This window comes from Panulirus ornatus, chromosome 50, assembly GCF_036320965.1.
Source record: "Panulirus ornatus isolate Po-2019 chromosome 50, ASM3632096v1, whole genome shotgun sequence".
NCBI classification, from domain to species: Eukaryota; Metazoa; Arthropoda; class Malacostraca; order Decapoda; family Palinuridae; genus Panulirus; species Panulirus ornatus.
This window is the reverse complement of record NC_092273.1, coordinates 20,995,664-21,056,611: the sequence shown is the minus strand read 5'-3', so window position 1 is coordinate 21,056,611 and position 60,948 is coordinate 20,995,664. Positions and strand designations below refer to the sequence as shown.

The window sequence follows — 60,948 nt, the reverse complement described above, 5'->3', positions numbered from 1 at the left end:
GAGAGCAAATGACGAGAGGGGGTTGGGTGAGAAATGGGATGTATTTAGGGAAGCAGTGATGGCTTGTGCAAAAGATGCATGTGGCACGACAGAGGTGGGAGGTGAGCAGATTAGAAAGGGTATTGGGTGGTGGGATGAAAAAGTTGTTAGTGAAAGAGAAAAGAGGCATTTGGACGATACTTGCAGGGAAGGAGTGCAAATAACTGGGAGATGCACAAAAGAAAGCGGCAGGAGATCAAGAGAAAGGTGCAAGGGTTGAAAAAGAGAGCAAATGAGAGTTGGGATGAGAGTATCATTAAATTTTAGGGAGAATAAAAAGATGTTTTAGGAGGTAAATAACGTGCGTAAGACAAGAGAACAAATGGGAACATCAGTGAAGAGGCAAGTGGGGAAGTAATAACAGGAAGTAATGTACAGAGGAGATGGAGTGAGCAATTTGAAGGTGTGTTGAATGCGCTTGATGATAGGGTAGCAGATATAGGGTGTTTTGGTCGGGATGGTGTGCGAAGTGAGAGGGTCAGGCAGAATGGTTTGGTTAAGAGAGAAGAGGTAATAAAAGCTTTGCGGAAGATGAAATATGGCAAGGCGGCGGGTTTGGATGGTATTACAGAGAACTTTTATTTAAAAAGGGGGTGACGGTGTTGTTGGCTGGTTGGTAAGGATATTTAATGTATGTATGGACCATGGTGAAGTGCCTGAGGATTGGCGGAGTGCATGTGTAGTGCTACTGTGCAAAGCCATTCGTACAAAGGCAAAGGAGATAAAGGTGAGTGTTCAGACTAGAGGCACGGGTTTCTTGAGTATTCCTGGGAAATTATTTGGGAGGGTATTGATTGAGAGGGTGAAGGCATGTACAGAGCATCAGACTGGGGAAGAGCAGTGTGGTTTCAGAAGTAGTAGAGGATGTGTGGATCAGCTATTTGCTTTGAAAAATGTGTAAGAGAAACTTAGAAAAAGACATGGATTTGCATGTAGCATTTATGGATCTGGAGAAGGCATATGATAGGGTTGACAGAGATGATTTGTGGAAGGTCTTAAAGAGTATATGGTGTGGGAGGTAAGCTGCTAGAAGCAGTGAAAAGTTTTTATCGAGGATGTAAGGCATGTGTACGAGTAAGATGAAAGTGATTGTCCCAGTGAATGTCGGTTTGCGGCAGGGGTGTGTGATGTCCCCATGGCTGTTTAATTTGTTTATGGATGAGGTTGTTAGGGAGGTGAATGCAAGAGTTTTGAAGAGAATGGCGAGTCTGTTGAGAATGAGAGGGCCTGGGAAAAGAGTCAGTAGTTGTTCGCCGCTGATACAACTCTAGCGGCTGATTCGAGTGAGAAACTGCAAAAGTTGGTGACTGAATTTTGAAAAGCGTGTGAAAGAAGAGAGTAAATGTGAATAAGAGCAAGGTTATTGGGTCCAGTAGGGCTGAGGGACAAGTTAACTGGGATGTAAGTTTGAATGGAGAAAATTGGAGGAAGTGAAGTGTTTTAGATATCTGGGAGTGGACTTAGCAGTTAATGGAACCATGGAAGCAGAGGTGAGACACAGGATGGGGGAGGGGGCGAAGATTCTGGGAGCAATGAAGAATGTGTGGAAAGAGAACGTTATCTGAGAGAGCAAAAAAGTGTATGTTCGAAGGAATAATAGTTCCAACAATGTTATATGGATGCGAGGCGTGGGTTATAGATAGGGTTGTGCGGAGGAGGGTGGATGCGTTGGAAACGAAATGTTTGAGGACAAAATGTGGTGTGAGGAGGTTTGATCGAGTAAGTAAAGATGTGTGGAAATAAAAAGAGTGTGGTTGAGAGAGCAGAAGAGGGTGTGTTGCAATGGTTTGAACATATGGAGAAAATGAGTCAGGAAATATTGACAAAGAGGATATTGTATTCAAGGTGGAGGAAACAAGAAGTGGGGGACCGAACTGGAGATAGAAGGAGAGTGAAAAAGTTTTTGAGCGATCGGGGCCTGGACATACAGGAGGATGAGATGCGTGCAAGGAATAGAGTGCATTGGAACGATGTGGGATACCGGGGTCGACCTGCTATCAGTTGACTGAACCAGAGCCATTTTGAAGGACACTCAATATGCTGTGCTATACTCAAGCATATATACGTAGATATACGTAACACACTATATTGAGAGTCCTCCAAAGTGGCTCTCTCATTATGATTTTTATGGTTGTTTATGTTATCAGTCATTAAAGAAAGAGTAACACATTCAATTCTTTTTATAACTACTCCTGAACCAAATATTAAGAAAGACTTCTGGTGTTAACAAGGACATTTCTAAAGGTCTCTGCAGTCTAAAGCTTCACTCCTTCAAGTAGTATGGAAATGTAGACTCCTTTGGGTGAGAAGTTTCTTGACAAGGTTATACTCCCAATGATGCAGTACATCATGAAAAAATCAATACACAATTATCCTTTTGACATAGTATGCCAAATTTCTATTGCATGAATAATGTATGTTTTGTTTTCACTAACCTGATCAGCATGTGCATGGCGGCCAATTATTATAGGTTTCTGCTATCCTTGAACAAGACGGGGAATATTCCGGCATATAATTGCTTCTCTAAACACAGTACCACCAAGAATGTTACGTATGGTGCCATTAGGGGACTTCCACATCTTTTTCAACTTGAACTCTGAAAGAATACACCATATCAAAACAGGACGTGGTCTACCAGATCTTTGTGCTTCTTGAAGTGCGGTGTAGTGCGCTGACAAAATCTGAGAAATGTATTATACTTTTGGGTTAATGTAGGATGCGAACTGGTTGCTGAACAATTTCCTTATGTGCGTATGTGCAGGGGTGTAACCAAGGGGGCGACAGGGAGCCATAACACTCAATGATAAAGATGACCCATATGTTCTTAGACTTATTCAACAATTATAATCCTTAAATAAACTTTTATATATCTGTTTCAAAGATAAGATGTACGCTGGTGAACAATGAAACATCCTTGTCAGTTTCATCACTATCCTAAAACAATGACTTAAGTTTATGATAACGAAGTGTCCTCTATTTGTAAAAGCATATCAATTTGTTTTGACGAATTAAAGCAATTTATTAAATCAAACGCTTTATGATTGCTATCAAATGTATTATCAAATATCATAGATCTTATTTTCATGCAAAACTGGTCGTCGATCATATGGATATAATTAATAGTTGAATTTAACATTCGAATACCTTAAAAATCCCCAATTTTTCTTAAATATATTCTATCTTACATACAATTTTTGTAATGATGAGTATCTCCAAACTCTTACCCATGAATGTTCAAAATACGTCTCCCACATCTTTCTGACCTTCGCGTAAATATATATCACCAGAATGAACGACAACCAAAGTAAAATTTTGATCCTAACTCGTGCAGGTTAAGGTATATGTACGTGATCTGGCATACTGACCACCAGGCCCATAATATCAAGGTCGTCAACGTCATTTTGTAACCAACAGTCGTAAAAAAAAACCGGGTGTTCAAGGTAATGCTTAAGACTTACAGCATGTATGACTTTCTAGGTTTAGGGATGAGTGCATCTATACGGCTTATGTACACTGCGTCCTCCTCAACTACCATGCTTACCATTATATAGAAAAATCCTGACGTTGTTGTAAGTAATCAACTTCTGCCAACTATGGAACAAAGAATAACTAAAGTTTCGTATAGTAAATGACGTAAACAATCCGAGATAGCGTAAATGAAATATTGTTTATTTTCATTTTCTTCCTCAATAGATAATTATGTCTAGTAACAAAAATAACATATGATAATTCTCAACCTTTCTCTCTATTTATAAGTTACTATGAAAACTTACAAAAGTTTTATGATAAATCTGTACCACGTAATTAAATACCTGGCAACTTTGCCTCCTGGCTTCACTCTGGGCCATTTTATGTCATAGTGTCTGTGTGTGTTGCATCATCATCATCACCTTCACGATGGGTAAAATTACTTGTAAGTACAAGGCTTGTTCACACACGTACACGCACACACACACACACATATATATATATATATATATATATATATATATATATATATATATATATATATATATATATATATATATATGATTTTGATAATAGTAATTGTAATTTTTCTAGCAAGAGTTTAGGTTTGCATTACTGTTAAATTTGCATGATTAGGGAATTAGTTGTATTGTGCTTGTGTTAATAACTTCATAATGCAAAAATTGTTGCAGAGCGTTAATTTGTTTAAGTAAAATGATAAGCAAATTTTCAAAAGAAAAGGGACGCCATTGACACTTCATTAAGGCGTTTGCATTACAGCATCACCAGTTTTAACCATGTTCACACAGATAGGCCTTACAATTATGTTAATATTGTTTCCAGATTGAAGAACATCTGTTAATTCTGATTCAAGATATTATGTTATATTCTTGAATATGATGTAGAAAAGTACCTGTTTCAGCAAATCACCTCTTTTATCAATGTCCTTTAAACTTTCATATTCCCATCCATATTTGTATCTTTATAATCTAAACACAATAATGTCCTTACACCTATTTCCATGTGTATGATATCCTACACTTCCCTCTGTCTCATAATATCAATGTATACCTTGACTGACTTAATGATACCTCTTTCCAGTATCATCTCAGTTTTATTTTGACATCATTCTTAGTTACAAGAAAATCTAGTTCATTCCTAATTCTGCCTCTTTTGCCATAGTAGCCACCAATTCAATCAATCAATGCCTTCCCATGCATCTTACTGGGTGTACTCTACAAACTTATAACTTTTTAGTTTGAACACTCTCCTTTGTCCCCCTTGCTTTGATGCATTGGTGCTATACATGCTTTTTGTCTGTCCTCAGGCCCCTCACTATGATCCATACATATATTGAAAATCCTTACCAAGCAATCAACAACACAGTCACCCCACCCCTTTTCTTGATAAATTGATTTAACAACAGTACCATCCACTCCAACCGCCTTGCTGCATCTCATCTTATGCAAGTCTCATCACCTGTTCTCTCTTCACCAAACCACTCTCCATGACTCTCACTTCACATACCACCCCAACCAAAACAACCTACATCTGCCACTCTGTCTTCAAACGTATTTAACACTCCCTCAAAATACTCGATCTTTCCTCACTTTTACAAGCCTGTCAATTGATATGTAATCCAATAATGCTCGCTGACCATTATTCCTATACACATAAGTATACTTGTGTATATCCGTATTTCTAAACCAAGGTATCCCAGTCACCAGTCCTTTTTCAGCATGCAATTCCACAAGCTGTTCACCATTTCTGTTCATAATACTGAATACTCCATGCACCCCAATTATACCATCAACTGCCACGTTACCTAACTTTATATTTAAATCACCCATCACCAGTACCTGGTCTCTTACATCAAAACTGCTGACACACTCACTTAACTCCTCCCATAACGCTTGCATCTCATGATCTATTTTTTCATGGCCACCTGCATAAACATTATTAATCACCCATCTCTTGCCGTCCACTTTCAGTTTTACCCACAATAGTCTAGAATTTACTTTTTTTTTTCATGGCCAGGTGCATAAGCATTGATAATCACCCATCTCTTGCCATCCACTGTCAGTTTTTCCCACATTAATTTAGAAATTTCTTCCTTACGCTTTATCATGCACTCCCACCACTCATGGTTTAGGAGTAGTGCTACTCCTTCTTTAGCTCTTAAACTTTCACCAACCCATCCTTACTCAAAAGACGTTTCTAAGTGATTCTTCCCTCTATTCTTGAGCTTTGTTTCACTCTGAGCCTGAACATTCAGGTTTCTTTCCTCAGACATGACACCTATCTCCTAACCTCTTATTGGTTACATCCACACACATTTAGACACCCCTAGCCTGAGCCTTTGATGGGGATGTGGACTCCCTGCATGGCTCCTTTGTCTGTTCCCTCTTTTAGAAATTGAAATACAAAACGAGGGGGTTTCATTCCCCCACTCCTGCCCCCTTTAGTCGCCTTCTACAACATACACACAACTCAAGATGCTGTTAACCATTTTCATTTACACTATGTACCCTCCCCCTTTTGCCACTTTTCCTTTAAACAGCCTCATTGCCCACTCATGCATTCATATCTCCAACCACCTATGCATGATCCATCAGCATTGCCGATGCATTCAGTCTGCTCATCTCAAAACACTCACAACTCCCTCATTCCTCTCACTACTAGGCTTACCTCCTGTGATACACTTTCATTCTCACCCATATTAGTCTAGTCACTTCCAAACTTTCTGTTGCACAGGCACAACATTTTAGCTGAAGAGGTACCCTTCTGCTTTTGTTATCACACTACCTCTGGACTTTACCCATTGGCCATTCACAAGCCATTCTTTCCCTTTCTGTTTGAGCTTATTTTTACTCAGAACCAGGACATTTGGTTTCTTTTCTCCAAACATATTGTTTATTTCTTCTTATTCTCAAGAATCTTGGTTATATCCACACACATTCATATGCTCCAGCCTGAGCCTTCAAAGAGGATGAGCACTCCTTGCTGGGTTTGTTCTGAATACATTTGATGCTGGTTACTGCTGGGTTATGAATAGCAAGATGACTATGTAAATCATATGAAACCCAGAGTATTTGTCTAGATACTTATTAACTGTGTTGCTTTAATGTATTTTTTTCCATCCAGCTTGTTCACTGGATTTCCCATTGAAATTGCTAATAGTACTTATAAAAGAAAGAGACAGGAGGTCAAGAGAAAGGTGCAAGAGGTGAAAAAAAGGGCAAATGAGAGTTGGGGTGAGAGACTATCAGTAAATTTTAGGGAGAATAAAAAGATGTTCTGGAAGGAGGTAAATAGGGTGCGTAAGACAAGGGAGCAAATGGGAACTTCAGTGAAGGGCGTAAATGGGGAGGTGATAACAAGGGAGCAAATGGGAACTTCAGTGAAGGGCGTAAATGGGGAGGTGATAACAAGTAATGGTGATGTGAGAAGGAGATGGAATGAGTATTTTGAAGGTTTGTTGAATGTGTCTGATGACAGAGTGGCAGATATAGGGTGTTTGGGTCGAGGTGGTGTGCAAAGTGAGAGGGTTAGGGAAAATGATTTGGTAAACAGAGAAGAGGTAGTAAAAGCTTTGCGGAAGATGAAAGCCGGCAAGGCAGCAGGTTTGGATGGTATTGCAGTGGAATTTATTAAAAAAGGGGGTGACTGTATTGTTGACTGGTTGGTAAGGTTATTTAATGTATGTATGACTCATGGTGAGGTGCCTGAGGATTGGCGGAATGCGTGCATAGTGCCATTGTACAAAGGCAAAGGGGATAAGAGTGAGTGCTCAAATTACAGAGGTATAAGTTTGTTGAGTATTCCTGGTAAATTATATGGGAGGGTATTGATTGGGAGGGTGAAGGCATGTACAGAGCATCAGATTGGGGAAGAGCAGTGTGGTTTCAGAAGTGGTAGAGGATGTGTGGATCAGGTGTTTGCTTTGAAGAATGTATGTGAGAAATACTTAGAAAAGCAAATGGATTTGTATGTAGCATTTATGGATCTGGAGAAGGCATATGATAGAGTTGATAGAGATGCTCTGTGGAAGGTATTAAGAATATATGGTGTGGGAGGCAAGTTGTTAGACGCAGTGAAAAGTTTTTATCGAGGATGTAAGGCATGTGTACGTGTAGGAAGAGAGGAAAGTGATTAGTTCTCAGTGAATGTAGGTTTGCGGCAGGGGTGTGTGATGTCTCCATGGTTGTTTAATTTGTTTATGGATGGGGTTGTTAGGGAGGTAAATGCAAGAGTTTTGGAAAGAGGGGCAAGTATGAAGTCTGTTGGGGATGAGAGAGCTTGGGAAGTGAGTCAGTTGTTGTTCGCTGATGATACAGCGCTGGTGGCGGATTCATGTGAGAAACTGCAGAAGCTGGTGACGGAGTTTGGTAAAGTGTGTGGAAGAAGAAAGTTAAGAGTAAATGTGAATAAGAGCAAGGTTATTAGGTACAGTAGGGTTGGGGGTCAAGTCAATTGGGAGGTGAGTTTGAATGGAGAAAAACTGGAGGAAGTGAAGTGTTTTAGATATCTGGGAGTGGATCTGTCAGCGGATGGAACCATGGAAGCGGAAGTGGATCATAGGGTGGGGGAGGGGGCGAAAATTTTGGGAGCCTTGAAAAATGTGTGGAAGTCGAGAACATTATCCCGGAAAGCAAAAATGGGTATGTTTGAAGGAATAGTGGTTCCAACAATGTTGTATGGCTGCGAGGCGTGGGCTATGGATAGAGTTGTGCGCAGGAGGATGGATGTGCTGGAAATGAGATGTTTGAGGACAATGTGTGGTGTGAGGTGGTTTGATCGAGTAAGTAACGTAAGGGTAAGAGAGATGTGTGGAAATAAAAAGAGCGTGGTTGAGAGAGCAGAAGAGGGTGTTTTGAAATGGTTTGGGCACATGGAGAGAATGAGTGAGGAAAGATTGACCAAGAGGATATATGTGTCGGAGGTGGAGGGAACGAGGAGAAGAGGGAGACCAAATTGGAGGTGGAAAGATGGAGTGAAAAGGATTTTGTGTTATCGGGGCCTGAACATGCAGGAGGGTGAAAGGAGGGCAAGAAATAGAGTGAATTGGAGCGATGTGGTATACAGGGGTTGACGTGCTGTCAGTGGATTGAATCAAGGCATGTGAAGCGTCCGGGGTAAACCATGGAAAGCTGTGTAGGTATGTATATTTGCGTGTGTGGACGTGTGTATGTACGTGTGTATGGGGGGGGGGTTGGGCCATTTCTTTCGTCTGTTTCCTTGCGCTACCTCGCAAACGCGGGACACAGCGACAAAGTATAAAAAAAAAAAAAAAAAAAGTTATAAAAATAAAAGGTTGTTAAAGTACATTGTAAAGTCAGTTCTTTTAAGAAGATTATGCCTCTGATGGTGGGTCCAAGGACAGGAGCATAATATATTGTGTTTTGTATGACAGGTGGCCCAGTGGTGGAGGTACTGGGGGATGAGATGACCCGCATCATCTGGGATATAATCAAACAAAAACTCATCTTACCATTCCTTGATGTTGAGCTCCACACTTTTGACTTGGGCATTGAGAACCGTGATGCCACAAATGACCAGGTCACAGTGGACTGTGCTCATGCCATAAAGAAGTATAATGTGGGCATTAAGTGTGCTACAATTACACCGGATGAGAAGAGAGTAGAAGGTGTGATACAGTGTAATTATCTTTTCCTTTTGAAGAAATTTGGATATGTTTGCAGTTTTCAAGATGATTTAGCTCATTTTGAAAATAACTAGTTTTTTGCATGATCCTGTTCAACATATGTATAACATGAATTAGACTTTTGAAGTAATCATTTTGATTTCATGTGTTTATTTGGTAGACAAGTTCAAAAATATGTTTAACTTGATTACACATCATTATGGTACACCTGTCACTCATTCTTAAGTTATGGAAAATCCTGGAAAGATTTTGTTGAATTGTTAACATTTATTTTTTTATTTTATTTTGCTTTGTTGATGTCTCCCGCGTTTGCAAGGTAGCACAAGGAAACAGATGAAAGAATGGCCCAACCCATCCACATACACATGTATATACATACACGTCCACACAAGCAAATGTACATACCTATACATATCAACGTATACATATATATATACACACAGACATAAACATATACACACATGTACATAATTCATACTGTCTGCCTTTTTTCATTCCCATCGCCACCTGCCACACATGAAATAACAACCCCCTCCCCCCTTATGTGCGCGAGGTAGTGCTAGGAAAAGACAACAAAGGCCACATTCGTTCACACTCAGTCTCTAGCTGCCTTGTAATAATGCACCGAAACCGCAGCTCCCTTTCCACATCCAGGCCCCACAGAACTTTCCATGGTTTACCCCAGATGCTTCACATGCTCTGGTTCAATCCATTGACAGCACGTCGACCCTGGTATACCACATCGTTCCAATTCACTCTATTCCTTGCACGCCTTTCACCCTCCTGCATGTTCAGGCCTTGATCACTCAAATTCTTTTTCACTCCATCTTTCCACCTCCAATTTGGTCTCCCACTTCTCGTTCCCTCCACCTCTGACACATAAATCATCTTGGTCAATCTTGCCTCACTCATTCTCTCCATGTGACCAAACCATTTCAAAACAACCTCTTCTGCTCTCTCAACTACACTCTTTTTATTACCTCACATCTCTCTTACCCTCTTATTACTTACTCGATCAAACCACCTCACACCACATATTGTCCTCAAACATCTCATTCCCAGCACATCTCTATGCATAGCCCACGCCTCGCAACCATATAACATTGTTGGAACCACTGTTCCTTCTAACATACCCATATTTGCTTTCCAAGATAATGTTCTCGACTTCCATGCATTCTTCAACGCTCCCAGAACTTTCGCCCCCTCCCCCACCCTATGATTCAATTCTGCTTCCATGGTTCCAACCACTGCCAAATCCAAACTTACCTCCTAATTGACTTGTCCCTTAACCCTACTGTACCTAATAACCTTGCTCTTATTCACATTTACTCTCAACTTTCTTCTTTCACACACTTTACCAAACTCAGTCACCAGCTTCTGCAGTTTCTCACACGAATCAGCCACCAGTGCTATATCATCAGCGAACAACAACTGACTCACTTCCCAAGCTCTCTCATCCCCAACAGACTGCATGCTTGCCCCTCTTTCCAAAACTCCTCCACTCATCTCCCTAACAACCCCATCCATAAACAAATTAAACAACCATGGAGACATCACACACCCCTGCCGCAAACCTACATTCACTGAGAACCAATCACTTTCCTCTCTTCCTACACGTACACATGCCTTACATTCTCGATAAAAGCTTTTCACTGCTTCTAACAGCTTGTCTCCCACACCATATATTCTTAATACCTTCCTCAGAGCATCTCTATCAACTCTATGATATGCATTCTCCAGATCCATAAAAGCTACATACAAATACATTTGCTTTTCTAAGTATTTCTCACATACATTCTTCAAAGTAAACACCTGATCCACACATCCTCTACCACTTCTGAAACCACACTGCTCTTCCCCAATCTGATGCTCTGTACATGCCTTCACCCTCTCAATCAATACCCTCCCATATAATTTCCCAGGAATTCTCAACAATCTTATACCTCTGTAATTTGAGCACTCACTTTTATCCCCTTTGCCTTTGTACAGTGGCACTATGCAAGCATTCGGCCAATCCTCAGGCACCTCACCATGAGTCATACATACATTAGATAACCGTACCAACCAGTCAACAATACAGTCACCCCCTTTTTTAATATATTCCACTGCAATACCATCCAAACCCACTGCCTTGCCGGCTTTCATCTTCCGCAAAGCTTTTACTACCATTTCTCTGTTTACCAAATCATTCTCTGTAACCCTCTTACTTTGCACACCACCTAGACCAAAACACCCCGTATCTGCCACTCTGTCATCAAACACATTCAACAAACCTTCAAAATACTCACTCCATCTCCTTCTCACATCACCACTACTTGTTATCACCTCCCCATTGGCCCCCTTCACTGAAGTTCCCATTTGTTCCCTTGCCTTATGCACTTTATTTACCTCCTTCCAAAACATCTTTTTATTCTCCTAAAATTTAATGACACTCTCTCACCCCAACTCTCATTTGCCCTCTTTTTCACCTCTTGCACCTTTCTCTTGACCTCCTGCCGCTTTCTTTTATAATCTTCCACTCATTTGCATTATTTCCTTGCAGGAATTATCCAAATGCTTCTCTTCTCTTTCATGTAATAATCTTACTTTTTCATCCCACCACTCACTACCCTTTCTAATCTGCCCACCTCCCCCGCTTCTCATGCCACAAGCATCTTTTGCGCAAGCCATCACTGCTTCCCTAAATACATCCCATTCCTCCCCCACTCCCCTTACCTCCTTTGTTCTCACCTTTTTCCATTCTGTACTCAGTCTCTCCTGGTACTTTCTCACACAAGTACCCTTCCCAAGCTCACTTACTCTCGCCACCCTCTTCACCCCAACATTCTCTCTTCTTTTTTGAAAACCTCTACAAATCTTCACCTTCGCCTCCACAAGATAATGATCAGACATCCCTCCCGTTGCACCTCTCAGCACATGAACATCCAAAAGTCTCTGTTTCGTGCGCGTATCAATTAACACGAAATCCAATAACGCTCTCTGGCCATCTCTCCTACTTACATATGTATGCTTATGTATATCTCTCTTTTTAAACCAGGTATTCCTAATCACCAGTCCCTTTTTAGCACAAATCTATAAGCTTGTCACCATTTCCATTTACAACACTGAGCACCCCATGTACACCAATTATTCCCTCAACTGCCACATTACTCACCTTTGCATTCAAATCACTGATCACTATAACCCGGTATCGTGCATCAAAACTACTAACACACTCACTCATCTGCTCTCAAAACACTGGCCTCTCACTCATCTGCTCCCAAAATGCTTGCCTCTCATGATCTTTCTTCTCATGCCCAGGTGCATATGCACCAATAATCACACATCTCTCTCCATCCACTTTCAGTTTTACCCATATCAATCTAGAGTGTACTTTCTTACACTCTATCACATACTCCCACCACTCCTGTCTCAGGAGTAGTGCTACTCCTTCCCTTGCTCTTGTTCTCTCACTAACCCCTGACTTTACTCCCAAGACATTCCCAGACCACTCTTCCCCTTTACCCTTGAGCTTCAGTTCAGTCAGAGCCAAAACATCCAGGTTCCATTCCTCAAACACACTACCTATCTCTCCTTTCTTCTCATCTTGGTTACATCCACACACATTTAGACTCCCCACTCTGAGCCTTTGAGGAGGATGAGCACTCCCCGACTCCCCGCGTGACTCCTTCTGTTTCCCCTTTTAGAAAGTTAAGATACAAGGAGGGGAGGGTTTCCAGCCCCCCGTTCCCGTCCCCTTTAGTCACCTTTTATGACATGTAAGGAATGCATGGGAAGTATTCTTTCTCCCCTATCCCCCAGGGATGTTAACATAAACTGATTAAAATTTTCTAGGAAGAAATATGCTAATAATTTTGTCTGCATGAAAAATGTATGATTGTAGTAAATTATATTTTGTGCTAATTTTTGCTGAGATGGATTGTGAACTGATTTAACGTATTTGTTTTAGTACAGTGTGTTCTTTCAGAGTTCAAGTTGAAAAAGATGTGGAAGTCCCCTAATGGCACCATACGTAACATTCTTGGTGGCACTGTGTTTAGAGAAGCAATTATATGCCGGAATATTCCTCGTCTTGTTCAAGGATGGCAGAAACCTATTGTGATTGGCCGCCATGCACATGCTGATCAGGTTAGTGAAAACAAAACATACATTATTCATGCAATGGAAATTTGGCATACTATGTCAAAAGGATAATTGTGCATTGATTTTTTTTCATGATGTACTGCATCATTGGGAGTAGTCTTGTCAAAGAACTTCTCACTCAAAGGAGTCTACATTTCCCTACTACTTGAAGGAGTGAAGCTTTAGGCTGCAGAGGCCTTTAGGAATGTCCTTGGTAACACCAAAACTCTTTCTTTGCATTTGGTTCAGGTGCAGTTGTAAATAGAATTGAATATGTTAAACTTTCTATAATGATTGATAACATAACCATAAGAATCATAATGAGAGAGCCACTTTGGAGGACTCTCAATATAGTGTGTTACATATATCTATGTATATATGCTTATGTCCTTCAAAATGGCACTCTCATTATGATTTTTATGGTTGTATGTGTTATCAGTCATCAGAGAAAGGTAACATTAATAGTTTCATTTATAATTACACCTGGACCAAATTTTATGAAAGAGTCCTGGTTTTACTAAGGACCTTTCTAAAGGCCCTTGCAGTCTAAGGCTTAACTTCCTCCAGTAGCAAGGAAATGTAGACTCCTTTGGGTGAGAATTTCTTTGGCAAGAATATACTCCCGATGATGCAGCTTCACTAAAGGTAACTTTTCACTCATGTAGCATTGAGCTGGCCGAGGTAGCCAAGCCTAGCCGAGACAGGTTGGTTGGTGATAGCTACCTACTCTTGTCAAGTGACAAGCAAATATGATTGATATTCCATCACCATCATCCGACTCAGTTGCTACAGCAGCAATATCAGCAGTAGCAGTTAAAGTTGCCCCGGGGGAGGAATGTTAGGTTGACTTGTTTCCGGTAGTGGCGGGAGATGCAGTAATACCATTGTCATTGTGCCAGACTTTCTCTTCCCTTGTCATAGGCCGGCCACAGCGGTTCCCAGAAGGTGCTTGGGTTGTGTGTGTGTGTGTGTGTGTGTGTGTGTGTGTGTGGGGGGGGGGGGGGGGGGGGGGGGCACTTATTTAGATGGTGTGTCTGTCTGTCTTCAAGAGAGACAGCGAAGGATGCACAATTAAAAATTTTGAGTGATCGGGGACTGAACATGCAGGAGGGTGAAAGGCATGCAAGGAATAGAGTGAATTGGAATGATGTGGTATACTGGGGCCGTCGTGCTGTCAATGGATTGAACCAGGGTATGTGAAGCGTCTGGGGTAAACCATGGAAAGTTCTATGGGGCCCGGATGTGGAAAGGGAGCTGTGGTTTCGGGCATTATTGCATGACAGCTAGAGACTGAGTGTGAATGAATGGGGCCTTTGTTGTCTTTTCCTAGCGCTACCTTGCACACATGAGGGGGGAGGGGGATGTTATTCCATGTGTGGCGACGTGGCGATGGGAATGAATAAAGGCAGACAGTGTGAATTGTGTGCATGTGTATATATGTATGTGTCTGTGTGTGTATATATATGATATATATGTGTACATTAGATGTATGGGTATGTATATTTGCGTGTGGACGTGTATGTATATACATGTGTATGGGGGTGGCTTGAGCCATTTCTTTCGTCTGTTTCCTTGTGCTACCTCGCAAACGCGGGAGACAGCAGCACAAAAAAAAAAAGTATACATTGAAATGTATAGGTATGTATATGTGCGTGTGTGGACATATGTGTATATACATGTGTGTGTGGGTGGGTTTGGCCATTCTTTCGTCTGTTTCCTTGTGCTACCTCGCTAAAGCGGGTGACAGCGTCAAAGTATAACAGAATATATATTTCATTTATTTTATTTTATTTTACTTTGTCGCTGTCTCCTGTGTCAGCGAGGTAACGCAAGGAAACAGATGAAAGAATGGCCCAACCCACCCACATACACATGTATATACACACATGTCCACACATGCAAATATACATACCTATACATCTCAACACATACATATATATACACACACAGACATATACATATATACACATGTATATAATTCATACTGTCTGCCTTTATTCATTCCCATTGCCACCTCGCCACACATGAAATAACAACCCCCTCTCCCTCATGTGTGCGAGGTAGTGCTAGGAAAAGACAACAAAGGCCACATTCGTTCACACTCAGTCTCTAGCTGTCATGTAATAATGCACCAAAAACACAGCTCCCTTTCCACATCCAAGCCCCACAGAACTTTCCATGGTTTACCCCAGATGCTTCACATGCCCTGGTTCAATCCATTGACAGCATGTCGACCCCGGTATACCACATCATTCCAATTCACTCTATTCCTTGCACGCCTTTCATCCTCCTGCATGTTCAGGTCCCGATCACTCAAAATCTTTTTCACTCCATCTTTCCACCTCCAATTTGGTCTCCCACTTCTCCTCATTCCCTCCACCTCTGACACATATATCCTCTTGGTCAATCTTTCCTCACTCATTCCCTCCATGTGACCAAACCATTTCAAAACACCCTCTTCTGCTCTCAACCACACTCTTTTTATTCCCACACATCTCTCTTATCCTATTATTACTTACACGATCAAACCACCTCACACCACTTATTGTCCTCAAACATATCATTTCCAGCACATCCACCCTCCTCTGCACAACTCTATCTATAGCCCATGCCTCGCAACCATATAACATTGTTGGAACCACTATTCCTTCAAACATACCCATTTCTGCTGACCGAGATAATGTTCTCGACTTCCACACATTCTTCAACACTCCCAGAATTTTCACCTACTCCCCTGCCCCATGATTCACTTCCGCTTCCATGGTTCCATCCGCTGCCAAATCCACTCCGAGATATCTAAAACACTTCACTTCCTCCAGTTTTTCTCCATTTAAACTTACCTCCCAGTTGACTTGTCCCTCAACCCTACTGTACCTAATAACCTTGCTCTTATTCACATTTACTCTCAGCTTTCTTCTTTCACACACTTTACCAAACTCAATCACCAGCTTCTGCAGTTTCTCACACAAATCAGCCTCCAGCGCTGTATCATCAGCGAACAACTGACTCACTTCCCAAGCTCTCTCATCCACAACAGACTGCATACTTGCCCCTCTTTCCAAAATACTTGCATTCACCTCCCTAACAACCCCATCCATAAACAAATTAAACAACCATGGAGACATCATGCACCCCTGCCACAAACCATCATTCACTGAGAACCAATCACATTCCTCTCTTCCTACATGCACAGAAGCCTTACATCCTAGATAAACACTTTTCACTGCTTCTAACAACTTACCCCCCACAACATATATTCTAAATACCTTCTGCAGAGCATCTCTATCAGCTCTATCATATGCCTTTTCCAGATCCATAAATGCTACATACAAATCCACTTGCTTTTCTAAGTATTTCTCACATACATTCTTCAAAGCAGACACCTGATTCACACATCCTCTACCACTTCTAAAACCACACTGCTCTTCCCCAATCTGATGCTCTGTACATGCCTTCACCCTCTTAATCAATACCCTCCCATATAATTTCCCAGGAATACTCAACAAACTTATACCTCTGTAATTTGAGCACTCACTTTTATCCCCTTTGCCTTTGTACTATGGCACTATGCAAGCATTCCTCCAATCCTCGGCACCTCACCATGAGTCACATACATTGAATAACCTTACCAACCAGTCAACAATATAGTCACCCCATTTTTTAATAAATTCCACTGCAATACCATCCAAACCCGCTGCCTTGCCGGCTTTCATCTTCTGCAAAGCTTTTGCTACCTCTTCTCTGTTTACCAAATCATTCTCCCTAACCCTCTCAATTGCACACCACCTTGACCAAAACACTCTATATCTGCCACTCTATCATGAAACGCTTTCAACAAACCTTCAAAATACTCACTCCATCTCCTTTTCACATCACCACTACTTGTTATCACCTCCCCATTAGCCCCCTTCACTGAAGTTCCCATTGATTCCCTTGTCTTACACACATTATTTACCTCCTTCCAAAACATCTTTTTATTCTCCCTGAAATTTAATGATACTCTCTCACCCCAACTCTCATTTGCCCTCTTTTTCACCTCTAGAACAAATGGGAACATTGGTGAAGGGGGCTAATGGGGAGGTGATAACAAGTAATGGTGCTGTGAGAAGGAGATGGAATGAGTATTTTGAAGTTTGTTGAATATGTTTGGTGATAGAGTGGCAGATACAGGATGTTTTGGTTGAGGTGGTGTGCGAAGTGAGAGGGGTCAGGGAGAATGATTTGGTAAACAGAGAAGAGGTAGTGAAAGCACTGTGGAAGATGAAGGCCTGCAAGGCAGCAGGTTTGGATGATATTACAGTGGAATTTATTAAAAAAGCGGATGACTGTGTTGTTGACTGGTTGGGGAGGATATTCAGTATATGTATGGCTCATGGTGAAGTGCCTGAGGATTGGCAGAATGCATGCAGAGTGCCATTGTACAAAGTCAAAGGGGATAAAGGTGAGTGCTCAAATTACAGAGGTATAAGTTTGTTGAGTATTCCTGGGAAATTATATGGGAGGGTATTGATTGAGAGAGTGAAAGCATGTACAGAACATCAGATTGGGGAAGAGGGGTGTGGTTTCAGAAGTGGTAGAGGATGTGGATCAGGTGTTTGCTTTGAAGAATGTATATGGGAAATACTTAGAAAAACAAATGGATTTGTATTTAGAATTTATGGGTGTAGAGAAGGCATATGATAGAGTTGATACAGATGCTCTGTGGAAGGTATTGAGAGTATATCATGTGGGAGGCAAGTTGCTGGAAGTAGTGAAAAGTTTTTATCGAGGATGTAAGGCAGGTATACGAGTAGGAAGAGAGGAAAGTGATTGGTTCTCAGTGAATGTCGGTTTGCGGCAGGGATGCATGATGTCTCCATGGTTGTTTAATTTGCTTATGGATGGGGTTGTTAGGGAGGTGAATGCAAGAGTTTTTGAGAGAGGGGCAAGTGTGCAGTCTGTTGTGGATGAGAGGGCTTGGGAAGGGATACAGTGCTGGTGGCTGATTTGGGTGAGAAATTGCAGAAGTTGGTGACTGAGTTTTGTAAAGTGTTTGAAAAAAGAAAGCTGAGAGTAAATGTGAATAAGAGCAAGGTTATTAGGTTCAGTAGGTCTGAGGGACAAGTCAGTTAGGAGATAAGTTTGAATGGAGAAAACCGGAGGAAGTGAAGTGTTTTAGATATCTGGGAGTGGATTTGGCAGCAAATGGGACCATGGATGCAGAAGTGAGTCACAGGATGGGGGAGGGGTTAAAACTTCTGGGAGATGTGAGAAATGCGTGGAAAGCGAAAACATTATCTCGGAAAGCAAAAATGAGTATATGTTTGAAGGAATTGTGGTTCCAACAATGTTATATGGTTGCGAGGGGTGGGCTATAGCTAGGGTTGTGCGGAGGAGGATGGATGTGTTGGAAATGAGATGTTTGAGGACAGTATGTGGTGTGAGGAGGTTTGATCGAGTAAGTAATGAAAGGGTAAGAGAGATGTGTGGTAATAAAAAGAGTGTGGTTGAGAGAGCAGAAGAGGGTGTATTGAAATAGTTTTATCACATGGAGAGAATGAGTGAGGAAAGATTGACGAAGAGGATATATGTGTCAGAGGTGGAGGGAACGAGGAAAAGTGGGCGACGAAATTGGAGGTGGAAAGATGGAGAGAAAATGACTTTGAATGACTGGGGCTTGAACATGCAGGAGGGTGAAAGGTGGGCAAGGAATAGAGTGAATTGGAACGATGTGTTATAGCAGGGTTGACATGCTGTCAGTGGATTGAACCAGGGAATGTGAAGCGTCTGGAGTAAACCATGGAAAGTTTTGTGGGGCCTGGATGTGGAAAGGGAGCTGTGGTTTCGGTACATTATACATGACAGCTAGAGACTGAGTGTTAATGAATGTAGCCTTTCTTGTCTTTTCCTAGCGCTACCTCGCACACATGTGGGGGATGAATATTGGCAGACAGTATGAATTATGTACATGTGTATATATGTATATGTCTGTGTGTGTATATATATGTATGTATACGTTGAGATGTGAGTCAGTTGTTGTTCGCTGATGATACAGCGCTGGTGGCTGATTCATGTGAGAAACTGCAGAAGCTGGTGACTGAGTTTGGTAAAGTGTGTGAAAAAAGAAAGTTAAGAGTAAATGTGAATAAGAGCAAGGTTATTAGGTACAGTAGGGTTGAGGGTCAAGTTAATTGGGAGGTAAGTTTGAATGGAGAAAAACTGGAGTAAGTAAAGTGTTTTAGATATCTGGGAGTGGATCTGGGAGCGGATGGAACCATGGAAGCGGAAGTGAATCATAGGGTGGGGGAGGGGGCGAAAATCCTGTGAGCCTTGAAGAATGTGTGGAAGTCGAGAACATTATCTCGGAAAGCAAAAATGGGTATGCTTGAAGGAATAGTGGTTCCAACAATGTTGTATGGTTGCGAGGCGTGGGCTATGGATAGAGTTGTGCGCAGGAGGGTGGATGTGCTGGGAATGAGATGTTTGAGGACAATGTGTGGTGTGAGGTGGTTTGATCGAGTAAGTAATGTAAGGGTAAGAGAGATGTGTGGAAATAAAAAGAGCGTGGTTGAGAGAGCAGAAGAGGGTGTTTTGAAATGGTTTGGGCAAATGGAGAGAATGAGTGAGGAAAGATTGACCAAGAGGATATATGTGTCGGAGGTGTAGGGAACGAGGAGAAGTGGGAGACCAAATTGGAGGTGGAAAGATGGAGTGAAAAAGATTTTGTGTGATCGGGGCCTGAACATGCAGGAGGGTGAAAGGAGGTCAAGGAATAGAGTGAATTGGATCGATGTGGTATACCGGGGTTGACGTGCTGTCAGTGGATTGAATCAGGGCATGTGAAGCGTCTGGGGTAAACCATGGAAAGTTGTGTGGGGCCTGGATGTGGAAAGGGAGCTGTGGTTTTGGGCATTATTGCATGACAGCTAGAGACTGAGTGTGAACAAATGGGGCCTTTGTTGTCTTTTCCTAGCGCTACCTCGCACACATGAGGGGGGAGGGGGATGGTATTCCATGTGTGGCGAGGTGGCGATGGGAATAAAGGCAGACAGTGTGAATTGTGTGCATGGGTATATATGTATGTGTCTGTGTGTGTATATATATGTGTACATTGAGATGTATAGGTATATATATTTGCATGTGTGGACGTGTATGTATATACATGTGTATGGGGGTGGGTTGGGCCATTTCTTTCGTCTGTTTCCTTGCGCTGCCTCGCAAACATGGGAGACAGCGGAAAAAAAAAAAACTTTGAGATGTATAGAATGTATATGTGCTATGTGTGGATTTGCATGTATACACATGTCTATGTGGGTGGGTTAGGCCATTCTTTCGTCTGTTTCCTTGCGCTACCTCGCTAACGTGGGAGACAGCGACAAAGTATAACAAATAAAATACATTGATTGGGGAAGAGCAGTGTGGTTTCAGAAGTGGTAGAGGATGTGTGGATCAGGTGTTTGCTTTGAAGAGTGTAAGTGAGAAATACTTAGAAAAGCAAATGGATTTGTATGTAGCATTTATGGATCTGGAGAAGGCATATGATAGAGTTGATAGAGATGCTCTGTGGAAAGTATTAAGAATATATGGTGTGGGAGGTAAGTTGTTATAAGCAGTGAAAGGTTTTTATCGAGGATGTAAGGCATATGTAAGTGTAGGAAGAGAGGAAAGTGATTGGTTCTCAATGAATGTTGGTTTGCTGCAGGGGTGCGTTATGTCTCCATGGTTGTTTAATTTGTTTATGGATGGGGTTGTTAGGGAGGTGAATGCAAGAGTTTTGGAAAGAGGGGCAAGTATGCAGTCTGTTGTGGATGAGAGAGCTTGGGAAGTGAGTCGGTTGTTGTTCGCTGATGATACAGGGCTGGTGGCTGATTCATGTGAGAAACTGTATAAGATGGTGACTGAGTTTGGTAATGTGTGTGAAAGAAGAAAGCTGAAAGTAAATGTGAATAAGAGCAAGGTTATAAGGTACAGTAGGGTTGAGGGACAAGTCAATTGGGAGATAGGTTTGATTGGAGAAAAACTGGAGGAAGTGAAGTGTTTTAGATATCTGGGAGTGGATTTGGCAGTGGATGGAACCATGGAAGCGGAAGTGATTCATAGGATGGGGATTGGGCGAAAGTTCTGGGAGCCTTGAAGAATGTGTGGAAGTCAAGAACATTATATCGGAAAGCAAAAATGGGTATGTTTGAAGGAATAGTGGCTCCAACAATGTTGTATGGTTGCGAGGCATGGGCTGTGGATAGAGTTGTGCGGAGGAGGGTGGATGTGCTAGAAATGAGATGTTTGAGGACAATATGTGGTGTGAGGTGGTTTGATCAAGTAAGTAATAATAGGGTAAGAGAGATGTGTGGTAATAAAAAGAGTGTGGTTGAGAGAGCAGAAGAGGGTGTTTTGAAATGGTTTGGTCACATGGAGAGAATGAATGAGGAAAGATTGACAAAGAGGATATATGTGTCAGAGGTGGAGGGATCAAGGAGAATTGGGAGACCAAATTGGAGGTGGAAAGATGGAGTGAAGAAGATTTTGAGTGATCGGGTCCTGAACATGCAGGAGGGTGAAAGGCATGCAAGGAATAGAGTGAATTGGAATGATATGGTATACTGGGGTCGACATGCTGTCAGTGGATTGACCCAGGGCATGTGAAGTGTCTGGGGTAAACCATGGAAAGTTTTTTGGGCCTGGATGTGGAAAGGGAGCTATGGTTTCGGTTCATTATACATGACAGCTAGAGACAATGTGAACACATGTGCCCTTTGTTGTCTTTTCCTAGTGCTGCCTCGCACACATGATGGGGAAGGGGTTTTTTGTTTCATGTGTGGCGAGTTGGCGACAGGAATGAATAAGGGCAGACCTCATGAATTATGTACATGTTTATATATGTATATGTCTGTGTGTGTATATAAATGTATATGTTGAGATGTATAGGTATGTATATGTGTGTGTGTGTGGACGTGTATGTATATTTATTATACTTTGTCGCTGTCTCCCGCATTAGCGAGGTAGTGCAAGGAAACAGACGAAAGAATGGCCCCAACCACCCGCATACACATGTATACTATATACATACACGTCCAGACATGCACATATACATACCTATACATCTCAATGCATGCATATATATACACACACAGACATATTCATATATTCACATGTACATAATTCATACTGTCTGTCCTTATTCATTCCCGTCGCAACCCGCCACACATGAAATAACAACCCCCTCCCCCTGCATGAGTGTGAGGTAGCGCTAGGAAAAGACTACAAAGGCCACATTCGTTTACACTCAGTCTCTAGCTGTCATGTATAATGCACCGAAACCACAGCTCCCTTTTCACATCCAGGCCCCACAAAACTTTCCATGGTTTACCCCAGACACTTCACATGCCCTGATTCAATCCATTGAGAGCACGTCGACTCCGGTATACCACATCGTTCTAATTCATTCTATTCCTTGTACGCCTTTCACCCTCCTGCATTTTCAGGCCCCGATCACTCAAAATCTTTTTCACCCCCTACACTTTTTCTCTTTTTCTTTATAGATTTCCTATCCTCCACAAAAAATTCAGTGCACTAATACACTTACGACTCAACACTGCATTCATCCACATACTTCAGTTCTGCTCCCTCTTCTCTCATTTGATGTGCATCTTGTCTTGACACAGCTTCCTTTGTAAACTCAGAGTTAGGCAGGATATCTCAGTGGCTGCCATATTCTCCAGCACTTTTCCACATCAGCATGAGGAGCATAAAGTAATACATTTATGGTATTTTTTTCGGTAATCTATGATGTAAAGGTATTCTTCAAGGAAAAATATTTTTTGGAATTTAGTTTCTTTTTTTTTTTTTTTTTTTTTTTGCATGGGGTATCTTAGATTTTCAAAAAGATTGTGCTGTGAAAGGGTTATGGATGAAGGAGATACTCTAGCATTCCCTGCTTTAGGAAAAACATACTGCAGTAGACAACCTGTAGAGGATTATCTGGTCTATGTTCTTATTCATACTTAACAGATATAGCCTATCAGTGTCATTCTGTTATGATTTTTTCAGCAACTTGTTTCCTCTGTAATGATTTGTGTGAAAACTGTAGCTTACCAAGCTATGATGTACAAGTTCTTTATCATGAAAGAATTTTAACTTTCCTCAGTACAAAGCAGTCGACTTTGTGGTACCTGGAGCAGGAAGGCTTGAGATCAGTTGGACACCTTCTGATGGTGGTGATGCCATTCGGGAAACCATTCAAGACTTCAAGGGTGCTGGAGTTGCAATGGGAATGTTCAACACTGATGAATCAATTAAGTATGTGAATTGAAATATTCTAATGGATAGGTTCTACCTGTGAACCATGAAAAGTACCTTGGATTGCCAGGAGTTAGAAACCTTGTGATTATCAACATTTCTGGTGGGGTAAGTGCCATAGCATGGCCTTGTTTTGCCCTCTCATCAACCTGTGCAGTTTTGGTTGCCTTACCATCAGGTAGATATAGATAGATTGGAGAGGGTGTGGAGAAGTTTCATTACAACAATACCAGGAATTATGAATCTTAGTCATGAAGAAAGACTTGTTAGACTGAATTTACATTCACTGAAAAGGAGGAGGGTTAGAGGGGTTGTGGATGACAAGTGTAAGTAAGGGGGAAATTGGCAATGTTCTAAGGATGGCCAACTAGGTTAGAACTCGCAATGATGACTTCAAGATAGAAAATTTTAGGTTCAGATTTATGTGGGGAAGCACAGGTTTAGCAGTAGGGTGGTTGATGTTTGGGATAGCTTGCCAGAGGTAGTGGTTGGGGCTGGAACCTTGAACTATTTTAAGAATAGGTTGGACAGGTATATGAGCTCCGTGGGGTGGTTGTAGGAAGGACCTGCCTTGTATGGGCCAGTATCTTATGTTCTTATGTCATTCGGGCTAGTTGTTCATTGCCAGGTTCTTCCTCACATACATGTCATGCTTTTAAAGAAAAAATTAAACTGCTCATGTTATGATTCCTGCTGCATGCTATGCAAGTCATCATGTGATGACTCTTGCTCTTTTATGGGTTAATACTTGCATCAAAACAAAAATTTTGGATATCTGTTGTGTAAATCATCTGCCAGTCTACACTGTTAAATGATTTGAGTGTGAATATAGTGAGTGCTTCCTTGTCTTATTCTAATATCCTTGAATGGGTGTTGTGTTTTTCAAATAGGGACCAACTTGACAGTTCATGTGATATCCTGTGAGCTGTGCATAGCCTCACCAATTTTTTCTCAAGACTGATATCCTCAATACCTGAAAAAAAGGATGGGGCATAACCACAGTTTTTTCTTCTCAGTTTTTCTTAAACAATTTTAAAGTTGATTAAGGAATGTGCTGATTGTGCATTATTAGCCTCTCATACTCCTACTTTTAGAGGAGCAGGTTTATACCATCATGCTGAAAAGTCTGAATTGATTCCCAACAAGGATTTCAGTTGGCTTAGATTAGTTTGATGTATTCAGATGTACTTTCTCTTGGGGAATAAATGGTAGAACCACACAATTATTTGAATAAGGAAGTTCCCAGTTCAAAGTTTTTGAAACTGATAAGATTACCTTTTGGGAGAGCTCAGTGTTGTAACTCAGTACAGTAATGTGGTGAGACATTCTGGATAAACAAGCATCACTTCTGTTTTTCAAGATCTTGAGAGACTGTTTTTTTCCAAGAACTTCTCACTCAACTAGGCTGTACACAGCTATGAGAACTTTCCCGAGGCATATTCCTTGCACTATTTTTTTCACATCCTTGATGGTTTAGATGGATGCCTTGAGGCTGAATAGAGTTTGCAACCTTAAGAAGTTCAGGTAACTGCTGGCTTTTGGTGGAAGAAAGGAAAGTCTTTGTTCGTGCAGTGGTAGACTGGAACCTGAACAAAACTAATGCAGATCCTTCCCTTAATCTATTCATTGATCGCATTTGCTTTACTTTACAGTAAGTTTTTGACCCATCATGGTAGCATCTGCTCTGTGTGGCACCTACATATATTTTTTTGATTAGTTTGCTTGGCCACTACTAATCTTTCAAGGTGATGCCATCAGTTGGGAATAATTTGCGCAAAGCCCCCTTTGGGCATTTCATAGAGTGCCTCAGGTTATCTTCGTACATTGTGGAGTAATCAAGCTTGGCTTGAAAAACAAAAAATTGAAGGAAATATGGCTCTATTGATGATAAGAACATTGATCCCATATACAAGGGTATTGATGAAACTTTAGATGGCTACTAGCCCTCTTCATCAAGCACAAGTAATAGTTGTTGTTTATGATAATGAAAAAGTGTCCGGACTCCTGTATTGTATTGGTTTTGATTTCATCTGTTGTTTTGAACTCGTAAGACCCAAAAATCTGATTTTAATGGTGAAATTAGGACAAAACAGTTAGAATATAAGCACCGTGTGTGAAAAAGTGGTTTCAAAAATTGATATTATGGAAAACAGAACTTGTAACTTTGTTGAACTACATGGAGTTTGCCACTTTGGGCGAACTTTCTTTGAGTCATAGAAAAATGCATAGCCTCACACAGTAAGGTTAATCAGTTGTATTGTATTTTACATCATTATTTACTGCATGTTGTATATAATATATGCACCATTGTCTTAATTTTAAAACTTTTTGATGTTGATAAACTGTGGATACCTAAACTACCCCCAGTATTTTGAAAATGTACTTAAGACCAAATTTGCATGTCCAGCTGGGTTAGCTTGCTCGAATGTAGCAGCTTTGTCAAAGGGCAGTTGCTAGTTTCTAGGGTAAGCCTTTCATCTTTTTTGGCAATTTCTTCTTTATTTTTTCTGAGTCTGTTGATAATTGTTAATGCATGCATTAGGTACGGACCTACTGAAAAGAATTGTGTGGAAAAAACATGAAAAATGTAGTTTACCACATCATTCGCTGATTAATATATCATTGACTGATTATTAGTCAAATATTTTGGACTAAGGGAAGTGTGAGCATCAGGGTGCTGTGTAAAACTTCAATCATTCAACAATTTTCTTATAAATTTTTTCTGTGTATGTAGGTGATTATTGATATATGCACTGGGTAAGAACCTACTAAAGAGAACTGTTGGAAAGTTACATGAAAAATACAGTTTACGCAATCGTTCTCTATTTATGAGTTGACCATTTTGAACCAAAGGCATTTGTACGCATTCTTCTAACATCTCTGTTGGTGATTCCTTACTGTAAATGTTAGGGGTCAATCTGATGTGATCCTGTGATTGCCAGTGATAGGGCAGATAGACCCTTGTGAGCCAAAGATTGGTCTTAAGGTAATGTTTTTGCTTATGCACTTGCTGTGGAGATCTTATTTAACCCTACCCTTCCACCCTTCCATGTTGGCATGCTCTCATGGCTCATTAGAGGAATCGACCATGGATAGAAAATGCAACCTTTGAATCTTGAAAAACTTTCTCTCAGGGTTGGTTCCCTGTGAGCATTTTTCCAACCCCCCATCTTTCTCCAAACCTTTCTCTAAACTGATGATAACCACCACCAGGTTGATGTGTATGTTTCAGAAATTATGAAGCAGGCTGGTACCAAGAGCCAGGGAATAATGGCACTGTTGCCAAGTGAAGGTTGTTGTTTGGTGGGAGGGTGAATTTAGGCAGGGCTCATGGCCATTATCACAAAAATTGGTTAACATTGGGTGAGAGGCACGTACTTTATCAGAAGTAAAGGGAGCTAAGAGGTTGCTAAGGTATCCCAGATGTTGTCATGGCTCACAGATAGACTGTACTTAGAAACTTGAATTTCATGAATTATAATTAGACAGATTGTTTGGATTGCTTATTGGTGTCCTTAATGATATCCAGCATCTTAACCTGACATCTTCCATTACTGTTTGAGAGAACATTATTGAATTAATAGAAAGGAGCATGCTTGTGCAAATGTGTATTTGAAATCATTGCACAAGATAAGTTGTGAACTATCATTTGTTTGCATATTAGCTTTTAACTGTGTTTGTTTATTTTCAGAGGATTTGCTCATGCATCTATGGTTTATGCTTTAGATAGGAAGATGCCTTTGTATATGTCTACAAAGAACACAATTCTAAAGAAGTACGATGGTCGCTTCAAAGATATTTTTCAGGAAATTTATGAAAAGTAGGTATTTATCTATTGGTAAGTAGATTGATGATATGGTGATAAAGAATTTCCTATAGATTTTTGCTGTTTTTGATAAGAATATTATGCTTTATAATGAATTATAAAGTATCTTTGAAATATTGCATGTATTCCAGTCATATGGTAAGATTTCACTTATGGTTCACTAGTGTGTTTTACTTAATTCAGAGATTAGACTTGTATGGAAATGTTATTTATTTTATTTTGCTTTGTCGCTGTCTCCCGCGTCAGCGAGGTAGCGCAAGGAAACAGACAAAAGAATGGCCCAACCCACCCACATATACATGTGTATACATACACGTCCACACACGCAAATATACATACCTATACATCACAACATATACATATATATATATACACACAGACATATACATATATATACATGTACATAATTCATACTGGCTGCCTTTATTCATTCCCATCATTACCCCGCCACACATGAAATGAAAACACCCTCCCTCCACGTGTGTGCGAGGTAGCGCTAGGAAAGACAACAAAGGCCACATTTGTTAACACTCAGTCTCTAGCTGTCATGTAATAATGCACCGAAACCACAGCTCCCTTTCCACATCCAGGCTCCACAGAACTTTCCTGGTTTACTCCAGACGCTTCACATGCCCTGGTTCAATCCATTGACAGCACGTTGACCCTGGTATACCACATCGTTCCAATTCACTCTATTCCTTGCATGCCTTTCACCCTCCTGCATGTTCAGGCCCTGATCACTCAAAATCTTTTTCACTCCATCTTTCCACCTCCAATTTGGTCTCTCACTTCCCCTTGTGCCCTCCACCTCTGACACATATATCCTCTTGGTCAATCTTTCCTCACTCATTCTCTCCGTGTGACCAAACCATTTCAATACATCCTCTTCTGCTATCTCAACTGCACTCTTTTTATTACCACATGTCTCTCTTACCCTTTCATTACTTACTTGATCAAACCACCTAACACCACATATTGTCCTCAAACATCTCATTTCCAACACATCCACCCCCCCCTCCGCACAACTTTATCTATATCCCACGCCTCGCAACCATATAACATCGTTGGAACCACTATTCCTTCAAACATATCCATTTTTGCTTTCCGAAATAATGTTCTCGACTTCCACACACTCTTCAACGCTCTCAGAACTTTCGCCCCCTCCCCCACCCTATGATTCACTTCCGCTTCCATGGTTCCATCCGCTGCCAAATCCGCTCCCAGATATCTAAAGCACTTCACTTCCTCCAGTTTTTCTCCATTCAAACTTACCTCCCAATTGACTTGTCCCTCAACCCTACTGTACCCAGTAACCTTGCTCTTATTCACATTTACTCTCAGCTTTCTTCTTTCACATCTTTGACCAAACTCAGTCACCAGCTTCTGCAGTTTCTCACACGAATCAGCCACCTGTGTTGTATCATCAGCAAACAACAACTGACTCACTTCCCAAGCTCTCTCATCCACAACAGACTGCATACTTGCCTCTCTTTCCAAAACTCTTGCATTCACCTCCCTAATAACCCCATCCATAAACAAATTAAACAACCATGGAGACATCACACACCCCTACCACAAACCTGCATTCACTGAGAACCAATCACTTTCCTCTCTTCCTACACGTACACATGCCTTACATCCTCGATAAAAACTTTTCACTGCTTCTAACAACTTGCGAAATTTATATGTGTTTTATAACTACATTATCTTACCTTGTGGTATTTTCCAATTTCAACCATTCTCTTTATCTTTGATAACTATCACATTCAACTTGATTTTACACTTCTGCTCACGATAAGTGGTTTCAGATTGTAAAATTCATCTCCCTCCATACAACACAAAAGCATTTACATATGAGACCACATGCTCTTTTTGTAGTAATTAATCTTGGTATTACTGGGCTCCCATGCACCACCCCTACAGACTGACAAATGCAGGTTTTGTTTAGTGCATAGGGTCAGACTTGTTGTATACAGGGCACTAAATTGAGTCAGACTTTTGTCCACTTGTGGTTATTAAATAAGATTGGTAGAAATGTGAATGTTTTGCTCCCTAGGAAGACTGGTAGCATAGCGATCAACCTAGAAGTAGGGAAGATGTAATTTACTACTAGTACATCATATGACCAAAATTTTTGAAGTATTAGAATTGACTACTGTTATTTCTAGTGTGCATTTCAACCTGATAGGTTGTGAATGTAGGTTTGCGGCAGGGGTGTGTGATGTCTCCATGGTTGTTTAATTTGTTTATGGATGGGGTTGTTAGGGAGGTAAATGCAAGAGTTTTGGAAAGAGGGGCAAGTATGAAGTCTGTTGGGGATGAGAGAGCTTGGGAAGTGAGTCAGTTGTTGTTCGCTGATGATACAGCGCTGGTGGCTGATTCATGTGAGAAACTGCAGAAGCTGGTGACTGAGTTTGGTAAAGTGTGTGGAAGAAGAAAGTTAAGAGTAAATGTGAATAAGAGCAAGGTTATTAGGTACAGTAGGGTTGAGGGTCAAGTCAATTGGGAGGTGAGTTTGAATGGAGAAAAACTGGAGGAAGGTAAGTGTTTTAGATATCTGGGAGTGGATCTGGCAGCGGATGGAACCATGGAAGCGGAAGTGGATCATAGGGTGGGGGAGGGGGCGAAAATTCTGGGGGCCTTGAAGAATGTGTGGAAGTCGAGAACATTATCTCGGAAAGCAAAAATGGGTATGTTTGAAGGAATAGTGGTTCCAACAATGTTGTATGGTTGCGAGGCATGGGCTATGGATAGAGTTGTGCGCAGGAGGATGGATGTGCTGGAAATGAGATGTTTGAGGACAATGTGTGGTGTGAGGTGGTTTGATCGAGTGAGTAACTTAAGGGTAAGAGAGATGTGTGGAAATAAAAAGAGTGTGGTTGAGAGAGCAGAAGAGGGTGTTTTGAAGTGGTTTGGGCACATGGAGAGAATGAGTGAGGAAAGATTGACCAAGAGGATATATGTGTCAGAGGTGGAGGGAATGAGGAGAAGAGGGAGACCAAATTGGAGGTGGAAAGATGGAGTGAAAAAGATTTTGTGTGATCGGGGCCTGAACATGCAGGAGGGTGAAAGGAGGGCAAGGAATAGAGTGAATTGGAGCGATGTGGTATACCGGGGTTGACGTGCTGTCAGTGGATTGAATCAAGGCATGTGAAGCGTCTGGGGTAAACCATGGAAAGCTGTGTAGGTATGTATATTTGCGTGTGTGGACGTATGTATATACATGTGTATGGGGGGGGGGTCGGGCCATTTCTTTCGTCTGTTTCCTTGCGCTACCTCGCAAACGCGGGAGACAGCGACAAAGTATAATATAAAAAAAAAATATATAGCTTGGAAAATTGTTGGACTAGTTGTATTGCAGTGGAATTTATTAAAAAAGGGGGTGACTGTATTGTTGACTGGTTGGTAAGGTTATTTAATGTATGTACTACTCTTGGTGAGGTGCCTGAGGATTGGCGGAATGCTTGCATAGTGCCATTGTACAAAGGCAAAGGGGATAAAAGTGAGTGCTCAAATTACAGAGGTATAAGTTTGAGTATTCCTGGGAAATTATATGGGAGGGTATTGATTGAGAGGATGAAAGCATGTACAGAGCATCAGATTGGGGAAGAGCAGTGTGGTTTCAGAAGTGGTAGAGGATGTGTGGATCAGGTGTTTGCTTTGAAGAATGTATGTGAGAAATACTTAGAAAAGCAATTGGATTTGCATGTAGCATTTATGGATCTAGAGGAATACTTAGAAAAGCAATTGGATTTGTATGTAGCATTTATGGATCTAGAGAAATACTTAGAAAAGCAATTGGATTTGTATGTAGCATTTATGGATCTAGAGAAGGCATATGATAGAGTTGATAGAGATGCTCTGTGGAAGGTATTAAGAATATATGGTGTGGGAGGCTAGTTGTTAGAAGCAGTGAAAAGTTTATATTGAGGATGTAAGGCATGTGTACGTGTAGGAAGAGAGGAAAGTGATTGGTTCTCATTGAATGTTGGTTTGCAGCAGGCGTGTCTGATGTCTCCATGGTTGTTTAATTTGTTTATGGATGGGGTTGTTAGGGAGGTGAATGCAAGAGTTTTGGAAAGAGGGGCAAGTATGGTGTCTGTTGTGTATGAGAGAGCTTGGGAAGTGAGTCAGTTGTTGTTCGCTGATGATACAGCGCTGGTGGCTGATTTGTGTGAGAAACTCCAGAAGCTGGTGACTGAGTTTGGTCAAGTGTGTGAAAGAAGAAAGCTGAGGGTAAATGTGAATAAGAGCAAGGTTATTAGGTACAGTAGGGTTAAGGGACAAGTCAGTTGGGAGGTAAGTTTGAATGGAGAAAAACTGGAGGAAGTGAAGTGTCTTAGATATCTGGGAGTGGATTTGGCAGTGGATGGAACCATGGAAGTGGAAGTGAATCATAGGGTGCAGGAGGGGGCAAAAGTTCTGGGAGCGTTGAAGAATGTGTGGAAGTCAAGAACATTATCTCGGAAAGGAAAAATTGGTATGTTTGAAGGAATAGTGGTTCCAACAATGTTATATGGTTGCGAGGCATGGGCTTTAGATAGAGTTGTGCAGGGGAGAGTGGATGTGCTGGAAATGAGATGTTTGAGGACAATATGTGGTGTGAGGTGGTTTGATAGAGTAAGTAATGATAGGGTAAGAGAGATGTGTGGTAATAAAGAGAGCACGGTTGAGAGAGCAGAAGAGGGTGTTTTGAAATGGTTTGGTCACATGGAGAGAATGAGCAAGGAAAGATTGACCAAGAGGATGATATATGTGTCGGAGGTGGAGGGAACGAGGAGAAGTGGGAGACCAAATTGGAGGTGGAAAGATGGAGTGAAAAAGATTTTGAGTGATCGGGGCCTGAACATGCGGGAAAGTGAAAGGCATGCAAGGAATAGAGTGAATTGGAACGATATGGTAAACCGGGGTCGACATGCTGTCAATGGATTGAACCAGGACATGTGAAGCATCTGGGTAAACCATGGAAAGTTCTTTGGGCCTGGATGCGGAAAGGGAGCTGTGGTTTCGATGCATTATACATGACAGCTGGAGACTGTGAACAAAGGGGGCCTTTGTTGTCTTTTCCTAGCGCTACCTCACGTACGTTCGGGGGGAGGGGGTTTTCATTTCATGTGTGGCGGGGTGGTGACGGGAATGAATAAAGGCAGCAAGTATGAATTTTGTACATGTGTATATATGTATATGTCTGTGTATGTACATATATATGTTTACGTTGAAATGTATAGTTATGTATATGTGCGTGTGTGGACATGTATGTATATACATGTGTATGTGGGTGGGTTGGGCCATTCTTTTGTCTGTTTCCTAGCGCTACCTCGCTAACGCGGGGGACAGCGACAAATTATGATAAATGGAAGGGGAAGGTTGAAGAGTGTCGATACCAGGAAGAGTAATGAGATGGAAGGCTTTTGATTTGACTCTAGTTATAAGAGGTGGAGGATAAACCACCCTCTGTAAACATTATTCCACACTTGAGCAAATGAAACCATGTTGCCATGAAACAGCTGCTCATAAGAAAATAGCAGTGTGTACAATACTTCCTAGTTTTGTGAAGCAAACTTTGTGATGTTGATAACATGGGGTTTCCAGGACGGAGTGGAGGATGTTTATATTATTACACTGTTGAATTGTGGTGTTTTCAAGTTGAGCAAGGAGAAGCAAATGATTCCTGGAAAGAGATACAGGGAGAAATTGCATATTTGCATTATTAGAATTTACATGGTTACTACTTCCCTGATCCAATGCTGCATAGATCCAAATTGGGAGAAAATGTGATCATTATGAGAAAGAGAGTTTAAGGGAGGACGTACAGGTAAGTTGATGTTTGTAAAGTGGAATCGTCAGCCTAATGTAGGAGTGAAAAGGACAAGAAGTAATAGAGAGGAAATCATTTTCTTGAGAGAAGAAAAAGAGAAACTGATAGGACAGAGCTCTGAGAAACACCTTTCTTGATAGGATAAGAGTGGGAAGTCACTCCATCGATAAGTACTGAAATAGAACAGTGTGAGAGGAAACTTTGAATTATAGAATAGAGTGAAGCAGTGAAACCAAAGAAAGGGAGTTTAGAAAGGAAAGACTTATGCCTCAATATGTCAAATGCTTTGGATATGTTGATGGCTATGACTAGAGGTGAGTCACATATGAGATTTGGTTACCGGCAGATTTAGCACTGCAAAATCCGTACTGATAGTCAGAAAGAACGAAATTGTATTTCAGATGTTTGAGAAAGTCAGTGCTCAGGAGAGTTTTAAAGACTTTGGAGGTAGCAGAAGTGAGAGCAGATGTTCACAGCATACTATTAAATCAATTTGATATCACTAGAAAGAGGGATATTCCTTAGTGATGCTCCTCATTGGCCAAATTTTGTCACACTGATGGGTCCCTAATTCAGTTATCTGCAGGAATTAGGGATAGCATAAGAGTTCAGTTGTTTAGAGTGGTAGATTCCATGTTTAAGTGATCAAGGTCTGCTGTTTGTGGATTCAATTGTTTGGTAGAGCATACTATGTAGGTTGCACTTTTCAATTCTTGTTAATTTAAGAAAATTTTTCTGTTGCCAGGGTGTGAAAATGGAATGCCATGGTGATTGTGGAAGATTATGCATGCACCCTTTTGTAATGGAAGGAGATTGATTTTATAACTCCACTAAGAAAGTTTTTTCAAGGAAGATGTTCACTTTAACTTTTGTATCACTTTGATTTCCACAGTGATGTTTCCAACCCAAGAGAGAAAGAACTCCTCTCATAATGATTATTTTTCAGTGAATATAAGACAAAGTATGAAGCTGCTGGCATTTGGTACGAGCATCGACTCATTGATGATATGGTGGCACAAGCCATGAAGAGTGAAGGAGGCTTTGTCTGGGCCTGCAAGAATTATGATGGTGATGTTCAGTCAGACTCTGTAGCTCAAGGATTTGGTAAGTTCTCAATGATAAATCCAGAATATTCTCCCCAATCTCTTCAATGCTGGAATTTTGCATGAGCTTTTGGGAGTCTCTCTATACTCTCTGGTTAGAAACTTCTAATCCTTTCTCTTTTGGTAAATGCATCCCCCCCTTCACTAAACACCTGTTTAGTGCTTAATGGCCAGCTGGCTTGGTACAGATCCTGCTGGCCATGACATTGATGCTGACTTGCCACCACATAATTTTTTTCTAGCTTGTTTCACCCAACCATGGAAGAGTGTTTTTTTATGATTTAGTTAAGGTGTTATTTATATATGTAGTGCTGAACTGTTTGTGTGTGATGTGTTTATGTACATAAACGTGATGCTTTTGTCTCTAAGAAAGGTGACACTTTTTATTTACCCCTCCCTTTCTACTTACTTTTCTATCCTTGTTCTGAGTTGTTTTTCATTCCCTTTTGGAAGCTCTCAGAGCATTGACCCCATACAGGAGGAATACACAGAAATAGGGACCAGAGCTGTGTCATCCTGTAGTAACAGCATAAATCCGAATCATGGGGTTATGCCACCCGTGTTTATACATCAGTCTGTCATGCTTATGCTTTCCTGATTCTTTGCTACTGATCTTGACTCAGTTCTATAGATTATGGATATGTATGCCGGAGAGCATTTCTTTCTAAAGGTCACCATAACTTATGTTTTTTGTGCCTTTCTTGATTGTTCTCGTATTAAATGAGATCTCATTTTCCATGAACATATTATAGGGTTTCAAGATGGAAACTGAGTCAGAAGTACTTTGACACAGCTGTTGTAAATGAATAAGAGCAAACAACCTTTTTTTGACACTGGTTTGCTATAGGAGTTGCCTGTTCTACTTAGGGTCTTTGTTATATTCTTGAGCTGCTACCTAGTCAGAGAGCCTTAGGTATTTGTAACTTGTTAAACAAGGTTATTCTTGATCTTTGAAAGTTGATTGAGGTTAGGAGAGAAAATATATTAGCCATCATTATTTCTGAAAAGTCCTTTGGAAAATATATTCACCATCATTATTTCTGAAAAGTCCCTCTTGCTATGGCTACTGTTACCAGTGGTACATATGTATATAAAGGTGAGTGCTCAAATGACAGAGGTATAAGTTTGTTGAGTATTCCTGGGAAATTATAAGGGAGGGTATTGATTGAGAGGGTGAAGGCATGTACAGAGCATCAGATTAGGGAAGAGCAGTGTGGTTTCAGAAGTGGCAGAGGATGTGTGGATCAGGTGATTGCTTTGAAGAATGTATGTGAGAAATACTTAGAAAAGCAAATGGATTTGTATTTAGCATTTATGGATCTGGAGAAGGCATATGATAGAGTTGATAGAGATGCTCTGTGGAAGGTATTAAGAATATACGGTGTGTGAGGAAAGTTGTTAGAAGCAGTGAAAAGTTTTTATCAAGGATGTAAGGCATGTGTACGTGTAGGAAGAGAGGAAAGTGATTGGTTCTCAGTGAATGTAGGTTTGCGGCAGGGGTGCGTGACGTCTCCATGGTTGTTTAATTTGTTTATGGATGGGGTTGTTAGGGGGATGAATGCAAGAGTTTTGGAGAGATGGGCAAGTATGAGTCTGTTGTGGATGAGAGAGCTTGGGAAGTGAGTCAGTTGTTGTTTGCTGATGATACAGCACTGGTGGCTGATTCGGGTGAGAAACTGTTGAAGCTGGTGACTGAGTTTGGTAAAGTGTGTGAAAGAAGAAAGCTGAGAGTAAATGTGAATAAGAGCAAGGTTATTAGGTACAGTAGGGTTGAGGGACAAGTCAATTGGGAGGTAAGTTTGAATGTAGAAAAACTGGAGGAAGTGAAGTGTTTAAGATATCTGGAAGTGGATTTGGCAGCAGATGGAACCATGGAAGTGGAAGTGAGTCATAGGATGGGGGAGGGGGCGAAAGTTCTAGGAGTTGAAAAATGTGTGGAAGGCGAGAACGTTATCTCGGAAAGCAAAAATGGGTATGTTTGAAGGAATAGTGGTTCCGACAATGTTATATGGTTGCAAGGTATGGGCTATAGATAGAGTTGTGCGGAGGAGGGTGAATGTGCTGGAAATGAGATGTTTGAGGACAATATGTGGTGTGAGATGGTTTGATCGAGTAAGTGATGAAAGGGTAAGAGAGATGCGTGTTAATAAAAAGAGTGTGGTTGAGAGAGCAGAAGAGGGTGTTTTGAAATGGTTTGGTCACATGGAGAGAATGAGCAAGGAAAGATTGACCAAGAGGATATATGTGTCAGAGGTGGAGGGAATGAGGAGAAGTGGGAGACCAAATTGGAGGTGGATAGATGGAGTGAAAAAGATTTTGAGTGATTGGGGCCTGAACATGCAGGAGGATGAAAGGCATGCAAGGAATAGAGTGAATTGGAACGATGTGGTATACTGGGGTCGACGTACTGTCAATGGATTGAACCAGTGCATGCGAAGTGTCATGGGTAAACCATGGAAAGTTTTTTTGGGCCTGGATGTGGAAAGGGAGCTGTGGTTTTGGGCATTATACATGACAGCTAGAGACTGAGTGTGAATGAATATAGCCTTTGTTGTCTTTTCCTAATGCTGCCTCACACACATGCGGGGGGAGGGGGATATCATCTCATGTGTGGCGGGGTGGTGATGGGAATGAATAAAGGCAGCAAGTATGAATTTTGTACATGTGTATATATGTATATGTCTGTGTGTGTATATATATGTATATGTTGAGATGTATAGGTATGTATATGTACGTGTGTGGACGTGTATGTATATACATGTGTATGTGGGTGGGTTGGGGCATTCTTTCGTCTGTTTCCTTGCGCTACCTCACTAACACGGGAGACAGCGACAAAGTATAATAAAATGATGAATAACATATGTATATAACAATAATATATTTTTCATACATGTTCACCATTTCCTGCATTAGCAAGTTAGCATTAAGAACAGAGGACTGAGCCTTAGAGGGAATATCCTGACTTAGCTGCCTTCTCTGTTCCTTCTTTTGGAAAATTAAGAAAACGGAAGGTGAGGATTTCCAGTCCCCCACTCCCTTCCCTTTTAGTCGCTTTCTACAACATGCAGGGAATACGTGGGAAGTATTCTTTCTCTCCTATCCCCAGGGGTGTATTATAGGTGCGTGAAAGAGACTTTTGGATCACCCCCTTTTTTAATACATTTCACTTCAGTACCATCCAAACCCGCCACCTTGCTGGTTTTCATCTTCCTCAAAACTTTCACTACCTCTCCTCTGTTTACCAAACCATTCTCCCTGACCCTCTCACTTCGCACACCACCTCGACCAAAACACTGAAACCACAGTTCCCTTTCCACATCCAGGCCCCACAGACCTTTCCATGGTTTACCCCAGATGCTTCACATGCTCTGGTTCAATCCATTGATGGCACGTCGACCCCAGTATACCACCTTGTTCCAATTCACTCTATTCCTCGTACATCTTTCACCCTCCTTTATGTTCAGGCCCCAGTCGCTCAAAATCTTTTTCACACCATCTTTCCACCTCTAATTTGGTCTCCCGCTTCTTCTTTCCTCCACCTCTGACACATATATCCTCTTTATCAATCTTTCCTCATTCATTCTCTCTATGTGTCCAAACCATTTCAACACCCTCTTCTGCTCTCTCAACCATACTCTTTTTTTTACCACACACCTCTCTTACCCTTTCATTACTTACTCAGTGAAACCACCTCACACCACATATTGTCCTCAAACATTTCATTTCCAACACATCCACCCTCTTCCATATAACCCTATCTATAGCCCACGCTTCGCAACCATATAACATTGTTTTAACCACTATTCCTTGAAACATACTCATTTTTGCTCTCCGTGGTAATGTTCTTGCCTTTCATACATTCTTCAAAGCTCCCAGAACCTTCCCCCTCTCCCCCACACTGTGGCTCACTTCTGCTTCCATGGTTCCATCTGCTGCTAAGTCCACTCCCAGATATCTAAAAACACTTCACTTCCTCCAGTTTTTCTCCATTCAAACTTACCTTCCAATTAACTTGTCTCTCAACCCTACTGAACCTAATGATCTTGATTTTATTCAAATTTACTCTCAACTGTCTTCTTTCACACACTTTGCCAAACTCAGTCACAACTTCAGTTTCTCACCTGAATCAGCCACCAGTGCTGTATCATCAGTGAACAACAAGTGACTCACTTCCCAAGCCTTCTCATCCAAAAGAGACTGCATACTTGCCCTTCTATCCAAAACTCTTGCATTCACCTCCCTAACCACCCCATCCATAAACAAATTAAACAACCATGGAGACATCACTCACCTCTGCCGCAAACCGATATTCACTGGGAACCAGTCACTTTCCTCTCTTCCTACTTTTACACATGCCTTACATCCTTGGTAAAAACTTTTCACTGCTCTAGCAACTTACCTCCCCCACCATATACTCTTAAAACCTTCCACAAAGCATCTCAACTATATCATATGCCTTCTCCAGATCCATAAATGCTACATACAAATCCATCTGTTTTTTTAAGCATTTCTCACATATTTTCTTCAAAGCAAAAACCTGATCTGCACATCCTATACCACTTCTGAAACCACACTGCTCTTTCCCAATCTGGTGCTCTGTACATGCTCTCACCCTCTCAATCAATACCCTCCCATATAATTCCCCAGGAACACTCAACAAACTTATGCCTCTGTAATTTAAACACTCACCCTTATCCCCTTTGCCTTTGTAGAATGGCATTATTCATGTATTCTGCCAATCCTCAGGCACTTCACCATGATTCAAACATACATTGAATATCCTTACCAACCAATCAACAACACTTTATCGCTGTATCCTGCATCAGCAAGCTAGCATAAGGAAACAGACGAGGAATGGCCCACCCCACCCACATACACATATATATATACATAAACACCCATACATGTGCATATACATACTTATATTTTTCAACATGTGCATACATATACATAAACAAACATATGTATATATATATTTACATGTACATATTCATACTTGCTGCCTTCATCCATTCCCATTGTCACCCTGCCATGCATAAATAGTGCATATTCATACTTGCTGCCTTCATCCATTCCCGTTGTCACCCTGCCACGCATGAAATAGCACACACACACACACACACACACACTCACCACCTCCAGTAAGGTAATGCCAGGAGAAGACAAAAAAAGGCCACATTCATTCACACTCAGTCTCTAGCTGTCATGTGTAATGCACCAAAACCACAGCTCCAGCAAGATACTTGAGTGTGAACAAATGTGGCCTTTTTATTATAGTTTATCACTGTTCCCCACGTCAGCGGTCTTTGAGGCCTGGACATAGATATGGAGCTGTGGTTTCGGTGCATTACACATGGGAGCTAGAGACTGAGTGTGAACGAATGTGGCCTTTTTTGTCTGTTTTCCTGGCGCTACCTTGCTGAAGCAGTGGGTAGCGATGCTGTTTCCTATGGGGCAGGATAGGGCCAGGAATGGATGAAGGCAAAGCAAGTATGAATATGTACATGTGTATATGCTACCTTGCTGATGCAGGAAACAGCAATCAAGTATTATAAATATATAATAATACATATAATCTTTTTTGGTGATGGCAAGCCATCCAAGTAAGACAAAGGACTTAGCATCATTATCATGCCTTGATGTCTCTGAAGTGGTATACATCAGCACTAGAATTGAAGGTAGTACATTGATCGGTTCCTGTCTTTAGTAACATGTTACAATAAGATTGGTGCCTGAGCCCAAATTCATCGTTGGGAATATAAATATAAATGGTGTTCCTATAGTATCATGTTCCAAATGGCCTGTAAATGATATGCTAGGGTACATAAGGAAGAGTTTTATCTTTTTGTTGCTTCCAGGTTGGGTCTCTTTATCTTTTGTTATATGTGACTTGTAGATACGTAAGGGAGGAATGCCATCCTGATGGATGAATATAACCTCAGTTATTATGTATATACTCAAGTAGCAGTCGATCATTTGGATAGGTCAACCCAAACATTTTGCCAACGAAATCCTTAATATTTCACATATGTCATATACAAGTTAGATCCAGGTTTTGAAAGATAGTAGAATAAACTTTGAGAATTAAAGCACAGGGTATTCTCGATCTGTCTATTTGTCTGATGCCCATTCCATGTGGGAACTCTCTCAAGAGAGTGGCCAGTTCCCAAGAGCTCACTGGTTGTGTTCCCTTCACTAACTAGATCAATCAATACTCAGCAAGCTGTACATCTCATGATTTCTATAATACCATTAGCACCTCAAGAGTTCAGCTGTTTTGATAACCTTTTTCCCTACACCTTAAAGTTTTGGAACTCTCTACCCTTTCATTAAAAAAAGAAAAAAGTCTCCATAACTGGTAAACTCCAGTGCTGCTTCATAGTCTTTTGTGCCTCACTCTTAACAGACCGTTGGAAGAAGATTCCTACATTAAGTTCCTACCGACTACTTTTACCTAATGTGTCTACCTAATGTTCCAGCATACTATTACTACCTCATGCTCCTGCCCGATGTTCCTACTTACTGCTTCTCTCAAATGTTTCTAACTAATGTTCAGTCTATCAGTCTACCTATATCTCTGATGCCCACACCCTCCAGGAACTCCCATCAAGGGGTGGCCATGGCAAGAGAGTCTCCACTTATCCCTGACCTTACATGCCTCCCTCACATACACCATTCCATGCATACTTCCTCAGTTTCCCTCCCTCCAGTGTACCTCCACTTTCCTTGTAAACTCTCACTGATGCTCCTACTAATATTCCTACCAACTGCTATGTATTGCTCCCACCATTTTACCAAAAGGCAAGGCTAGCAGGTAGTAACCACCAGAGGAAAATCTAGGTTTACGAAGAATGAGCTGTATGAGTTAAATGTTGTCAAGTGTTATGTGTGAAAGGGAAAGTTTGTATGTTTGCGTATAGAATGCCAGTAGTCAACATTTGGATTGTCTTAGACAGAAAGTTAGTGGTGAGGAAGTTATGTTTTATGGTGCTATGACAATTTTTTCATTGTTTTATGGGTACAACACCACCCCAGAATAGTGTAAACATATGTTATTTATAATACAATTCTGACTGTGTGTTAGTCCTGTTATATTACATCAACCTTGATTACAATATCATCTGATGCCATGCTCCATATGATGTCTTATGAAGCTATTCAATGTCAGATATGCCATCATTTATGAATCCATTTAAAGTTAGGATGCAGTCACATGAACAAAGATGCTACCAACATTCTTGCTGATTCAGAAAATGAGTTCCCTCTAATTCCTTCAAGTCAGCCAAACCAAATAGCATTTTCTTGCATTTTTGCTTTCTTCATTTTGAATTCTCACACCTTTTTATTTTCTGTTATATTACAAAGTAATACAAAGCTGTGTCCTTTCAAGACTTTTTATATTAGTGGAAGGTATCAGAAAATCACAGATTAGTGTGGTAAAAGTTGATTAGGATACAGAGAATAACCTGCAAATTGTCATTGTGACTCTGGAGGTGCAAATAATGTAAGTCATGAACTGGAAGTTAAGTATTTATCAAGTCTTTTCTTAAATATACCTATGGTACTGCTTTTGATGACTAATTGGTAAATTGTTCCAGATGTTAACACTCCTGTCAGAGAAAAAGAGAAAAACCTGTCTTTTACAATGTGCCAGGTCAGAGTCATTTGGAAAGACATGAAAGGGTAGAGAACTCCATAGCTTTAAGGTCTAGGGAAAGAAGTTGTTATCAAAATGACCCACCCATTAGTTGCCATTTGTCATCCAGTAATCATTTGATGAAGCAGTTTGCAGCCAGCTCTCAAGAGCAAAAACTGAAGTAATACCTGTAGAAAATCAGCCAACATTGCACATGGCTTAGGGAAGTAGGGCAAGTGGGTCAAGTTTTGAAGTTAGCCTAGGAGAGTTTATAAGTCATACTGCTTTTGACTGTCAGATAAGGATGCAAAGCCAGAAACACTCCAGATGTGAGGTCATTACTTCATACACGGATAGATTGATCATTTGTATAAATGGAGCCTATCGTCAAAACAGGACTTCAAGTTTATTAGAGGCAAACTCATCTGTTTCCATAATGTGGGGTTTCGAAGAAAGAATAGATAGTACAGTAATACCAAGAATGTTCAGTGAGTCAAGAGGTGGAATTACAGAACAATTAAAGGTGAGAAGAAAGCTGTGAGGAATTTTCGAGAGAGAGATGGGTAGAAAATGGGTGTTGGAGGCATTAAACTTAACGAGATTTCCTCTACCCCAGTTTTTAAAGGAAGTTGTGACAAGACGAGATGGAGATTGAGTGAGGAAAGAAGGAGGAGAATTGAAAGATGTGGAGGAATGCAGTATTTAGTTGTCAGCATATGAGTGCATTTGGTTATTTGTGGAAGAGAGGAAATCTTTGATTGAAAGGAGAAAAAGTTTAACGGACAGGATGGAACCTTGAAGGACACTACCATTGGTGGAGAAAGGGGGAGAGGCTGATCCATCAATAACCACAGAGATAGATTGGCCAGAGAAGCTAGATAGGGAGAAAAATGAGGGAGGAAAGCCAGAAGGGAGCTTAGAGATCAGACCCTGATGCCAAATCCCGTCAAAATCTTTGGGTGTGTCAAGGACAATGACATGGGATCCCCCAAAGTATTTCATGGATAATGCCCAGACATTAGTAAGATATGAAAGAATGTCACCAGTAGATCTTGCCTCACAGAACTTTACTGGTCACAGAAACCTTACCGGTGACCAGAGAGAAGACTAAGATTCAAGATGTTTAAGGATATGGGAGTTGAGGAGGGATTCATATACTTTGGAAATGGTAGATGCCAAAGCAATGGGACGATAGTTCGAGGGGTTAGATTGGTCACCCTTCTTGGGGATGTGATATACCAAAGCATGCTTGCAAGAAGAAGGAAAAAGTTATGGTGTGTAAGCAGAAATTAAACAGATTAGCAAATGCAGATGTAAGTTGAGAGGCACACTCTTCCAGTACATGGGGATGGATGCCATCAGGACCATAAACCTTGCTTGTGTTCAGAGAGAGAAGTGCTTTTCAGATAGTCTGAAAGATCATGGGAAGGGCATAGGATCAGTAGGAGAAGCATCAGGGGATGAAGGACTGTTAGAGTTAACAAAAAGAGTTACTTAGTCTATGGGAAAGACAGCAAAAGTTTCATCAAAATTGAAAAGTGAAGGAAAGATAGAATGACAGAAGTTGTTAGCAATGCCCATAGCTAAAGACCAGAAAGACCTATCTGTGGATGATAAGAAGATGATATCGCACTTCCTTTGAACAAAGAAACACTTTTTCCTCAGATGATTTACTTGCAATTATTATAGGTAGTGATAAATACTAAATGGGTGTAGGAAGAAGGAGAATTTTTCCAATCCTGATATGCCTGATCCTTTGCCTGAAAGGGCTCAGAACTGGAATGGTTGAACCATTGTTTGAGAGAAGAGTTTGCCTTGGAGGAATAGGGGATAAATGCTTCCAAGGCCACAACAGTAACTTCTGCTATGAGTTTAGTGGAGACACAAACTTTACAACATAAGAGACAGTAATTTACCCAAGGAAATCAGAAAAGAATGGTCGGCCCAAATCTTTCTAAGGAGGAGAAAGCCCAAATTTTCACTTGGAAGCAAGAAAATGTGGCTGCACATTTCATTGGCTTTTCATTTTGGCCTGAATAACTCTTTTTGTTGGATCATGTTTATAGGTGCATACAGTAGGTCCTCCCCCTGATTTCTTGAACCTCTTTTCATCATACCTCTCATGATCTACAATTTCTCCAGTTATCTGCATGTTCTTCCAAGATTCCTTGAAACTGCCAACAACTCCTTTCTTCTGTTGGGGAAGCATCTCTGGTTTGTGGGTGATCAATGCATCAATTTTGAAGTAGTTCCTAATGGCAGGAATGCTACCTGAATGCATGATCAGTTGGCTGCCTCCTGCAACACCTCATTAGTGCCTCATCTTGTTCAGAAGATCAAGACACTATGGTCCTGAAACATGGTCCTAAAATATGTCAGGAGCTTTGTCAGTTCCATGCCCAGATGTCTGCAGAAGGTAATTATGGCCAGAGGAGATATGACAAAGTACTTGAATTTTAGTTTGATATTACCTTTGAAAATGTTTGGGGAAGTAGAGGCTGTTTTTTTGTGGACACTTTACTAATTGATAGATGTACAAAGTCAAGATTTTGTAGATCCCTTTTTTGTTTATCAACTGATGGGATTAGTGATTGGTAGCTATTTTTGTCATGATATTCTTTTCTTTACTGTTAACTGCATTCAATTTTTGTGTCAGACATGCACTGACCAAGGAAGTTCAGAGTAGCTTCAGAGAACATTTAATGTATTATTTACATCCTTTACAGTATATCTGTGTGATGGACATTTTCATACAAGGGTTGTTTGTAACATTATTACAGTAAAACATTTTGATACAAGAGTTGTTTGTAACATTATTACAGTAAAACATTTTGATACAAGAGTTGTTTGTAACATTATTACAGTAAAACAGTTGATAAAATCCTTTGCCAAAAGAGTTGCTTGTTGTCATCTTATACAAATGCTAAGGATGCATGGATAATATAGTTAATTTATACTTTATTTTAGGGTCTTTGGGCATGATGACATCAGTCCTTGTGTGTCCAGATAGTAAAACTCTCGAGTCAGAAGCAGCTCATGGCACAGTTACTCGCCATTATCGTCAGCACCAGCAGGGAAAAGAAACATCCACAAATCCCATTGGTAAGTGTATTGCTACTTATATATGAGCCTAATTGCTATAGACTTAGGTGTCATTGCAGTTGCTGATTCATATTCAATTAAGATATTGGTTAAGAATGACTTTCATAGTTACTCAGTAATACCTGCTAAAGGAGACAATTTCATGGTATTCTGCAAGTGGTTCTTGTCGAAATGTGGAATTGTCCTTATCACCATATGTATGATAAATGATGTCTTTGCTGGGGGGCATTAAGTAAAAGTAGGAGAGATGTGTGTAAGAAATGATGGGAGTATTTTTAAGAATTGATAGGAAATGATAGCTAAAGGGATGTATTTGTTGGTACATTAGGATTAGGTTTAAGAAGAGGAGGAACACATTAAAGAAGAAGAGATAAGAAGAGAGCAATTAAGCTTTTAAAGAATGGAATAGCTGGGGATATATATGGAATGGCAAGTAAGGCACTAAATAATGGACATGACACTGCTGTGGAGTGGATCTGGAAAGTGTACTTGAAAACATGGAGAAGCGTTAAGGTGCATAATTGTTAGAGAAGGCAATTACTGTTATCCTCTATAAAGGAAAAGAGAGTACAGGTGATTATAAGAATTACAGAGGAATCATTCTCTTTCGCATGGTTGGCAAAGTTTATTGTGAAATAGTAACAGATCATGTTGAAAGAATTATCAAACCCCTTGTTGGTGAAGAACAAGGTAGAGTTAGGAAGGAAACTGGGTGTTAAGACCAAATTTTTGCTCTTGGAGAATGTTTTGGCAAAAAAAGAAATGTACAGGTATGCAGCATTTATGGATTTAAAAGAGGCACAGTAAAAGTGAATAGGAAAGCACTTTGGGAAGTGCTGATTGTAAATGATGCATATGAATGACTCTTGAGTGCTATTTAGTAAGTTATGGCATGTGTGAGCCCTTTGAAATAAATGTGGGTGTACATCAAGGGATGTAATGTCACTGCAGTTATCATCTTTTTATGTGTAGGGCTTTGCATGAGATAGGGGCAAGGGGAAGTAATTTTGGTGTAATGTTCAACCATGTAGAAAAAGAATGGTAGTTGTTGCATTTTCTGTTTGGAGCTAATGCTATGCCATAAGCTAAATCAGAAGAGATGGGTAGAATGATGGGCTGTTTTGACAGTTTTTATAGGAGGAGAATATTGAATATGAATGCAAAAGAAAGTATAACACTAGTTTTGGAAAGGATGGTAGATCACAGTGTAATACCAGTTTGCATGGTGAAGAAGTATATGTTGTGAATGAGTTTAAGTAGAAGTAAAGTTCTCATAAGCTTGGTGATTGGTTGAAGTTGAAATTTGATTTATGTAAATGAGAAAAGTTGGAGGAGAATTGAAAACTCATGTGAATGGGAAAATTCGAAGTGCCGTGAATGCAGGAAACTTGCTTAAAGGAGTACTATTCCCATTGCTTATGTATAGATGTAAAAGTTGTGTATGTAGGTAGAGTAGATAAAAAGTAAGAACATTTGATATGGATAATTATATCCCCATTGCCCTTATTACAGGTTGTGAAATAATGATGTACGGGGTGGTGAGGAAAGTTGACGTCAAGGGTTTAAGACTAAGGGACAGGTCTGCAGCATGCTGAGTAGGGGGTCATGGGAAGTCAGTCATTTATTGTTTGCAAATGACATGGCTCTGGTGGCAGACTGAAGAGAGAAACCCTTGAAGCTGGCAACAGTCGTAGGTGGAGTGTAAAAGAACATTGAGAGTGAATATGAACAAAATTAAGGGAATGAGTTGCAGAAGGAAGATGAGATAGGATGGTTTTGGTTGGGGAGGACTTGAAAGATGTGGATTGCATTAGATACCTGGTAGTGGACTTCATAGCAGATGGAACCATGGAGGCTGAGGTGAGTCATAGGATAGGAGAGGGGGCTAATTTTCAAAGTGCATAGAGGAGTGTGCGGGAGGAAAGGTCATTGTTAGTTAGAGCAAAGGTAGGTATGTTTGAATATATATAGTAGTCACAACACTTTTCTAAATCTTGGGACTTGAATGCAAAAGAATGGGAGATGGTGCATTTGTAGGAAATGAAACACCTGAGGACAGTGTGATGTGAGGTAGTTTGACCACATAGGAAATGACACTGTAAGAGAGAGGTGTGGTGTAGCAAAGTATGATTGAAAGAGCTGACCAGTGCTGAAATATTTTGGTACCAGCATTCATAATATCTTTTTTGGTAAATACATATTATTTATTTCTTCCTTAGCTTCTATCTTTGCTTGGACCCGTGGTTTGGCCCATCGTGCCAAGCTTGACAACAATGAAGCCTTAGCTAGATTTGCAGTTTCCCTAGAACAAGTTTGTGTAGAAACTATTGAATCTGGTTCCATGACAAAGGATTTAGCCATCTGTATCAAGGGCATTTCTAAGTAAGTACTTCATGTTTTTGATATGAATAGGAGGATATAACAGCTTACCTAGGAGTAACAAATTGTTGAAGAGAAGCAATCCTTTTCCTTTCCATTAGTTTGTAACACTATTTTTTTATTTGTCACATTATTAGATTGTCTGGAAAAAATTCTGTATGCACCATCCACTTTGAATTTTAAGAAAGGGTTGCACAGTATGAATAGGTTTTATGGGCTGCTTTAAGGGTGAGGTTATATGTAGCTGTGGGCAAATTTGGGAAAGCAGTTTGCAAGACAGAAAGTCTGCCATGATGTCATTGATAATAAAAGTCAAATTATTCATGAACCTGATATCATGTGATTATGGGTCAGTTAAGTGAATTCATATATGCCTTAAGTTTGCCTTATATATGCCTTTTAAGTATATATGCCTTAAATTTAACTGTAGCTGATCTATAAGTGAAATATCTGTATATCTTCCAGCATTTTGAATATTTTTGAAGTCATCTTTTTTATATTGATTGACATGGCATGAGCAAAACATGCCCAAATTAAGGCCATCTTTGATGAAAGAAAATTGTAAAAGGAAAGGAAAGAAATTAGTTAAGGTTGTGCAGGTATCTGCAGGCCTGACTCTGAAAGGAGGAAAGGTCATACAAAAGTGGAAGAACAAAGAAGGAGTAGACTTCCACAGCTTAGCTGTTGAAGAAATAGGTATCATAGAAGCTAGTGCTTGAATGGTTAGTCTTCACATAAACTTCCAGAGAAGCAACTACCAAATGTGTGCCATGGGATAGAAATGTGCAGATGGCTCATGAGAACAGTAGCCAAAATGATATGAACAGAGAAAAGAGAGAGCAGCAAAATTACAGTATATGGAAAGGGAAGGTTGAAGATTGGTAATGCCAGGAGAATTAATGAAATTGAAGGCTTTTGATTCTGTGCTAGTTCTTGAAAATGTAGTTTGTTTTAGCTCATATAGACTCTAGAAATTTTATTCAAATAAGTATTGTACAGTGTAATTATTGTCACAAACTGCTGTGGTGTGTGCAGTGGACTTCTCTGCACCTAATGACTTGCTTTTTTTCCCAAAGGTTTCTTTAGTTTCATCAGTATGCCTTCCAGTGATCACATTAATGATTCTCAGCTTCCTTATTAAATCCATGACCCAAATGTTTTCAATTATTTGAATCTTAACTTCGCTGCTAAGTATTTATGTGTCTGTACACCCCCTCTCCGACATATGTCCGAGTTCCATTCTAACCAGCTGGTCGGATTTCAAAATGGATGAAAGTCAGACATATGTCAGCATGGCATGTAGAATTTATATACCTGTACAGCATTCTTTTATCCTACTTAATTTATATCATGATTACTTCATTTTTATGAACCAACTTTACTATATGATTCTTTAGTTTATTTTTGCTTTTTGCTTTTTTTTATTATTATTATTATACTTTGTCATTATTATACATTTATACATTTATACATTTCCTTTTTTCCATAGCCAGAGGTTGAACCATTATGTGACATTCATTTTTTTCATTCATTTCAAGCTAGAAGTTTCAGTTTTCTAAATTGTTTCTTACATTTTTCATATGTATATATATGTATGTGTGTGTGTGTGTATATGTGCGTATGTATGTGTATGTGTGTGTATGTGTATATGTATATATATATGTATATTATCCCTGGGGATAGGGGTGAAAGAATACTTCCCACGTATTCCTCGCGTGTCGTAGAAAGCGACTAGAGGGGACGGGAGCGGGGGGGCCAGAAATCCTCCCCTCCTTGTATTAACTTTCTAAAATGGGAAACAGAAGAAGGAGTCACGCGGGGAGTGCTCATCCTCCTCGAAGGCTCAGAGTGGGGTGCCTAAATGTGTGTGGATGTAACCAAGATGTGAAAAAAGGAGAGATAGGTAGTATGTTTGAGGAAAGGAACCTGGATGTTTTGGCTCTGAGTGAAACGAAGCTCAAGGGTAAAGGGGAAGAGTGGTTTGGGAATGTCTGGGGAGTAAAGTCAGGGGTTAGTGAGAGGACAAGAGCAAGGGAAGGAGTAGCAATACTCCTGAAACAGGAGTTGTGGGAGTATGTGATAGAGTGTAAGAAAGTAAATTCTCGATTAATATGGGTAAAACTGAAAGTTGATGGAGAGAGGTGGGTGATTATTGGTGCATATGCACCTGGGCATGAGAAGAAAGATCAAGAGAGGCAAGTGTTTTGGGAGCAGCTGAATGAGTGTGTTAGTGTTTTTGATGCACGAGACCGGGTTATAGTGATGGGTGATTTGAATGCAAAGGTGAGTAATGTGGCAGTTGAGGGAATAATTGGTATACATGGGGTGTTCAGTGTTGTAAATGGAAATGGTGAAGAGCTTGTGGATTTATGTGCTGAAAAAGGACTGATGATTGGGAATACCTGGTTTAAAAAGCGAGATATACATAAGTATACTTATGTAAGTAGGAGAGATGGCCAGAGAGCGTTATTGGATTACGTGTTAATTGACAGGCGTGCGAAAGAGAGACTTTTGGATGTTAATGTGCTGAGAGGTGCAACTGGAGGGATGTCTGATCATTATCTTGTGGAGGCTAAGGTGAAGATTTGTCTGGGTTTTAGAAAAGAAGAGTGAATGTTGGGGTGAAGAGGGTGGTGAGAGTAAGTGAGCTTGAGAAGGAGACCTGTGTGAGGAAGTACCAGGAGAGACTGAGTACAGAATGGAAAAAGGTGAGAACAATGGAAGTAAGGGGAGTGGGGGAGGAATGGGATGTATTTAGGGAATCAGTGATGGATTGCGCAAAAGATGCTTGTGGCATGAGAAGAGTGGGAGGTGGGTTGATTAGAAAGGGTAGTGAGTGGTGGGATGAAGAAGTAAGAGTATTAGTGAAAGAGAAGAGAGAGGCATTTGGACGATTTTTGCAGGGAAAAAATGCAATTGAGTGGGAGATGTATAAAAGAAAGAGACAGGAGGTCAAGAGAAAGGTGCAAGAGGTGAAAAAAAGGGCAAATGAGAGTTGGGGTGAGAGAGTATCATTAAATTTTAGGGAGAATAAAAAGATGTTCTGGAAGGAGGTAAATAAAGTGCGTAAGACAAGGGAGCAAATGGGAACTTCAGTGAAGGGCTCAAATGGGGAGGTGATAACAAGTAGTGGTGATGTGAGAAGGAGATGGAGTGAGTATTTTGAAGGTTTGTTGAATGTGTTTGATGATAGAGTGGCAGATATAGGGTGTTTTGGTCGAGGTGGTGTGCAAAGTGAGAGGGTTAGGGAAAATGATTTGGTAAACAGAGAAGAGGTAGTGAAAGCTTTGCGGAAGATGAAAGCCGGCAAGGCAGCAGGTTTGGATGGTATTGCAGTGGAATTTATTAAAAAAGGGGGTGACTGTATTGTTGACTGGTTGGTAAGGTTATTTAATGTATGTATGACTCATGGTGAGGTGCCTGAGGATTGGCGGAATGCGTGCATAGTGCCATTGTACAAAGGCAAAGGGGATAAGAGTGAGTGCTCAAATTACAGAGGTATAAGTTTGTTGAGTATTCCTGGTAAATTATATGGGAGGGTATTGATTGAGAGGGTGAAGGCATGTACAGAGCATCAGATTGGGGAAGAGCAGTGTGGTTTCAGAAGTGGTAGAGGATGTGTGGATCAGGTGTTTGCTTTGAAGAATGTATGTGAGAAATACTTAGAAAAGCAAATGGATTTGTATGTAGCATTTATGGATCTGGAGAAGGCATATGATAGAGTTGATAGAGATGCTCTGTGGAAGGTATTAAGAATATATGGTGAGGGAGGAAAGTTGTTAGAAGCAGTGAAAAGTTTTTATCGAGGATGTAAGGCATGTGTACGTGTAGGAAGAGAGGAAAGTGATTGGTTCTCAGTGAGTGTAGATTTGCGGCAGGGGTGTGTGATGTCTCCATGGTTGTTTAATTTGTTTATGGATGGGGTTGTTAGGGAGGTAAATGCAAGAGTTTTGGAAAGAGGGGCAAGTATGAAGTCTGTTGGGGATGAGAGAGCTTGGGAAGTGAGTCAGTTGTTGTTTGCTGATGATACAGCGCTGGTGGCTGATTCATGTGAGAAACTGCAGAAACTGGTGACTGAGTTTGGTAAAGTGTGTGGAAGAAGAAAGTAAGAGTAAATGTGAATAAGAGCAAGGTTATTAGGTACAGTAGGGTTGAGGATCAAGTCAATTGGGAGGTGAGTTTGAATGGAGAAAAACTGGAGGAAGTGAAGTGTTTTAGATATCTGGGAGTGGATCTGGCAGCGGATGGAACCATGGAAGCAGAAGTGGATCATAGGGTGGGGGAGGGGGCGAAAATTCTGGGGGCCTTGAAGAATGTGTGGAAGTCGAGAACATTATCTCGGAAAGCAAAAATGGGTATGTTTGAAGGAATAGTGGTTCCAACAATGTTGTATGGTTGCGAGGCGTGGGCTATGGATAGAGTTGTGCGCAGGAGGATGGATGTGCTGGAAATGAGATGTTTGAGGACAATGTGTGGTGTGAGGTGGTTTGATCGAGTGAGTAACGTAAGGGTAAGAGAGATGTGTGGAAATAAAAAGAGCGTGGTTGAGAGAGCAGAAGAGGGTTTTTTGAAGTGGTTTGGGCACATGGAGAGGATGAGTGAGGAAAGATTGACCAAGAGGATATATGTGTCGGAGGTGGAGGGAACAAGGAGAAGAGGGAGACCAAATTGGAGGTGGAAAGATGGAGTGAAAAAGATTTTGTGTGATCGGGGCCTGAACATGCAGGAGGGTGAAAGGAGGGCAAAGAATAGAGTGAATTGGAGCGATGTGGTATACCGGGGTTGACGTGCTGTCAGTGGATTGAATCAAGGCATGTGAAGCGTCTGGGGTAAGCCATGGAAAGCTGTGTAGGTATGTATATTTGCGTGTGTGGACGTATGTATATACATGTGTATGGGGGAGATTGGGCCATTTCTTTCGTCTGTTTCCTTGCGCTACCTCGCAAACGCGGGAGACAGCGACAAAGTATAATAAATAATAAATATATTTGTCATTGTCTCCCACATTAGCAGGATGGCGCAAGGAAACAGACGAAAGAATGGCCCAACCCATCCACATACACATGTATATACATACATGTCCACACAGACACACATATACATACCTATACATTTCAACGTATACTTATATATCCATACACAGACATATACATATATACACATGTATGTAAATCATACTTGCTGCCTTTATTCATTCCCGTTGCCACCCCACCACACATGAAATGACACCCCCTTCACCCAACAAGCGCGCGAGGTAGCCCTTGGAAAAGACAACGAAGGCCACATTCATTCACACATCCAGGCCCCACAAAACTTTCCATGGTTTACCCCAGATGCTTCACATGCCCTGGTTCAATCCATTGACAGCACGTCAACCCTGGTATACCAGATTTTTCCAATTCGCTCTATTCATTGCACGCCTTTCACCCTCCTTTATGTTCAGGCCCCTATTGCTCAAAATCTTTTTCACTCCATCCTTCCACCTCCAATTTGGTCTCCCACTTCTCCTCATTCCTTCCACTTTTGACACATATATCCTCTTTGTCAATCATTCCTCACTCATTCTCTCCATGTGACTAAACCATTTCAATACACCCTCTTATGATCTCTCAACCACACACTTTTTGTTAACACAGATCTCTCTTACCCTTTCATTACTTACTCAGCCAAACCACCTCACACCACATATTGTCCTCAAACATCTCATTACCAACACATCCACCTTCCTCTGCACAACCCTATCTATAGCCCATACCTCGCAACTATATAACATTGTTGGAACAACTATTCCTTCAAACATACCCATTTTTGCTTTCTGAGATAATGTTCTCGCCTTCCACACATTCTTCAACGCTCCCAGAACCTTCGTCCCCTCCCCCACCCTGTGACTCCCTTCCGCTTCCATGGTTCCATCCACTGCCACATCTACTCCCAGATATCTAAAACACTTCACTTCCTCCAGTTTTTCTCCATTCAAACTTACCTCCTAATTGATTTGTCCCTCAACCCTACTGCACCTAATAACCTTCCTCTTAGTCACATTTACTCTCAGCTCTCCAATACTCTTGCATTCACCTCCCTAACAACCCCATCCATAAACAAAGTAAACAACCATGGAGACATCACGCACCCCTGCCGCAAACGACATTCACTGGGAACGCTTTCCTCTCTTCCTCCTCGTACACATGCCTTACATCCTTGATAAAAACTTTTCACTGCTCTTAGCAACTTGCCTCCCACACCATATACTCTTAATACCTTCCACAAAGCATCTCTATCAATAGTATCATATGCCTTCTCCAGATCCATAAATGCTACATACAAATCCATTTGTTTTTCTAAGTATTTCCTACATACATTCTTCAAAGCAAACACCTGATCCACACATCCTTTACCACTTCTGAAACCACACTGCTCTTCCCCAGTCTGATGCTCTGTACATACCTTCACCGTCTCAATCAATACCCTCCCATATAATTTCCCAGGAATACTCAACAAACATATACCTCTGTAAATTGAACACTCACCTTTATCCCCTTTGCCTTTGTACAATGGCACTATGCATGCATTCTGCCAATCCTCAGGCATTGCACCATGAGCCATACGTACATTGAATCCTCACCAACCAGTCAACATCACAGTCACCTCTATTTTATTAGATTCCACTGCAATACCATCCAAACCCACCGCCTTGCCTGCTTTCATGTTCCGCAAAGCTGTCACTATCTCTTCTCTGTATACCAAGCCATTCTCCCTGACCCTCTCACCTTGCACACCACCTTGATCAAAACACCCTATATCTGCCACTCTTTCATCTAACACATTCAGGAAACGTTCAAAATACTCACTCCATCTCCTTCTCACATCACCACTACTTGTTATTACCTCCCCATTAGCCCCCTTCACCGATGTTCCCATTTGTTCTCTTGTCTTAGGCACTTTATTTACCTCCTTCCAAAACATCTCTTTATTCTCCCTAAAATTTAATGATACTCTCTTGCCCCAACTCTCATTTGCCCTCTTTTTCACCTCTTGCACCTTTCTCTTGACCTCCTGCCTCTTTCTTTTATACATCTCCCAGTCATTTACACTATTTTCCTGCAAAACTCGTCCAAATGCCTCTCTCTTCTCTTTCACTAATAATCTTACTTCTTCATCCCACCACTCACTACCCTTTCTAATCTGCCCACCTCCCATGCTTCTGATGCCACAAGTAAGCCATCACTGCTTCCCAAAATACATCCCATTCCTCCCCAACTCCCCTTACTTCCATTGTTCTCACCTTTTTCCATTCTGTACTCAGTCTCTCCTGGTACTTCTCACAAGTCTCGTTCCCAAACTCACTTACTCTCACCACTCTCTTCACCCCAACATTCTCTCTTCTTTTCTGAAAACTTCTACAAATCTTCACCTTTGCCTCCACAAGATGATGATCAGACATCCCTCCAGTTGCACCTCTCAGCACATTAACATCCAAAAGTCTCTCTTTCACGCACCTATCAATTAAGACGTAATTCAATTATGTTCTAAGGCCATCTCTCCTACTTACATATGTATACTTTCATATGTATGCTTTTTATTTAATATTTTTAATTCATTTTTTTTTTTTTTTCAAACTATTCGCCATTTCCCGCATTAGCGAGGTAGCGTCAAGAACAGAGGACTGGGCCTTTGAGGGAACATCCTAACCTGGCCCCCTTCTCTGTTCCTTCTTTTGGAAAAAAAAAAAAGAGAGGGGAGGATTTCCAGCCACCCGCTCCCTCCCCTTTTAGTCGCCTTCTACGACACGCAGGGAATACGTGGGAAGTGTTCTTTCCCCCCTATCCCCAGGGATGGTATATATATATATATATTATGTAATCGAATACCGTTCGTCTCACATTGGAGCAACAGGGTCTCCACTGGTTATTTCTCATAAGTTCATGCAACCAGCAGATAGCACGTTAGAGAATCTAACTGTACAACACGTAAATAGTGTATGTGAGCATGCCCTACCATATAACCTACAACAGCCAGGATCGCACCTGTTTAATTCATATTTCATTTTTTTACCCTACTTAATTTATATCATGATTACCTCATTTTGATTAACCAACTTTATTATATAGTTCTTCAGTTTCTTTTTGCTTTTTATTTAATATTCTTTGGGTCACATTTCTTTTTTTTTTCAGTTTTATGTACAAATGGCCTTAAGACACATGGGTCATAAGTAGGGGAGGGCTTGTATATCATATTTAGACTGGAATTACTAGCACAATCGTATTTTCTTTTCTTGTCTGTTTTACTCATTTCCCAAATTCTGCATCATCATCTGCAGTTCAGATGCCTTTTTTTTTTTATATTTCTCCACAAGTTCACCACAAATAATATTCCCTCTGCCGAATGTATCCAGATGTTTACCACACCATTCGTATTATATTTCAAGTACACACACGCTGCTTTTCAAACAGTTCTTACTTACTCCCCAAAGTTGTTTTTTCCCACTAGTATGCAGTCTTCTGCATGCTTCATAAATGTCTTCAATGTGCTGACTAGAAGTCTTACCAAGATTGTTACTTGGGTGCATTCTCACACTTATCATACTTTTCCATCTTTGAAGATTCTGAAATAGATATGGATGTACAAGGACATCCTTCCATGAAATCTCCCAGTTCATTTTTTCCTGTACCACTTGCGATGTTCTTTACATGATATGGTTGTGCCTCACACTTTACCTGCTATATTTAACTGAATAGTACTCCTTTAGCAGTTACATTTGATCATAAATATTTTCTTTTATACCTTATTTTACGTCAGTCTTATCCTTTGATATTTTATGTTCTTCTTTGCATTTAATGAGATCCAAAGGATGCAAATTTAGGAAGTTCTCTCCCTACAAGGCTGCCTCACTCTGATAGGGAAAACCCATTTACTCCAGCAGAATTTCCATCACTGCCTGATCTGTTAGTTTTTGGGCCATCCAGTCACATAAACCCATAAGCAAATGAAACAATCTTTTATAAATCATTGCCTCCAACTGAGATTAGCATGATTAATTGTTAATCATCAGAAAAGTGCTGTTCCTAATCCTCTTGCTTATTTTGTTGTTAGCCTTACTGTTTTATCATCCATATCAGATGAAAGGGTATATTCATCATTGTCTTTATTTTTGTATTGTTCTTTTGTGTTGGTTGTTACATCCTATCTGACAGTAACTGCCTGAAGGAGGAGGCCGTTAGCCTCTCTTATTTTGGATACCCAGAATTGGCATTAGAGTTTTCTTTTCATGGTTATTTTTTTATGTCTGTCTACCCACCTGTCTCCCTATCTTCCTATATCTCTGTCTGTCACTGTATGTATGTATCTCGATCTGTGTATTTTTGTATTTGTCTATCTGTTTAGTTGTCTATCTTTGTATGTATCTGTCTATGTATGTATCTCTTTGTATGTACCTTTCTATCCATCTGTTAGCTCTCTCTCTCTCTCTCTCTCTCTCTCTCTCTCTCTCTCTCTCATGTGAACATTAACTCAATTTTCTGTGCTTATGGGATGGATGGTTCAGGTACTTACAGACTCTGGAAATCACTCATGCATATCTCATTGCCAATGTGTTAAAGTAAAACATGGATTCATTGTAAAAGTATCTAATGCATAAGAGTTATTTATCTGAATATTACTTATTTTTTCTCATTTCAGTGTATCACGTAGTGATTACCTCAGCACTTTTGAGTTTATGGACAAACTTGCAGAGAATTTACAGAAGAAATTATCTGCATGACTGGATGGTTTTGATCCTCACCTTCATTCAGCAGCCAAACTGTAGCACAACATTCCAGTTAACTGTTTAGTTCTTGAAAATGTAGTTTGTTTTAGTTCATATAGATTCCAGAAATTTTATTCAAATAAGTATTGTACAGTGTAATTATTGTCACATACTGCTGTGGTGTGTGCAGGGCTAGCTGTTTTGCCAATTTAAGAGTCTTCATAGAATATAACATGGCCCTTGTGTTACGTTGCTACTGTTAATGGTAGATGGCATAAGATGGTGTGAGCTTTTAGATTGATTGTATTTAGAATGAATAAAGAGTTCAGGTTTTCAAGTCATGTTTTGGATAGCTACATAGTGCCTCATATGTGATATATCTACTGTTGTGTTGGCAGGATTAGGTTTTGCTAAAGCTACTGTATCCAGGGTGTTTGTATAGAACGTCATTTTAAGAGACCAGGTAGACAATTTTACGTTTTGTTTTATTTATTATCCTCTTTAGTATTCATTATTTTCATTAGAATTTTTTTTTTTTTCAAATTTTTCATAAAATATTAATACTTTCCACCATGTTAACTGCATTGTAGAATGTGTATTTCAACATTGTTTACAGAAATGGTGATAAATCCGAAGGTAAGGATGTGTCTAGATTAGACTGGATGTGGTTTATGGTATATGTGAGTTGATTGCATGAGAGTGTAGGGAATGAATGGGGTATGCTTGTTGGTAGTGAGAGTGGATAGGAATGGAATTCCATACATTTCTGGAAAGGAAAAAAAAGGAAGGATAGAAAATATAATTGGTGTACATGGGGTGTTCAGTGTTGTAAATGGAAATGATGAAGAGCTTGTAGATTTATGTGCTGAAAAAGGACTGGTGATTGGGAATACCTTGTTTAAAAAGAGAGATATACATAAGTATACGTATGTAAGTAGGAGAGATAGCCAGAGAGTGTTATTGGATTACATGTTAATTGATAGGCGCGCGAAAGAAAGACTTTTGGAACCACTATTCCTTCAAACATATCCATTTTTGCTTTCCGAGATAATGTTCTCGACTTCCACACATTTTTCAACGCTCCCAGAACTTTCACCCCCTTCCCCACCCTATGATTCACTTCTGCTTCCATGGTTCCATCTGCTGCCAAATCCACTCCCTGATATCTAAAATACTTCTCTTCCTCCAGTTTTTCTCCATTCAAACTTACCTCCCAGTTGACTTTTCCCTCAACCCTACTGTACCTAATAACCTTGCTCTTATTCACATTTACTCTCAGCTTTCCTCTTTCACACACTTTACCATATTTAGTCACCAGTTTCTGCAGTTTCTCACCCGAATAAGCCACCAGCGCTGTATCATCAGCGAACAACAACTGACTCACTTCCCAAGCTCTCATCCACAACAGACTGCATACTTGCCCCTCTTTCCAAAACTCGCATTTACCTCCCTAATAACCCCATCCATAAACAAATTAAACAACCATGGAGACATCACACACCCCTGCCACAAACCAACATTCACTGAGAACCAATCACTTTCCTCTCTTCCTACTCATACATATGCCCTACATCCTTGACAAAAACTTTTCATTGCTTCTAACAACTTGCCTCCCACACCATATATTCTTAATACCTCCCACAGAGCATCTCTATCAACTCTATCATATGCCTTCTCCAGATCCATAAATGCTACATACAAATCCATTTGCTTTTTTAAGTACTTCTCATACATTCTTCAAAGCAAACACCTGATCCACACATCCTCTACCACTTCTGAAACCACATTGCTCTTCCCCAATCTGATGCTCTGTACATGCCTTCACCCTCTCAATCAATACCCTCCCATATGATTTCCCAGGAATACTCAACAAACTTATACCTATGTAATTTGAACACTCATCTCTATCCCCTTTGCCTTCGTACAATGGCACTATGCAAGCATTCCACCAATCCTCAGGCACTTCACCATGAGCCATACATACACTGAATATCCTCAACAACCAGTCAAGAACAATGTCACCCCCTTTTGTAATAAATTCCACTGCAAGACCATCCAAACCCGCCGCCTTGCCAGCTTCCATCTTCCACAAAGCTTTCAATATCTTTTCACTGTTTACCAAACCATTCTCCCTGACCCTCTCATTTTGCACACCACCTGGACCAAAACACTCTATATATGCCACTCTATCATCTAACACGTTCAACAAACCTTCAAAATACTCCATCTCCTTCTCACATCACCACTACTTGTTATTACCTTCCCATTAGCCCCCTTCACCGATGTTCCCATTTGTTCTCTTGTCTTATGCACTTTTACCTCCTTCCAAAACATCTTTTTATTCTCCCTGAAATTTAATGATACTCTCTCACCCCAACTCTCATTTGCCCTCGTTTTCACCTCTTGCACCATTCTCTTGACCTCTTGCCTCTTTCTTTTATACATTTCCCAGTCATTTGCACTATTTCCCTGCAAAAATTGTCCAAATGCCTCACTCTTCTCTTTCACTAATAATCTTACTTCTTCATCCCACCACTCTACCCTTTCTAATCTGCACACCTCCCACGCTTCTCATGCCACAAGCATCTTTTGCGCAAGCTATCACTGCTTCCCTAAATACATCCCATTCCTCCCCCACTCCCCTTACGTCCTTTGTTCTCACCTTTTTCCATTCTGCACAGTCTCCTGGTACTTCCTCACACAAGTCTCCTTCCCATACTCACTTACTCTCATCGCTTTCATCACCCCAACATTCTTCTTTTCTGAAAACCTTTACAAATCTTCATCTTCGCCTCTACTAGATAATGATCAGACATCCCTCCAGTTGCACCTCTCAGCACATTAACATCCAAAGTCTCTCTTTCACATGCCTATCAATTATGTCAGTGCCTGTTTTTTCAAACTTTATACCTTTCTCATGACCTCCTGCTGCTTTCTCTTATACATCTCCCAATAATTTGCACTCATTCCTTAAAAGTACTATCCAAGCAATTCTCAATTCTTTCACTAACAACTTTACTTATTCTTCCCACCATTCATTACCCTTTCTAATCTGCGCACTTCCCATCTTTTTTCAAAAACCTCTACAAATCTTCATCCTCGCCTCCACAAGACAGTTATCAAACTTCCACCAGCTGCCCCTCTCAGCAAATTCACATCCAAAAGTCTCTTTTTTTTACACACCTTTCAACTGATACATAGTGTAAAAATGCCCATTGACTATCTCTCCTAGCCACGTATATATATATACTTGTGTATATCTCTCTTTCTAATCTGCGCACTTCCCATCTTTTTTCAAAAACCTCTACAAATCTTCATCCTCGCCTCCACAAGACAGTTATCAAACTTCTACCAGCTGCCCCTCTCAGCAAATTCACATCCAAAAGTCTCTTTTTTACATGCCTTTCAACTGATACATAATGTAACAATGCCTATTGACTATATCTCCTAGCCACATATATATATTTATTTATATTTTTATTTATTTTGCTTTGTCGCTGTCTCCTGCATTTGCGAAGTAGCGCAAGGAAACAGAAGAAAGAAATGGCCCAACCCACCCCCATACACATGTATATACACACACGCAAACATACACACCCATACATCTCAATGTACACATATATTTACACACACAGACACATACATATATACCCATGCACAAAATTCACACTGCCTGCCTTTATTCATTCCCATTGCCACCTCGCCACACATGGAATACCATCCCCCTCCCCCCTCATGTGTGCGAGGTAGCACTAGGAAAAGACAACAAAGGC

The 60,948-nt window shown here is 40.6% G+C and overlaps 1 protein-coding gene across 1 annotated transcript; it reads left to right on the top strand.

Annotated features, from left to right (window-relative positions):
- The first annotated feature begins 3,854 nt into the window (after positions 1–3,854).
- Idh (isocitrate dehydrogenase [NADP] cytoplasmic) lies at positions 3,855–57,651 on the top strand. The gene is made up of 9 exons (XM_071691509.1): positions 3,855–3,952; positions 8,921–9,154; positions 13,140–13,300; positions 23,418–23,569; positions 27,261–27,389; positions 34,160–34,317; positions 44,920–45,054; positions 47,274–47,436; positions 57,109–57,651. Exons 1-9 carry the CDS (start codon positions 3,937–3,939, stop codon positions 57,188–57,190), a joined length of 1,230 nt encoding a protein of 409 aa, XP_071547610.1. The 5' UTR covers positions 3,855–3,936; the 3' UTR covers positions 57,191–57,651.
- Positions 57,652–60,948: the final 3,297 nt, after the last annotated feature.

Excerpts from the sequence above, each read along its gene's own strand:
- Idh (XM_071691509.1), top strand. Across the intron at positions 34,318-44,919 it reads CTCTGTAGCTCAAGGATTTG|GGTCTTTGGGCATGATGACA; the intron begins GTAAGTTCTCAA and ends ACTTTATTTTAG. Across the intron at positions 45,055-47,273 it reads AACATCCACAAATCCCATTG|CTTCTATCTTTGCTTGGACC; the intron begins GTAAGTGTATTG and ends TTTCTTCCTTAG.